At 39.6% G+C, this 51,193-nt stretch overlaps 1 long non-coding RNA gene across 6 annotated transcripts; it reads left to right on the plus strand.

The window, feature by feature from the left end:
• Positions 1-5,376: 5,376 nt before the first annotated feature.
• On the plus strand, positions 5,377-43,641 carry LOC111858098 (uncharacterized). 6 transcript variants are annotated; one of them, XR_011989466.1, is made up of 8 exons: positions 5,377-5,568; positions 6,088-6,174; positions 10,200-10,267; positions 10,644-14,066; positions 15,186-15,276; positions 16,855-19,684; positions 43,217-43,299; positions 43,440-43,641. It is a non-coding gene; the product is annotated as an uncharacterized lncRNA (long non-coding RNA). The 6 variants fall into 6 exon arrangements; XR_002841507.2 differs by lacking the exons at positions 5,377-5,568; positions 6,088-6,174 and adding an exon at positions 6,204-6,548 and having other exon boundaries at positions 10,667-14,066; positions 16,855-17,614; positions 18,073-19,684; XR_002841508.2 differs by lacking the exons at positions 5,377-5,568; positions 6,088-6,174 and adding an exon at positions 6,204-6,548 and having other exon boundaries at positions 10,667-11,678; positions 12,467-14,066.
• Positions 43,642-51,193: the final 7,552 nt, after the last annotated feature.

The raw sequence follows: 51,193 nt of genomic DNA on the forward strand, positions 1-51,193 counted from the left end.
ATAATTTAAATTCAGTTCAAATTCATGAATTGAATCTGAATTTCACGGCCATTCTCAATTCAGTTCTGAATTGTGCACAACCCTGCTACATACCCTGACAAACATTATACTTTTTTTAAGATACAAAAAATATGTACTTTCCAGGTGATTTTTATCACAATGGGGTTTATACTAACTAGTCTGAGGGAGCAATCCTTTTGACAGGTGTCATCAAAATGGAAAATGGGTTTTTTTAAGTGGGTTTCTTGATTATTTCATCTTTTTGGTTAGTGGGATGCTATTTGAATCCAAATTCATATTAATGCTGCATAGTTTTCAAAAAGGTTCTTGTCAGGTAGGTAAAAATGAATTCTTGAATTTTATATCAGAACTGTCTTTATATTAATAATACATTAATAATTGCATTGCCCCCTGTAGTGCTTTGTTGCAGACTAAAGCATTGCTGTAAAGACAACCTTAATTCAGAAACTCTTAAGTTTTATTGCTAACAGAATTTTAATATGTGCGGTATCTGGATCACTCATTCCTGCCTGCTTTATCTTAACTATATAAATTGTTGAATGGAATAAAAATGACACAGTGGATCCCCAGGACAAGAATGTGTTTAAATCTTTGTTTTTTCTTTGTTAACATTTTCTCTCTGACTAATTGAGATTGATTAGTATACAAAGCAATCTGTGCTGTTTTGGAATATCGCAGTCAAAAAGCATTGAATTTTTCTCATTTACATTTATATGATAGAGCTCCGACATAGCAGATGACTTTGTAACTGTTTTAATTCAGAAGTTCTTGGATTTTTAGTCTATAGTAAAGAAATATATAGCCACAATATCATGTTAAATTCAGTCGCCTAACTGACAGTTATTGTTGCAATTTTTATCTACATATACAACTGGATATTGCTGGTGGTTAAGTCAGGTTGCCATCACTGTTAATAATTTGTTCCATGTTTATTTGTTTTTATTCCATGTGTATTGCTGCATTTGCAGTGACAATAAATCCATACCATGCATTTCCCGATATATCAGTAGTGGAGCATCTGTTCTGTATACTTCTTGCATGTGCAGTGTTTGTCTTATTTTGGTTCCTCGCCAAACAGCAATTTATTGTCTTGTTTCTTCAGAAAGCCCCCTTTCCTCCCTTCTCACACCTGCCCCTGAAAAATAAATACCTAAATAAAGCTTGGTGCTGTTCCAAATAGCATTAAGGTTATGTGTCCCAGTAGATCCTTTCTCTAGAGCACAACAGCAGGCAGCTGAATCAGCAATCTTCAGTTTTTGTCTAATTAAGGTGCCACTCATTGTCCCTCAAAATGTGCTTCTGATCTATGACTGCATGGAAACCTCAGCTACTCCAAGAAGGATTCTGACATCAGCTCATCCTACTGTAATTACACAATTATTTAGTCATCAATGTATGATGAAATATGAAAAGACTTTATGAATCCCTTAGGGGGAAATCGGTAATGTCAGGCAACATTATAAAGATAAATCAAGCCCAGGAAATGAAATAAAACAAAACATTTAAAAAGAAATACAGTCCATGTGGTGCAAGTGAAGTAAAAATTCCAGAAGAAAAGTCAAAGAAAGTGAAGTTGCAGTCCTCCGTGGGACATTGAATGAGCGAATGACGTTATAGGCACAGGAGAGCTTCTGTGGTGGTTCTGCTTGAGGACATCAGCGCTGCCTCAGCTCTCCCGACTCTGCTGGGAAGGTGCCTCTCGTTATTCAGAACCTCTTCTAGCTGGAACACGTAAGCACTCCAGGGTCAGTGTCATCAGAGCTTTCTGCCTTGTCCATGCAACAGCCCGAGTTAAAGAAATGGATTAGTATAGTCTGAGGGTACATACATGCGGCAAACTTCTTAAAGGGTTAAACTTTTCTGTAAGAACCAAACAAACTGTCTTATTCCCATCAGGAAAGCCCTTTTGCATTGACATACACTCTTGCACTTCTGCACATTATCAACCAAATATACATGCTCCGTATATCAACGACACTGAATGTGACCATTGTCTGTTCATGTACAGTAACTATTATTCGTATTTGAGCCTGTGTGAGAACGTATTTTGCCAATAAACCTGATTCTGATTCGCTTCGGAGTGTTTTAACATCCCTTGGGATCCGGGTTTATTATTTGGGACGCTACGTACTGTTTTCCAGGGGAAAATTATGGCCACTCCGAAGCTGATGTAGCCAGCGATGCAGTGAGCAAATCCATCGATGTCCATGCCGTACAACCCACAAAACAAGCCCCAGTCTGTCACCTCCAAGCACTTCTGTCTCTGTCTTTTATGTAAATCAGATGTGCTGGTGGAGAAACAGGCAGGTGCCCACATAGGACTGGCTGAGAACCATGGTCCTTCTTTCTACAGTAATGGAGGCTGCTCTTATTCAAGCTAGGTTTCATGATAAATATTTTGTTTATTTTAAAACTAGTAATAGACCACAAAGGGAATTGAGCCCTGAATCTCTTGATCCAAAAATAAGACCTCTTATCTGATAGGCTACATTGTACATATAGTTATTTTTGTAGCCCTTTTCTGAAGAATCTCAGTAATACATCTCAAAATATAGCATATACACAGTAATCGTGATTCATCATCTCTTTCTTCATTACATGCCTTTCAGATTAAAGACACTATGATTTATACACTGAAAAATGTTAGGAATTGACATCTTCAATGCACATTGTATATTTCTGAAGTTTTGCATATGAACATGCACTTCCCCCCTACAATATCCCAGTCATCAATGTTTTAATATTAACATATAGGATTTAGTCAATGATAAGCAGTAGCTTATAATGAAGGATATATATATACACACACAGTGCTGCCTGAAAGGTTGTGCACCCCTTGAGTAGTTTACAGTAGATGTTTCTATTGTTTTACCATGATTTTCTCATTTTATCATCACCAGTTTTTATATATGAAATATCAGGATTATATTCATAAATTCCATGTACCTGCTTTAACCTCCTGAGACCCAAGGAAAAAAGAGTCATTCAGTTTTAGGTTAATTGTGATTTTCTATGTCTTTGGAGGAAATAAGACATCTTTTTTCAAATTTATTTTTATTTTTAATTTCACAGAATGTCCTCTTTAGTGTACAATGGGAATAAATATATTTCCTTACATCAGTGAAAAGATAGATGCAAAAACAAAATGTCCACTGCAGTGGACATAAATGAATGGGTGGGGTCTCAGGAGGTTAAGGGAACTGTGTAAGTATCCAGCAGACTACGTGAAACATTTAACCACAGTATGTATAAAAGTATGTAAACCAAGTAGGTAATAGACTCGGGTGAAACACGTGTGGGTGCTCAAGTAATCAATTAAGCAGAGTAGCAGATCAATCAAATGAGACATCATTAGAAATGGTTTTAAGCAGCACTGATTAAAAGAGAGAGGAGACCAACCTAAACTTCTGTCGTTCCAAAGCGTAAAGCGCTCAGATCAACGATGCTGAGAGGAAAGGAGACATCCGAGGAAGAATGTGGTGACAGCCCATCAGTCTGGGGAAGGCTACAAGACCATCTCCAAAAGATTCCAGCTCCATCCAGCCACTGTAAGGCAAGTCGTTTACAAATGGAGGGCACTCAGCATCACCGAAACTCTGCCCAGAAGTGGGCGGCCATCAAAACTTTCACCAAGAAGCATCAGAAAAATAATAATTCCGGAAAAGGCCAACCCACACATCACCTTCAGAGAGTTGCAGACCTCTCTGGCAGCATCTGGGATAAATGTACATGCGTCTACAATCAGGCGAAAAATAAATAGACATGGCATTCACAGGAGAGCTGCTAGAAAAGAAAGTTGCCCGTTTAAACTTTGCCAGAGAGCACTTGGACAAACCAGAGACCTTCTAGAAGTCCATTCTCTGCACAGATGAGTCCAAAATTGAATTATTTGGCCACAATCACAGGCGCCATGTTTCGAGAAAAGTCAACACTGCATGTCAAGAAAAGAACCTCCTCCCAACAGTGAAGCAGGGGCCCCAGCACTTTACAGGGGCCTCACGTTAACATATTGTTAGGGGGCCCAGGATGTCTAGCCACTTCACAGGATATATGGGACGGGTGGCAGTTCAGCCTGCACTCTGTAGCACGTCGGTTTTGCTGCATGACAACCCGTGTGATGGCAAAATGAGCTAAAAACACCTGTGCGTGCATATCTGCTGGCATGCTTCTCAGAGCCATAAATCAGGACAATGCCTGTTTTATATCCCACCTGATTGAAGCTGAGTATGAATGTTATATTCACAAGTGGCAAAATAGCTTTCAAAAGATATTAGAAATGTTTGAGATAGCCTGGCAGTCAATCATCAGGAATTTTTTCAACATTATTGAATTGTTGGCAAGACTTAAGAAAAAAGAACATGACATGACTGGAGGAATGAATGACTCAAGGGCAGGCTTCAGGAGAGAAAAGGGGGCTTTATTAAACAAAACAGCGGCAGGGAAACAAATGGGACAGCAAGGGGTTGAGATGAGAAGGTTGAGACTGGGACGGGCAGAGGCAACAGGAGGGCTGACCGTGATGACAGGACTGGGGAACACAGGACTGGGAAGCATGTGCATATGGACTAATGAGGGACTGGTATGATTCTGGTGCTGACATTTACCACTTTAGGATTGGGGTTTACAAACAAGACACAGCTGGGAGCAAACAAGAGGGTTCCAGAGGACCAGTAGCGACCCCTGCTTTTCATACCGGGGAACAGGGAAGGCTGTGACAATAGGGGCCTTCATAATACAAAATAAAGTTAATTTTAGAGTTCTGTGCTTTATAAAGCTCTTCCACATCTGCCCTTTTTCTGGAGCGTGGTTGCAAAAAAGTAATCATAGATTCCCTCACTACCTTTCATTCAGACCTTATCTAGTAACAATTTCCGCAGCCAAATCAATATTATGAATATGCTAATTAATCAGATACGACAGAATTATAATATAAATCCTTGGCTTGACAGTGTGTTGACAATTTGTTGTTGATTAGATATTTGATTGCAGAAAACTTTAAACATTCATTCCACCACATAATAAAGTCAAGATTTTTAATGTGCATATTCATTTTGCTTTTATAAAAATATGACGCACCGAAATGTTATATTTTCAAGTAAACCTGAAACATTAAAAACAAATTAATAACATTTGGCTGCAAGGCCCAGTTTATCTGTTTCCTGTCACATTTCTGAAGAATTTAAATGTACATTGATCATATTTATAGCACTTTATATAATTTAGATTTCATTGTGATTTTGACAAACAGATGCTGTGAAACTAATCAAGCATGACATCTCATTCGCATGAAAAATGCGCAACCAATGGGCATCTGATGTTAACAGAAGTCTTCCCGGACAACACCTGGTCCTGTTCTCCACTTATTATCGCGCTGCAAATGGACTGAGCAGTGACTAAGAATGAACTACGCAGGATGATCACGCCAGACCCTTGTCATTATTGGGCATTAATAGAAGCCAGCTAAAGACATTATCGCCTTCTCTTTCAGCTTTTTGGGATCCGGCGCGCACAAAGGCAGGCGGAGAAGTCACAGCGACCGAGAAGAAAGTGAGTGAGAAATGATCGAGCGCGGCCGCGAATGCCTTCCTCATCGGCAGCTCCTCGCTCGGGGACGGGGGGGGGGATTGCAGACAGGCTAGCGAGAGATGGCACCCCGTACTCCCCCGGGAAATCGGCTGCTCACAATGCCTTATCTGCAGCAGACACTGGGCTTCGGCACAGGCTTGCTGCCACCAAGCCGTCAACACTCAGGAACTTCACAAGAGACGCCATTATTTACCCTCAGTATCACGCTCCCTCGCATGCCTAACGATTTCACGATTAAATTCCAGCTCAGCATACTTCACAAAAATCTGGATTTACTTTTACATTTTTCCCATATCAGACTCTTCCCCCTTGTTCTTTACCTTTAATTAAACTGATTGTTGGCCCTTTAACAGTAAGAACCCTGCGACCACACAAACACAAAAAGATGCAAAAGTACGCGACACCTGCAACCTGATGTTTCTGCCAGAGGTGGCAATACTAGGTACTAAACCTAAAGATGAACCTTCTTTTTCCCCACAGAGAAAAGTGACGCCGCTGTTGAATTTTGTTGAATAATCCGTGGGGGTGCTGAGCACCTGCCCGTGAACTTCAGCATGAGCTTTAAAGGTACGGCGTGCCCCTTTTTTAAACTTTGACCGCCTGCCCCTTAAATACTTTCCGCATAGCTCTGCAACCAAGTATTACGTGATGAGTCAAAGAGATAAGGACACCTCGGTGACAATGAGCCGGCTGTGCTTTTGTTTTGGCTGGTACTTTTATGACAGCAGCTATGGAAACTTATATTATCAACATTATATTATCGGCGGTCTAAGCAATACTCGCTGAAATTCTGCACCTCCCAAAGCTGGTATTTTGCAAGACAAGTTGTTAACTGGACAGGAACAGAAGGACCAAGTTACTCATCATTTTCAGCCCTTACCAGTTACTAGAGCATGTGGGATATCTGTGGATGATGGCAAGAGAGCAGTTGCTCTTAACTGGTAAGTCCATATCGTGTATTCTGGTCGGACTGCATGAGCTCATTCTTCCAAACAACATACTTTTGGCATTTCCATTTTAATTTACAGCCGACAAATTCTTATTCATGAGAAGCGTGAAACATTGTATCAAAATTGTAATAATTTTAAAGGTGAATATACTGTAATCTCAGAAGGTGCGAAACTACAAAAGACATGAATCTACATGTAACATTGAAGCTCTTAACCTCTGCTATGACACTGTATTCAACCTCCTCTTTGCAAATGTTTAGAGCACTGAAGGAAAACCAGGAAATTATGTAGATGCTGATATTTGGATCGGGATCCATCCATAGTGGAATTATTCCGTTTTTCAGAATAAGGCATTAATTACTTATGCTAATCCATCTATCCATCTCCCAACTGCATATGTTGGATGGGGTCACTGGGGATCTGGAGTGTAACCCAGGCAGCATCGTGCAGAAGGCAAAATTAAACAATTTATGGGACGTCAGTCGATCACAGAGTCCCTGCATGAAAGCACTAACACTCAATCATATGTTATGACTTTGGACTGCAGGATGTAACTGGAAATGCTGGAGGAAGCCTGCATAACAGGCAGAGAACATGTGAACTTCACAAACTAAGCAGGAGCAGGACTTGAACCCCCAGCCCTGGAAGAATGAGGCAACAATGCTAACCACTGAGCCACCACACCACTCTCAGTAATAACAGTGATGCGTTTAATTATCACAGCACTAGAGCGAAGCTATTATATACTTTACAGCTGAGCTCATCCTGTATGTGAAACAGCTTTCCTTATATAACACAATCAGTCAATCAATCAAAACAAATTTGACCCATAGAATATTTGCCCACTTGGGGAGACCATCTACGTCCCAAGATGTTCAGTGACCTAAGATGAGAACCACAGGATATCAAATCTTCAAATTCATGACTGATAGTGTTGAGTACGCTATGACTGTGACTCATTACATTCAATAGGTTGGGTGGTCTGGATTTGTACACTCCGGACCTGAACTTTACACCTCTATCTGTAATGGATTACTTTTGTGAGTAAGTTCCCCAACACTGATGACTGTTTCAGTATACAATCTACCCTACGCAATTCAGTGGATGTCAATGTTGGTGGGATTTAACAGTTTACAGCAATATTGGTCAAATAATAGCAGACTGATAGAAAACATGTTTTACCTGAATAATTGGACCCTGACATCCATGCATATAGTGTAGTTGTATAGGTATGTGTATTATCAAGCTTATCTGTCATAAGCTGTTTTCCTCACAATCTGATATATAAATCATTTCTTTCAGAGTAAGTTCACACGGTCAAGAAGGCACTGACAGCGCACTTCATTAAAGCTAATTGAATTCAGAGGTATATCAGTCATAAATCAGTGAGAAATGTGTCAAGCAGGGATGATGTCTAATATATAAACCCTTCACACATGATCTCCCTTTAATTTTTTTTGACGTTAAGTTAAAATTTGCTAAACTAACTTCCTCTTGTAAAAAAAATCGCTCTTGAACGGCTCATCACAAAAGCTTCAGTTACTGATATATTTTTAGAAAGGACTGTATTGAATTATATTCAGTAGAAACGAAGAAAAGAAAATGAAATGGTGTCTTTAATAAATGTACCACAATAAATTACAAATTTAAAAGATACATTTACTGCAGTAATATATTAAAAGAGGCGCATTAGTTTTCAATAACCTTGGTGTGTCTTTTTTGACTTACTTTTTCCATATTTTTTTTTTCTGTCTAAAAATCACCTTGTGACTTTGCCGAGCCTTGGAGTTAATTAGCATTTGATGGCTGTTTCTCATCTTTTACATTCCTTCACCACACTCCCTCATCATTTGTCTCAGTAATGAACTCAGGCTACACAGAATCCAGTTGCGGAGTTTAATACTGTATAATCATTCAGGCAAAGGCAGAATCCATAAAACCGGGCGAAGGTAATCAGGGACAAACAGGAATGACGAGGAAGTTCCAAAACTAGTTAGTTGAAGAAAAATAGGTAACAGTCGAAACCCCAAATCCATAAGATACTGCAAACATTCGGAATTGCTATTAAAGAGACACAAGACCCAACACTGACTGGGGAGAGTTAAATAGTCTTTGGACTTGGTGTGGATTATTGTGCTAAATGAGGTTATTAAGCTTAGGGGCTCCTCATTATGGGGGTACTCCTCCGGGAAAGGGGACACGTCCACTTCTTTGTGCGGCAGCGGCAGTGATGGTCTCTGATCCTGCTGTAGCAGGCTGGTGTTGAAGGTCCACGCAAACCATTTCCGTGAAGATCCTGCCAAGCAAAATGAGGCTCTAAAAGAAAGTTTAAATGGCTGCAGTATTTTTATACCAGCCGTACAATTTTATACTTGTTATCTGCTGAACAAAACAAAAACTTTTTGGGAAGTTTCAGACTCCGGCAAGAAGTGCCTGCGGTTGTGCATTTGATATGATAAATGTTTCTGGTTCGAAAGTTTGTTCTGCCCCTGAGAAAATAATGAAAAATGAAGTGATGCCAGAAAAAATAAAACGCAGCCCGTTTTTAAACATATTTGGGATGAGTGACCCGTTCAATAGTACAGCATCTAAACTGGACTGAATTTCCTGCGATTTACAACCGCGGCGTTCAGACGAGAAGCTCACCGCTATAGCCACCTGAGTGGTTACCGTAAAGCTTTTAACATGCAGAAATTAGTAATATGGCATATTAATGCAAGCAATCACTGAAAATGAGAGGTAACTACAGTAACTAAACTTATCTGTCCTGAACTAAAGCCAAGCTACTTAAGGTTACATAAATGAAGTTACAAGTCGGTGGAACTTTAGCGTTCGCTCTACCGGCTCACTTCACACGTCAGCTTGGCTCAGCCACTCCCTTGCCTTTCTTCTCACTGTTTCCCTTATTTATTTTGAAAGTTAAAGAAGAAAGTGATTGAAAATTTAAGACAATAACATTCATTGGAGCGTATTTATTCATGCGCCACCCAGTGGTGGAGCGCGAAAGCCAGTAGAGCGCACGCTGAGGGAGTACTGTTAGGTCAATGGGGATTTTTTTCCAAAAATAAGTATTAAAAAATGATCTCAGGTTAATAAACATATCTACTCAAATATGAGATATTATATCATGAAATTTCATAAATATAGCGCTCTTAAGAAATGTAGCTGATGGCGACTAACATCAAGTAGTCAAGTGTCCAAAGAATAATTCTGTATGATTTCTAGTGCCTAAGCCTTCTCTCTGCTGAACTCGGATGAATTCCTTCTCTCAGAGTGTAAGAGCAGAATTTCCCAATCTTCCTTGCTTACCGTTGGCCTATATTTTCACCATCGTAAAGCTGCCATGATCCAGGTTTTGTTCACGGTAATATGAGGTAATGATGGATTTCCCAAATAATACAGGTGACCTGTCATTCACAACAGAAATGGCCCAGCATAAATATCTGGGCTTTGTTCTAGGTAATGTGGTGTAATAATGAATATCTTTACCGAGCGTAGTTAGGGCAATAGAGTGTGAGGATAAATAACATTAGGGCATGTAAAAGACGTCAAAATAAACTGAAGTAGCAAGGCAATAGACACTCAAGTGCTCTATAAATCACAGTCCTATTGAAATATGCTACTCCCCTTCTGTTCCTATAGTGCAGAAGATCCACTTTTCTAGCAGGGATCCACCCTTGGACCTGGGATTTCAGTAGACCTACATCAAGGTAATTTTTATTTGCTTTAGATAGAGTTGCAGTGCTGGGGGTACCGATCCGGCAATGTTTGCTGGACTGAAGCCAAGTGTAAATAATGTAAATGGCAGGAAGTAATTAGCGTATATAGTGTTGCTATTGTGTGCACTGTAATGTTATGTACAGTGCTTAATGTTCATTTTGGTAAAAACCTGTGTGTGCGTGTGTGTGTGTGTGTGAGTGAGCAGTGTGTGTTAGTTGTCAGCGTGACTGGCATACATTGGTAAAAAACCATTTTTCTGCTTTCCTGCACTTTTAGTCTGATTCATTATTCCATGTGCCATCACCATGTCTGATGGCCACGCCTCAGTATCAGTAATGTAAATAAAATGTGTTGTTATCTATCCAGCCATCTTCTAACCACTTGTACAGGGCTGCAGGGAGCCTGAACCCTTTCCCAGGAAGCATAAGGGATCGTGCAGGAGAACATCCTCACAAACAGTAGAGATGCCAGTTTGCCTAACTGCAAGTCCCTTTGAATACAGGAGAACCTGGAGGAAACCCACATAATGGCAAGGATTCGACTGCTTTTGCATCATATGAAATCTTTAGGGTCTAACCATTACACAGTCAGGGCAACTGCCATGGGGCAAGCAAGACCAGCTCCAGCAGCTTACCGCTATAGTGCCACAATTAGCCTAGGTGGACCTGGAAATAGAAAGTTGGGCATCTCCATTACCCTCATGAGACTGTGTTCTACCTTTGCATGTACATAATTCACTTCATCTAAAAAAAAAAACCCAAAAAGGCTCCGGTCAGCTTCCTCCATCCTCAACACTTCCCAGTCGCCGATGGTTCTATCCCATCATGCATTTCAAGCAGGGAAACAAACGTCACCGTCCCCTCTGCAGATGATGTAGTGACCAGATGCGAAAAAGCATGGAGAATGACCTCATCTCTCAGCATTTGGAATACCAGCAGCAGCAATTAAACCACAAAATAAGGCCTATACCTTCAGCATGACTGGGTCAAGGGGTATGGCTGTCTGTTCCTGTGCTTGAGTCTCTCAATGTCACTCTGCGCTACATCGGTTCCTGTGCTGTAGAAGATCCAGTTCCCTAGCAGGGGTCAACCCTTGTACATGGGACCTCAGTAGACCAATATGAATGGGGCAACTCAATGGCTTATCCACACATTGTACTGTAACCAGATTTCTCCTCTTTTCCTGATTCTCTGGAATGGCAAGATTCCGTAGTATCCTGTGAATTGGGAAGGCTGCATTCCAGAGGAACATTTGTGGCTGCTGTCAAATCCTGGAAGTGGCCCTAATTCGGGATTTCCATGAGCAGCAAGTGGCGCTAATGAGATCAGTCCAACGACACATCACTGTGTTCTGTGCAAGGATCATTACATGAGTAAAATCACACAGATGTATCTGTTTAAGGTAACATGTCATTTGTCTTTGCATCTTGAGACTGTTTTTTGTGGGTGCAGATATTGCCTGAGTATTCCAGCCTACTTTCTTCCCATGTAGGATATCTTATATTATGAATAGTTTATTTTTTGACTCTCTGAGCTTCCTTCCGTTTTTGTCTGCCCTCTTGGAGTTTATTTTTTTGTCAGTAAAGACTATTGCATTGTCTCGCTCGCGGCCCGTTCTTTCCTCTGAAATTGTGCTCACCTTATTGCGGATACCTGACAGCTAGGCTCACTTAGATGCTTGTTAGTGTGAGTAGCTGAATTCCTTCTACATTGTACATTTTTAGCACATTCACCTATATTGATACTGATGTTTATCTTATATTATGCTCCTGTCTCAGTATTGTACTCTTTTTATGTGGAACATTTAATGTTGACTATTTCAATTTAGCTGTAAATTAAGTGATGGCTACTTTGTTATTACATTCTTCATCTTCCCCTTGTCTTGCTAACTTCATATTTCCGTTGTACTTCTTTAAGATGTAGTAATGACGGTGAACATTTTTTTTTTGCATAGGGCATTACGGTAACCCTCGAACCCTAACACAAGCTTGAACTTTTGCCCTAGCCCTAACCCTAATAGCAACCTTACATTTCAAATATCTATAATTGTCAATAGTATCATTATAAAATGCTACATAGAACATATAGGGTATTAAAGGAACATTCTTGTTTCCCTTCCTGTTTACCCTCTACACATCACACATAGTTCTTTCCACCTACAGAAATCCTCTGACGACAACTCCTTTGTAGGATACATCAACGACGGAGATGAGTCAGCGTACAGAGGACTAGCAAACGACTTTGTCTTACAGTGCAAGGAGTACAACCTGCAGCTCAACATCAGGAAGGCAAAGAGGCTGGTGGTGGACTTCCGGAGTAACATGGAGCCCCCAAGATCAGTCATTATATGGAGGAAGGAACTGCAGGTGCTGCGGGGCTACATGAATCTGGGGGTTCATCTGAACAACAGACTGGCCTGGGTGGACAACACAGTGGCGTTATACAAGAAAGGCCAGAGCAGACCCTACTTTCTGAGTAGGCTAAGGTCCTTTAACATGTGCAGCAAACTGTTGTGTATATTTCATCAGCCTGTAATGGCGAACATGTTTTTCTATGTTGTGGTCCTGCTGGGGAACTGGAAGAAGTTCAGCTGATGCCAAATGCCTGAACAAAATTCATCAGCAGCTATGACCTGATTTCAAATGGGATTTTCCTAGCTTCATGAGGACTGCTTGGTCTATATTAAAAAATAAAAGACTCCAGGAGACACTGATCTAGGGGACTATCACATTTTCAATCCATTTAAAGAGACTCTGCTTGGTTAGAAGTTTTACCTCTGATGATGAGGTTGAGGAAGCAGTGCAGACCTGGTTTCGGGAGAAGCTGAAAAGCTTGTTCTCTCAAGGAATGAAGAAGTTAGTGGAATGATACAAGAAGTGCATCGACCTTCAGGGAGACTATGTGATGAAATGATGAGCCTCCAAGGCTACTCTTTCATTGTTGCGTCATCAAATTGCATTAATTGAGGCAAAAAAATTTAAGTCCACTTTCTTGGCTTTCTATCTGAATCAGATGTTGACAGATGGAAGCCAGGGACAGAAAGTTGGAGAAGTTTAGTGTGTTGCCATTCTGGAATGATGGTATTAAATGCTGAGTTACAGTCTGTTAATCTTCCGCTTGTGGCCTCAGACCAGCCTCATGTGTTACTTTGTATTTATTGATTTTCTGTTATTTCCTAGCGTTTGTTAGTTATTTTTGCTTTCCTGTTTTCAGTTTGCCCTGCTTGTGTCCTGTTGGTTTTGATTTTGCTTGTACAGTATGTGTTCCTTTTACTGTTATCCCTCAGTGCTTTGCTAACGTTCCGTAGTTCTATGTTTATTATTAGTTACTCTACCTGTTGCCTGTTTCACTGTTCTAGTTATTTCATTGTTCCATCTGTTGCTCATTATCCTACACCCTCCACAATTAGTTGATTGTTTTGATGATTCACACCGTGTCTCGTAAGTCCTCGTTATCTGTGTCAGTCATCATATTAGGTGCCTATACTGTAAGATGTTACTCTGTGTGCTAATGGTGCTGCGTGTTGTTACTTAGCCTGTTTCTGAAGTTCCTTGAGTTCCTTGAGGTGCCTGGTTCTCTGTGTAGGTTTATCTATGGGTCTGTTTGTAATGTTTACCCCTGTTTAGTTCAGACCGCTTGTGGTCCTGTTATTGTCTCAGAGCCTCAAGTGGATCATCATCTTCTTTCGCACCTGTGCCATACTGCACTGCAACAGTACCTTGCATATCTCCAGTGACCTGCTGAAGGTTTGAGTGAAGTTGCAAGCCAGTTGGTCAGCACAGACTTTCAGGTAAGAATGCCTTTATGACCAGGTGCTTTCCTGATATTTTGCCTTTGAAGGAGTCTGTTTGTGTCTTCCACACAGATCATTAATGCTGTCTGGTTAGTGGGTGGGGTGTGTATGATTTGGACAGAGGAGGTGTTATAATAGATGGGCAGACTGGACTTGCTCTTCTAAAATCTGCAGTAGAATGTATTTAGGGATATCCCTGCTGTATTTAGGGATATCTCTGCTGTATTTAGGGATATCTCTGCTTCATGCTTAGTCCATTCAGCCATGCGGTGGTCTGGGGAACAGCAGGGGCAGTAGGACCTGTGATGCGCGTGAGACCAGGGAAACACAAAACGGGGTGGCCAGTGACACCAGCTGGCCAGACAGAGAAACAGATGAACAGGGGTGGAGTTTTTGCTTTATTTCTGGTTTAGGACTTAGCTCCTGATAACTCATTTTCAGCTTTCACCTCTTTCACTAATTCTCATTGCAACTCGGTGCTTGGGTCCTACGTACTTAACCACCTCAACTAGGCACCTGCTGTCAGGATCTGTCTCTGCCAGTTCTGTCATGTTCCCATTTGGCCAGCAGATGTCGCTGGTCATTCCATCTCTCCCCCATGTTCCTAATGATTCCCAGCTGTAGTGTTTCGCTAATCGGTCAATTACTCACACCTGTCTCTCGTTTGTGGTTCATTGCTTGTGTTTGGATGTGCTTGCCTGTGCCCCATTCCTCAGTCGGTCGTACATTTGTTCTTCCTTGTGGCTGGCTAGCGTCCTCTGTGTGGTAACCCCAGTTTGTTACTGTTTGGCCCAGCATTTCCCAGTGTTTGGTTTAGTCCTTGTTCATTCCTGTTTATACTCCCTGCCTCTTATTTTCACTCATGGCGGTCGCTTTGTTTGTTCTCTAGTGTAGTGTATGTTCTATTTTCCAATAAAATCTCTTTCAATTTCAGAAAGGTGCTCATGTATTTCATATGAAATTTCTGTGCATCTAGTCATGAGACTTACACACTTACCCTTAGAGAACAAACTCAAAGTATTATATATCCATCCATAAAATGAGCAGACCTTAATAAGCAAGACATTTATTAAGAAATCGTATGCTACAGTTTGTGTTCTTCATTATCTTTCCCAGGAGTCTGGATTGACACATGCCAACTGGCCAAGCAATCCAGGCCATGTGGGAAGTTGACTCATTGGAGGATTACGGCCATTTCCCTGCTCTGGTACTATTAATGGATGTGGGAAATTAAAGTTTTTAGGAACTGGGTTAGACACAGAGTGTTGCATCGGTTTACTTTTACAATTATTTATTTTACAATAGTTTTGTCCAAGGCAACATGTAAGTCCAATGTGAAAACAAATCAATATCCATGTTATCAAAAAATAAGCAATTTAATAGAAAGAAGGTTAAAGCTGTGTTTTATATCTCTTGTAAGTCCAAAAATAGCTGTCTGTGAGGATAAACCATATAAATATCTTTAAAACGTATCAGTGAGTTACATAAAAATGAGACTCATTTTGATTTCACATATCAGACCAACAATGGCCATCTGAAGAAATACCTCTAGTAATCTCAGGACATCTACAGAACATTTTAGAGGAAATCTAAATAACCTTCTGTGTGAGACATCAGAAGATTAAATGTTGAAGCAATAAGATCCATCCTTGTGTTGTAATCTTCCTTTTTTATCTGGGTTGGCTTAAAATCCCCAAAAAATGCATCTCACGCAAAGAATATAAATGAAGGAGAGATTGTATCTATAAAAATAAGCTCACAAATACTGTAATAAATCGATTAAAGTAATATCCCACCCTTCACTTGCAATTGTAAAAAATACATATCATTAACAATTCAAAATTATAATGAAATAATATTAACTATATTTTAAAATATGTGCATATGCTAAATAGCAGAAGTTGTAAAACAGATACTTCTTATTGCTCTAGGATTCAGACATTTTCCATTTGTAAAAGGTTTTGTGTTTGGTGTACAAACAAATGCATTAACTGAACTGTAATAAGAGGAAGAGAGTCCTTCATATAGTGCATGTGTGAGTGAATGGTGTGTGAGTGTATGGTGTGTGAGTGTATGGTGTGTGAGTGAATGGTGTGTGAGTGAATGGTGTGTGAGTGAATGGTGTGTGAGTGTATGGTGTGTGAGTGAATGGTGTGTGAGTGTATGGTGTGTGAGTGAATGGTGTGTGAGTGAATGGTGTGTGAGTGTATGGTGTGTGAGTGAATGGTGTGTGAGTGAATGGTGTGTGAGTGTATGGTGTGTGAGTGAATGGTGTGTGAGTGTATGGTGTGTGAGTGAATGGTGTGTGAGTGAATGGTGTGTGAGTGTATGGTGTGTGAGTGAATGGTGTGTGAGTGAATGGTGTGTGAGTGAGCCTTGCGATGGGTTGGCGCCCCGTCCTGGGTTGTTCCCTGCCTTGTGCTCGTAGCCTCTGGAATAGGCGCCGGACCCCCCATGATCCTGAATAGGATAAATGGTTACAGAAGATGGATGGATGGATGGATTGAGTATTTCATACAAGATTTACTGAATAGTTTATGTTGATTATCTTTAGCGATTGAAGGTCACAACAGCACTTCTGATTATGGTGCTTGAAAGTATTTTGGTTAAAAGCTGAAACATTTAAACCATTTCTTTTCATTCAGTATACAACACACATAGAGACAACGTTATGCCTATCCTTCAGTCAGTCTATCTATATACTGAGTCGACAACTTAAGGAAATTGACAAAGTGTATTGTACACACTGATTTCTTAAGTAATTCAGGTTGTTGTCCTTTTGAAGGTTGGAAAGGAGGAAATACTCCAAGGACTTCATCTTCAGAAGATCATGTCCTTCACCCTGTATCTGGTGCCATCTGCCGCAACTGTAAAAGCGGGTAAGTAGTTTGACAGGAGAACGGGTGCTGCCATCCAGCACAGCAAAGCTTAGAACATTAGCATGTGTCCTTGGCAAAGAACAGTGACAGCTGCAGGACCATATATCTGACGGGCCAAGACTTCCCATTACATGTGTTATTCATTCTCGACACTCAAAACAAGCAATCTGCATTATTGTCACTGCGAACTGCCGGTCAGACTGCAGGATAAGCATAACTAACTGGAGTTCAACATACAGTGCTGCCAGTGACCTCAGATTGTCCCTTGACTGAAAGAGAAGTACCAGCTTAACCTTGCTGTCGTGTTGGGGTCGGCACAGACCCGTTTGTGAGTTTGCAATGCATAAAAGCACCACATAAGTTTGTGTACTGCATCAAGGCTTTTTGACTTTCTCAGGAACCTCTATTTAAACGAAAAAAAATAAAAAGTAAACTCACTAGGCAAGGCTTGCCCAGACAGGTAAGGCAAGGTAAGACCAATTCAGTTTATTTATATAATTCTCTAAATAAAAATAAAAGAAACTGTTAAATAAAAGTTTATTTTACCATTGTTTTTTAATTGAAAACGAGAGGTATGCTGTCAAAAGAAAGTTCCAGAAAGCCACACCAAAAAATATTAAAACCAATCTTTTCATGGATAAGGAAGCCTAACAAGGTAACCAAGAGGTAAGAAACAAATTGGATGATAAATAATTGTTTTGAAGGTATCTTATGGCTGATGTAAGACACGGGTCGGCACCGACCCGTTTAACATAAGAGATAAGAACAGAAAGCTAACATAGGACTAAGGTTAAGCTGAGCTACTTTCACTTTAGAGGTAATGTGGCACTCAGCATGGCGGCCACATCTTCGACCTTGCCGGAAGGAACACATCCACAGTCTGGGTGTGAGATATAACTCTCTTGCATCCCGTCCTATTATTGTGTCCAGTGACAAGGAACAGAAGGACCCTAAATGTTTCACTCCAACAGTTTGTCCACCATCATATTCCAGGGAACCATATTATGTTCTTGGCCAGTGCAATAGTTGGAGATTCATAAATTTTAAATCAATAAAACTGTATTTATGTGCTCAGAAATGTAATTGACCCCAGCATCATGTGTGATAAAGTCTTTTTTTTACAGCAGTGAATAGCCTTTTCAATATTACAGCAGAAAGGAAACAGACAGGAGTGCACTGCAAATGGTAAATGTATCCCGGGTATTCCTATGTAAAATAGGCAGAGAGGTAAGAGTGAGACTGTATCCTACTTAATGCTCACTGCAGCCTGAATTGTTTATTAAAGCTCTTCTTGATCTGCTAGAATCCAGGCCTGCAAAGCAATCACATGACATGTCACATGACATGCCCTGGGACACGGCTGCCATTTTAGTTTGCCATTTATTTATCTCAGCCTTTCCCCTTGTAGAAATATGACTGGGGTTGAAAAATGTCAACATTCAAATCGACCCCTTAGTTCTCCAGCAAATCTCAGGAGTTACCAAGAACAAGCACATTCGAAGAAGGAAAATCATGCAGGATGTTTACGCATTGTCCCCTGCCACTGGCTTAAACACTGTACTGTGCAGTGGAGGTACATCATTCCACACAGCCCTTGGGAAACTCAAGAGGCCGATTTTATCCCACTTTGTTTTATTGCTCAGTGACTTTATTTACCTTCATTCACTTATGACCCATTTATAACCTTCTTATGGCAGCAGACTAGTCAGAATACCCCAGTCAATACTGTCTGCCAGATGAATTGTCCTCTCAACAAGTTTTGAATATTTGTGCTTATGAAAGTTACTGAGTTACTGAGTGTAGGCCAGCTACGAACTCTTCTTAATGTTCCAGTTCACTAAAATTGGGCTGCAGCTACCAAAACAAATGTCCTCAACATCATCTTAGCTTGAATAAAATTTCTTCAGGACTGTTGAAATTACTTTTACATTAGAATATCTTTATTGTCATTGGGCATGTACAATGAAACTGTACATTCTACTCCTCCACCAACCCTACATTAATTCATTCATTCATTCATTCATTCATTCATTCATTCATTCATTCATTTTCCATACCCACTTGTTGCAGGCTTTCAGAGTCTATTACAGAAGCTACAGACACAAGGCCTAATGCTACATATAATAATCCAACAAACAAATTAAATTATGATATAACAATATATACAATAGAGATATACTGTACATATTGAGTTTGTTGCTTCTTGTCTGGTTAATTTGGCTGATGGTTCTGTGAGGGAAACTCTTTGTAGCGACATCCGGCGGGTGGGAGGGTAAGGAGGGTGGTGAGAGAGGTGTGTTGGGTCACTGGCGATGCTGGTTGCCCTCTGCGGACAGTTTGTATTGTTGCCGCTCACCTGTACAAACTGTTGGGCATTAAATTCCAGTGTCTGCCTATAGATTGTTGCCAGCATTTATGAAACAACCTGAGATGAACACTGTTAGATAAACTTAGAATTATCCCTTATATGCACCTGTGTAAACTTCTTAAACAAGTTTCTATTTCTGTTTTTTTTATATATATAGTGTGGCAATACACAACATTTTAAATGTAATACATCTTAAAAATAATTTATTCTATGCATTGAAACCCTTGCTGGAAAAGTAATACTGAAGATGGATGGATTAAGGATTTGCCCTATTATTGCCAGAACCTATTCAGCTCCTTTTCTTCTCCAGGAGTACCTGAAGATTGAAAGCAGAATCAGTGGTTCAGTCGAAGAATAAGGCATGAAAGGCAAGCAGATATTACTGTTTTTCAACTTATGAGAACGCTCTGAAATGAATCCCTTTTGATGACATACATTTTTTTTATGGTGCAGTGTAGCATTATGGAAATTGATCAAACTCACTTCATGTGACACCACATCACTGAAACATTAGAAAACAACTGGCACGTAAGATATTTTGCCTTGGTGAGGGATTACCTATATTGGTAGCCAATGGGCCATTTTTTCTGTGCAATTTTCCTATAGCCAGCCACACAAGAGGCTTGCTGTTATGCAGTAATTGATTGTTTTGCCAATACTGCCGTCGTCTGGTTTCTGGATTGCGCCGATGCCCGCTCCTTCTTGCTGGAACGCAGGGGCATGTGTCGGGCAGATGGCACGCCGGTTATGCCAGGAGAGATTACTACGGTGCCAAGCACAATGAAATGTACATGCTGACAGCAGAAGCCAAACCAGTTCCCATATCATGGGACGGGTTCTGGCTTCCCATTTCCCCAAGGCTGGAACTAGAACTCATGATATGCAGCATATATCTTACGACACTATGCTACAGGATGATGGTAACAGGTCAGAGAGTGTCAGCATAATGATGAACCAGTAACTGGTTATTAATGAAGCAATAAGCTCTCACTCTAAATGTCCATAAAAAGAGGCAAATGAGAATTACACCGCGAATCAAAATTATTGCATATATAACACTTATCTTGCGAACGGATGAGACAGTACCTGATGAAATGCCCCTTGTTTGGTCATTTATATTTCCCATTTGCCTTTTAAAATAGTAAATTGGACCTACAGTAAATTGTACCATTATTGCCCTCTGAATATCAATTCTATTTCCTTGCAATCAAATGTCTGGTTGGAATTATGGAGAATAGTACAGTACTGCTTAAAAAAGAAATGAATCCATATAGTAATGTATTATAAATGCAGGTTCTGATAAATCAATAGTAAATCACACTTTAAAAAATGCATAGTTGCCACTCCGTATTAATATCCACAGAGAATACCTGTATTAACATCACTTAGAGGTTCCTTGGTTAAGCAGCTGTAAATGTTGCATTAAAGACTTTAATAATGCTCAATATAAGAACTTTGATTAAAGACTCCAGATTCCCTTCTTTTACTCATGTCACCTCCGACTTAATCAATACTAGAAGTCACACACTCAATATATACTGAGCAGCAAATATTGCTCTGGGGTCAGTCTTGTTGCTCCCACAGTACAGAGTTGCTCCTCGTCTTCTGTATTTAGTAAGTACTGTAGTATGTCTGTGTCCATATGGATGATCATACTGGTGTTTTTTGTATTCTGTGCACTGGATTTGATTACCTCCCTTCTCCAGCAACCATCCACACTTGAGTCTTTTTCCTATGCACCTCTTGTCTAGTCAGGAGCTGTGAGGTTTCATGGTTCCCTGCTTCCTGCTTTGTTCGTCAGCCAGGAGACTTGGCATTCTCAGGGCCATGGTTTAATCCACGCTGTTTTGCACCTGTACTTCATCTGATCTTACAACAAAATAACTTGTTTTACCAAACCTTGAGTCCTGCCATGACATTTCAGTCTAGAGGTTCTTTGTGTGTTCGTTAAATGGTTTTCTAAAACCTCATCCCACCATCAGAACCAGATAAGACAAGTTTATTTTTTCAAAACACCATTCAAGCATAAACATCATCCAGGGAATTTCAACAGGGACCCGTTTACAAGTCAATGATTGCAGTACAAACAAAGAACTTCTTTATGGTGGTCAGGGCTCAGGTGTTCTGTAGTATCATCTCCCAAAAGAGCTCACACACCTGCATCGTTCCCAACCGGCCGTCTCCTGTCTCACCCTGAAAACTCTGGCACACTTCCTAGCGAACAGCTTCTGACATCTCACTATTATGGAAAATAACAAGCAAACTTTCCCCCATAGCCTCACTAAGGCAGTCGGTAGTTCCTTTCACTTTCTACAGACCCAAGAGCCACAATTCTACTCACTTATCAGAGAAGCCCCACACATCTTTGCTCCAGAAAAAGCATATTGCTCTCAGTAGTGTTTTAGTGCGTCAGGTTTCCTACCGTAATTCAATCACTTCTTGCCTCCAGCCTGGGGTGTTGGAGGGGCATGGATACCCTGATCAATTCGGGGGGGGGGGGAACAAAATCTACCAAAGGGGAACTTCTATCTCCCATGGGGCCAGTATTTCTTCAAATTGAAAGTGCCAACCCAAGCAGGGGGCTGAAGGTGACATTTTGTTGGGGGGGCTCAGAATTTCTAGCTGTATATGTTCCTGCGTCCGTCGTCTGCACCTCATCAAAACAGCGGTGCATGTTGTAAATATCCAACACAAACAGCATACAGCCTCCCCCCGGGTTACGATGGGGTTATGTTTTGATAAACCTGCCGAAAAACAAAAATATCGTAAGTCGGAAATGCATTTCAATTTCAGTACAGTACACCTAACCTAACAAACATCATATCCTAGCCTAGCCGACCTTAAAAACATGCTTAGAACACTTACATTAGCGTAGAGTTGGGCAAAATCATTAACACAAAGCCTATTTTATAATAAAATACTGAATATCTCAATTTTATTGAATAATGTATTGAAAGTGAAAAAACATTTACCCATTGTAAAGTCAAAATATCGTAACATGGACCATCATAACCCGAGGAGCGTCTGTAACGAGTGTGGGGGGGTATAATCACATATATACACTACTGGGACCTTTATAATGCAGTACCAACCATGCTTATACTGTACCAACCATTATAATGCATTATAAAGGTGTCTATAGTGCATGATAGCTGCATGAAGCATTCATAATGCATAATAAATATGTCTATAATATGTTATGCCTTTTAATACATATTTATAGCCATGTTTATAATGCTTTATGAACGCAATATTATTTGTTACGAATGTGTTTAAAAATTACGAAAAGCAAGTCCTTAAGTGTTACCGAAATGCCTATGCATGTTTAGAATTTTGACCGAACAGAAGATAAAGGTAATAAGGCATCATAAAGCAGCAGTGTGGCAAATGTCCAAGTTTGCTTGTAAATTGCAGGGTGCAAATTACCCATGTAATAATCTGTCCTTTCATTTGCATTCCCCTTGAGGAATTCATATGTTCCCATGCAAGACTTCTCATTTCTAGATGCAAGTCTTTTCAAAAGGCTTTATGCGTGTGTACTGATGAATCTCATGATTTGCATTTCCATATAATCGCCAGGATTCCCTCCAGCTCCTTCTGGGTACAATTAATCAGCACCAAATGCTTCTCTTACAGTCTGTGACTAACCAAAGAACTGAGGCAGCTGAGGCTGATGCCTCTTGACGCGGATCTCTTTTTCTCTGAGGGCAGAGAAAGGTCGCTTGTAGGAAATAATCGACAGCTCTACATTACGTCCTTAGTACAGTAACACGGTGCACTTATACTGTAATAGCTGTGCACGGTCACAGTCCTGAGGTTTGACTGGGCATCATCTATCATGAATCGGTGAAAGAAGCATTATTTTCCAGAGGATGACATGCTCATTCTTTGGTCCGCTAATCAGGAAGCGGCTCAGGCAAAATCAGTGAGCTACGCAATGCTAAATAATGCCAGTGTTTTGGTCTGGATTTACATGCACATACTCCTTTACAGATGAGGCGAGAGACAGTATTTTAACTCACTATTTGTTGCACTTTGGCAGTAATTCTACAAAGCTTTGACCTCATATGACTGAAAGGGCTGGAGTGACAGCTGAATGCACCGCAGATCAGATGTTGTCAGAGTAATGACAGACAAACCCGGCCCTGTCCATGCATCAATCTGCTATATTTACCCATCCAAAAAAAGAAAAAGATAATATAAAAAAGAGAGAGTGAGCCGTCAGTCTATCCAGGATTCTAGATGTATATATTGATTATCCATTTTTAAAAACAAATTATGGTTCTTCCTTCCCAACATATTATATAAGTTATATTTGATAAAATAGACTTCGATGGGTTGGCGCCTCATCTTGAGCTATTCCCTGCCTTATAGCCTCTGGAATAGGTTCCACCCCAGCGACCCTGAATAGGACAAGCAGTATCAGAAAATGGATGGATGGATGGATGATAAAACATAGGTTACCTACAATAAGTTTAAGTATTTTCTGTGTCAATATATATATATATGCATGTTATTTATATATATATATATATATATATATAAACTTCAGTTTGAAAAATTAACTTTAAAAAAATCAACACATGTTTTTGGATATTAATTGTTGGTGCAATTTCTGTTCTGTCTCATCAATATTGACAGTATAGGATCCCCAGACTATATTTCATGGAAGAATTTTTAAAAGGTCGTTTGAGAATGACTGCAAGTACATTTACAATTTGACCCAAAGGAAAATGTTCGCCGTAATTGGCCATCCATACAGACGGGCCAATTCAAATCTTTCAATTAAAAATGACAGAGTTGGATACACCCCAATTATAAAGTTCATGTGTAAGGAACCGTTAGCAAGTGAAAACTAAATAAAAGAAGATTTAATCACTGCAAAAATACAAATTTATACCCCAGCTCGACATGCTCAACTGCCTTGCGATAAAACTCGGAAATGGTGAGGAAGCACACAGAAGTGAACACGAAATATAACTGCATTGATAAACAATATAACAACAATTAAATTAAACAATTAATACACAAAATAAAGAAAACAACCAATAAAACCATGCAGACGCTTAATTAAAGGTAGCGGTCACAGGGGAGACCAGGGTTGGTAGTAATACCACCAGTTGTTTGAGCATCAGTAGCTCAGTGCTTATTCGTTCTATAACTCTCAAGCGTTGACACACATACTCATATTTGTCTACTACAAATAACACTCGCTGGGACGTCAAGTACAAAATCACAGAATAGTTAATGTCTAATACAAAGAGTTCAGCTGGGGCTTTACAGCAGGTGGTACAGGGTATGTTGCTGGGGTACGCCCTGGCGCTGGGGTACTGGTAATAAAGAATTTCATAAAGCATGGATTTTTTGGAATTATGCTACAATCTTACTTAATCAGGTGGTTTAGCAAAATGTATAAGTGCCTTCTTAAGGTATATTTGTCTACTTATAATATATTTGTTGGTTCGGTGGGTCAGTGGCTAGAGCTGCTGCTTCACAGCAAGAAGGTCCTGGGTTTGGTCCCAGGTCCTTTCTCTGTGGAGTTAGCACGCTGTTTGCGTGGGTTTCTGCTGGGGGCTCTGGTTTCCTCCCATGATCAAAAAGTGTGCAGGGCAGATTGATTGGCGAGTCTAAATTGGCCCTGTCAGTGTGTGTGTGCCCTGCGGTGTGTTGGCGACTGCCCAGGGTTGGTTCTCGCCTTTGGCCCTTCTTCCCAGGATAGGCTCCGGTCCCCCCTGTGACCCAAGTTGGGATTAAGTGATGATGGATGTTTGTTCTTTACAACTCTACTGTATGTTGATGAAGGAGCCGTGGATATTGCAATGCATATTTATAAAGGGCTTGATCCATAGTATTTTAATAAATATAGAGGCATATAGGGGTTGACACTATATTATAATAATGTAGTGTCAACATATAATAATACATAAATAATGTATTCAACAGTATTATGCAAAATGTTCAAATTTAATGTATTGCTATATAGGGTGCCCAAGTCTGAACAAAGAGGGCTATCTTTTTGGGGCTGAGTATGGGAACTGTGTTACCATTAGCATGAATTTTAGTGTGTACTATTTAAGGTGCCTTTTGTAAGGATAACCATAATTGTCATTATTGTGCTCCAAGCATTGTCTCCATGATACAGACATTGTGTGAAATGTGAGAACACTTGGTACTAAACTAGTGTTTAAAAATGGACTGAATTTCAAGCAGGGTCTCGCTGCAATATTATATCCAGCTAGACAAAATGTACAAGATGTTTTGAATAAAAACATCTAGTAAACAAGAAAAATAAAATGTAAAAGAACCATATGTAACAGGAGTCACATTATCAGAAACAGATTAAACATTTTACTTTCCATTGAATAAAAATTAGAAATAAAACATATCCTTGTTCTCTCTGTCACCATATGTGTAGTTCTGGGATAGTTGTTTTGTAACATTTGCTAATTTACTGAACCATCCATCCATTCATTCATTACCAGGTCTGGGGAATTTTTCAAACATGAAAAAAAACAGTGGTCAATCTAATAATTAATGCAAGGAGATTATTTGTAGACGTTAGCTAAGGTATCAGGGTCAGTGTCCATCCAGCCCTGTCCTATGTGTCATGTCCCCTTTTGGCCAGCAGTGTTGCTGCTCATCCTGCTTCCTCCCTCTCTGTCTTGTAGCCCTCCAGCCCCTAGTGTGTTTCCCTGCTTCCCAGGCTGCCGCAAAGCTCAATGGGTTGAGTGTGTAGTTCAGAGGCTGTACCCATCCAGTCATGAGTCATCTGTTGTGTAATTATTTTTGGTTCATCCTTTGTGTTTGGTATTGTTTATCTCTGTCTTTGCTTTGTGTCCTTGTTTTTACCCATGCCTGGTTTAATTCTGTTTCGATTGTACGTATGTTCTTAGTCTTTCTTAGTGTTAGCCCTCAGTGTTTCTCAGTGTTTCCTAGTTCCTGTGTTTGCTCATTGTAACTTTTCCACATGTTGTTTGTTGTCCTGCGCCTTCACTGATTGGTTGATTTTGTTACGGTCTGCACTTGCCCCTTGTTAGCCCTTGTTATCCGTGTATTTAAGTGCCTGCCTTTGTTCAGTTCCTTAGTCAGTTGGTGAAGTTATTTCCGTGTGTTAGTTGTAATCCTGATAGTTATTCCCCATTTAACTTTCTGTTTGTAGTGTTACTCCGTGTTTGTAGCCATGGTCTTTCCAGTCTTGCTCCCTATTTTTGCTCCATTCCCTAGTTGTTTCTTGTAGTTAGTTCTTATCGTCCTGTTTTGTTATTGACTCCTTGGGGCACCTTTATTTTGTGGTTTTCCCCTCTGTGTTCTGTTTTTCTTAATAAACGCATTTTTGCTGGAGCCTCTCTGTGGATAATCCCTCCTTCCATCGCCATGCCCTCCATAACATAAGGCAGTTTTTCATGCGCTCAGAAAGAAAAAGCATCTCCCCTTCAGCTTTATTTAGAACAGATGAATATCCCACAATATGCATCAGGCCAAAAAAATACTAGGACCCTCTGGTGGTTTCCGTCACACGATAACATTTTGATGTACTTGCCTAAGACAGGTAATACTCTTGAACTGAAGGACACTGTAACTATGTAAATCATCGAGAAGGAACAAAAAATTTAGCTACCTGTTCAACCAATAAAAGTCCCGGTGTGCAAGCCGGAGTGAGTGATTTCACATTTCACAATAGCAGATGGTTTTCTGAAATGTAAAAACTACTCATTGATCAACATGCAAAATATCTTATACATCAGAAACATATTGGTTAGTAGTGAAATACATACATAAATAAGTTATTATTTACATACATGAATAAATAAGGATCTAGAGCAGGCCACAGACACAAAAGAATAAGCAAATAAATACTTCTGGTTCTCTTATTAGAAATATTATTCCTTCACATTGCTGTTTCATGGCCTCACCCATGTCCAACAATGTATGTTAATTTATTTGTTTCTTAAAGCAAAAGGTACTGTAGGCTATACAGAGTAGCTGTTAGCATAGCACCGGTAACTACAACAGATTCCCCAAATTCATTTTCCACATTCACACCTACAGGAGATGTGATCAGAATATACCATTCAGCTTTACTGAATCAGCTGGCAGGTGAAACGCAACTGCAACCAGTCAAACACAAACGCCCAACGTTATTTTACGAGAAATGATTTGAATCAATCAATTATTATTATAACATTTACACAAGCTCACTCTAATTCACAAATAAATGATTAAGGACTAGCAGCGGAAAAATAAATATTTCCAGAAGTGTATTCATTGTTTCCAGGACAGTGGACCAAATTTGAGAACAACCAGGACAGCCGCAGCGGTACTGTATACCCTGCAGGTCTGAACTGTCCCTGAACTGTCAGTATTCAAAATGAATACATAACCCTTACATAAAATATCACCAATAATCCCCAAAACTCCCAGAATTTCCAAGAGCATTATGAGTCAGGAAGAGTGCAAGCATATTCATTGCTGGACACAAACTACTCACGACTTAATTACAGCAGTAACTGAAGCCCCCTAAAATGTACTCTTTCCTTATTCTATCCTTGTAATTATCCGAGTACAGCAACTGTCAATATAATTATGTTAATTAAGCCAAGTGGGAATAGAGAAGCTCCACTGTGTTAAATTTAGCTAATCAGGTGTCACAGTGATATTCCTCTGAACAAGTAGTTGTGAACATCCGTTGAAATTGAAATGAGTTAAAATGTATTTTAAATATGAAGAACTTTATTACCGAACACCCACACTGGCATCAGGAATTTATTTATATACATTAGTTCTATGTTTGAAATGTTATATTTTGAAGAAAACCCTGTGAAACTACCCTGTTCTGCCGTTATTAATACAGTTGAACAGGAATGAAGTATTGCATCACTTTGACATCTCTGGTATTGATGACCTGCCTTACAGGAAAATCAGACAAGATACATTGCTTAGTCATGACAATGGGTAAAGAATTTTTGTCAATTTCGGTCTCATGGTGATGCGGGATTCCTGCACATTTCTTTCAAAGCAAAACTGCAGAATTTCAATTTAAAGGGTGGTTGTCAAGATAATTCAAATGACTGGTAAACCCTTCTGCCAGAAGGGAGGATATTCCTGCTGCTCACGACTGAAGATGATATCTGACAGGCTTGATTTTATTCTTCCTGATCCATATGCACAAATTCCCATGAACTAGCATAAATACAGTTAAGAATAGTAGTTAATAGCACAATAGCTCGTCATTAGCCTTAATGATTCCTCTACTGCTTTGTTGTGAAAGAGGTTATACTCATTAGTAAGCATGTGATATCATGGCACTCAATTCATCTTTTACAATTAATATTAATAAACTCTACAACTAAGTGTAGATTTTTGTGCAGGGTAAACCATTTCCTGCTCTGATAGGACATTCAGTTCATGCCATGAACTGGATTCATGGTGCCTTGTGAGAGACGTATAACTGTCTTGGATAGACTGCAAAGCAGTAGCTTTCATTTATATTCACATGGAAGAAGTTGTGAGAGCTTGCGGACACACAACAGGGCAAACAGCCAATCTAATTAGTTGTGTATGGAGAGGGTTCTTGGGCTGCAGGATAAATTAGACACCAATATTTCATTTGACTAGAACCAGTCTACTTTGATGCCTGTCCAATGGGTATTTATTTCAGCCAGCAAGAAAGCCTTCAGATATCTCAGGTGGTCAGTAAGAACAGCAGGAAATCAATGGAAAAAAACGACGAGTTATACACAAAAACCGATCAAGCATATTGGTGCCTGTATATCAAATATCAATTTCATCACATTGAAAGCTGGGCTGCTGTTTGTTTTATTCATTTTTATGTTATACGTAATCATCAGATCTTTTAAATGCTCTCTGTTTTGACATGAAACAAGAACTTAATATATTTGATTGCTCTAAATAAATTGGTCATATTCCTTCCCTAAATCAATGTTCAGTATTAACAGTATATTTATTGCATCAATATGTGTGCAGCCAATAAATTTCGCATAAATAACAGAGAGACATACAGAATGCTAATGGTTATCCCATCACACAAGAGAACTTTTAAATGTGGTAATATTATGGGGTCATAGTCATATACTGAACTGTAATAGACGATATATTGATTCTAAATTAAAAATGTCCATAATCAATATTCTTTATTTTTAAATTATTTCTTATTTCTTTTACTTAAAAAGGCTAATTTCAGCAGCAAGTGGCCTTGTGGAAACTCACAACTGGAAGGAACTGTGTACAATCGCACACGGATTTGTAATTATACAGGATATGCTGGATTAACAGTTATGGATTATGAAGCCAAATTTAGTTGCAATATAAGCTCATAGCAAGTATTATATAACTACCAGCATGTACTTTAAGTGGGAAGATAAACACACACAGAAAGGTTTGTAGTTATATCATTGAGGGGACTCTCCATTAATTTCAATGGGGAAAACTCTAATCCCAACATGACAACCATAACCCCTACTCAGGCCTAAGCTTAACCACAAGCAACCAAACAAAATACGAGACTTGGTATACGAAAATATGATAATGGTCCCCACAAAGTCAAAATAACAGGTTTCTATTACATTGTGGTTAACATTTGGTCCCCACAATGTAGTATAAACATAATCCACACATACATCACTGTGCAAAAATCTTATGCAGTCAAAGCAAATGTTAAAAGCTATTTATAAGGTTAATAGGGGTATATTTTCTCATAACAAAAACACAATTTAACATCAATAAATACTAACAAGAATTTCTTCTGTTTTCCAAGAAGTCGCTGCTGATATCTTGTTGGATATAAGAACATACCTCTCCTCAGGGGCACCTCAGCCATTCCATGCATTTGTTTCATTTCACCACCAGCTCACTTAATTAATTAATTTAATTAGTTGAAAAAGTCAATGAGGTATTGATTGCCATAGGAGGTGTGCTAGTGGTTGAGTCAAAAAACACATGGATGGTTGCTGCAAATACTGGGGTGACTTTCGGAGAGGTTTTGAAATGCCTAAGCTGACTAACTTTGATGGGCATTATGTCATAGTTGCACACTACCATGAAAATAATTTAAGCATCATTTATATATAATAAATGCTTGGTTAAATATTACACATTGTGTCCACTGAAACAGATGAACTCTTCAAGGAGACAAAACCCTTTAGTACATATAAGTTTATATACACTCACTGGATACTTTATTAGATATACCTTGCTAGTACTGGGTTGGACTGCCTATGCCTGTAGAACTGCAATAATACTTTGTGAAATAAATTCCTCAACATTCCTCAGAGGCTTTGTTCCATGTTGACATGATATCATCGTGCAGTTGCTACAGATTTGTTGGCTGCACCTTCATGATGCAAATCTCCCATTTCATCACATCCCCTTGAGGCTTTATTGGATTGAGATCTGGTGACTGTGGAGGCCATTTGAGTGCAGTGAACTTTGAGCTTTGAGGCAGGGCGTGTCATCCTGCTGGAAGGAGCCATTAGAAGCTGGGTACACTGTGGTCACAATGGGAATGACATGGACAGCAGCAATACTCAGATAGGCTGTGGCATTGAAATGATGCTAAGTTGGTACTAAGGGGCCCACACTGTGGCAGAAAGATTATCCCCCACACCGTTACAAGACTACTACCAGCCTCAGTTGTTGATACAAGGCAGGACGGATCCATGTTTTCATGTCGTTTGTTTCCAAATTCCGACCCTGCCATCTGAAGATTGCAGCAGAAATGGAGACTCATCTGACCAGGCAACGTTTTTCCAATTTTCCATTGTCCAATTTTCCTGCTGTTGGCTGTCGTAGATGACAGGACTGGCACCCGGTGTGGCCTTCTGATGCTGTAGCTCATCGGCTTCAAGGTCTGACGTGTTGTGCGCTCAGAGATGCTCTCCTGCATACCTTGGTTGTATCATGTGGTTATTTGAGTTACTGTTGTCTTTCTATCAGCTTGAGCCAGACTGGCTGTTCTTCTCTGACCTGGTATTTTGGCCCGGAGAACCACCGCTCACTGGATGCTCTTTTTTGGCCCATTCCCTGTAAACCCTAGAGATGGTGTGTGAAAATCCCAGTAGATCAGCAGTTTCTGAAATACTTACACCAGCCCATCAGGCACCAAAAATAATGCCGTGTTCAAAGTCACTTACATCACCTTTCTTCCCCATTCTGGTGTTTGATGTGAATAGTAACTGAAGCTTCTTGCCTGTATCCACATGATTTTATGCATTGTGTGACTGAAATATGATTGGCTGATTAGATATTTGCTCCGACATGCAGTTGAATAGGTGTACCTAATAAAGTGGCCAGTGAGTGTATATGTAAATTTGTTTTTTTTTTTAAATCACATGCGGCCTCATTACTGTGTGACTCCTACTAAGAAGATGAATGCTTTCACTGAAATGCATGTAACTCATCTCTCAGAGAGCTCTTTGGCAACTTTAGCGTGAGATGACCTTTAGTAAACAGTTCTGGGTCTTAATCAGAGTCCAATCTCCTCAACATTAGCTTCTCTGACAGCACTGAAAAACTCTCCAATCAAAAAGGCCGAAAGAAGAGCCAAGGTTTCCCTTCAGTGAACACTGCAGTGCAAAAAAAAATTATGGCTGCAACAGACATGTGCTCTTAAAACAGATCAGAGGTTGAGGAGCTCATCTTGTCAGTTGTCAAACCAGACTTTGATCCCTATACCAGGTCTCCTTCCCAAAACAATGAGACAACTTGTAAACATTTTAATTGGTTCTTGCTACCAATTAATCATAGAAAAAAACTGACAAAGCAGGCACACTGGTTTAATGACAGTTTTTATTAGTTAGATTTATGTTGCCGGATTTTAGCAGAAAACAAATATGGTGCATATTTATCATTTATATTAATGGTTCTCTTTAAAAAAAAAATTTAAATGTTTGAGCTTTAAGATTTGTAATTCCAAAACAATATTGGTAAGAGTCAACTTCTAACTTGCAGCCAGTATTTTCCCAGAAGTGCATGATCACTTACCTGTGATTCCAGGGGGCAGAAAAGGATGCTGAACCAGTAAGAATGATGAAGTGACTTTGTTTTCAAATACAACTTGATATACTGATTAAGAAAAATCCAATTACAGACTTATAAACTTGATGATTCAAAGCTAATCATGCACATACCGTGCAGGTCCATGCTAGAAGGAATGCCAGACATTTGCTTTCTATCTGCTAATAGACAAGTGATCATTTCACTTGAACCATAAATAGAGAAATCAGATTTCCTGGAATAAACCATTCAAGCACAGGGAGAGCTTACATAATCAATGAATGATTGCAGAGCTATAGCCAGACTCAAACCTCAGAAACAGAAATATTCAAAATGCAACCCATAATCTGTCTCATCTGCTTATTTTGTGTTCCCATGAATTGTGTCTGGAATTCGGGCAGAGGTATTACAATACGGTCCAATCAACATCATCACCAGTATTTTGTTGTTGTTTTTGTGTGGAGGTCAAGGACAATGCTTTGTCACAAACCTCATTCCATGGGACTTATTTCATGTAATATCTATTCCAATATAGTCAAAGGACTAATTCTTATGGATTCAGATGTCAGTGGTTTGCATGTCAAAGCTTTCCATAAGCCAGGGTTCCCCATTTGCGATTCTGGAAGGTCAGAATCGAACACAGTTTGCAGATTTCCCTGTTCAAACACACCTACTAAGCCTGGTAATTAGCTGATTAAGGTGTGTTTGAGCAGGCAAACCTGCAAACTCGGCTGGATTGTGGCCTTTCGGGACCGGAATTGGGGAACTCTGCTATACTCCATTACATTTACTGAATCATTCGCATTATGGACTAGCAAACACATCTCAACTGTTATGAGGTGTTTGTTCATAGCATGTAATACTATCAGAGCCAATCCAAAGCAGCACAGAACACAAGGTAGAGAAACTCCCTGGATGGGATGTTAGTCCATCACAGGACACACAACTTGAGTAGTGTTCAGACATCAGTTGGCCTAAATGTATGCCAGAGTAAACCTGCACAATATAGGTGGATTATACTAACTCCACACGTACAGAGCAAGGGTTGGGATCACAGCCCTACCCTTAACCCGTAGGTGCAAGGCAATAGCGATTGCCACTTGCCATGGCTCCATTAAAATGGAACAGATCATGTGGGACACCACCAAAGAGTTAAATACAGAATGTGTAATAAACAAAATAAGACCTTAAGACTACAAATAACAGATATCCCTATGACGAACGTCCCAGGACACACAATATGATGTAAGCTCCAGGTTCTGAGTACATTAAAATTAAGTTGTCAGGTGAAATAAAAATTACTTTCAACAGCACTTCCAAACCCAGGAATGTCACTTCTCCTCTTATAGGACACTTCATGCACTATGCTGGTGTAACATCCTTTTCCATTCTGCAGATTCCAGCTAAATAATAGACATGCCTTTGATGAATATATCTTGATGCTTGAACTCAGAGGACACAGCAGGATGCAATGAGAAAAATGTTACATGGTAGTGGAGTGCAGGTGGTTCATGTGAAATATATATTAGAATTTGTTTGTTTTAGTAGCTGTGCCATAGCCGTGAAAAAGTTACATATTGTAGAAGGAAAAGGACAAAATAAATGCTTACTACCCGTCCCTGATGGGAAATGTGGATGCCAGCTGGAGAGGCTGTCAACATTGTCTAGCCAAAGATCCGTTAAACATTGCCCTACATTCCCAAACATCCGTTCAGAATGAAATCGCCTTGCTACCATGTGATTCACTAAGCTTGCACACTCCAGAAAAGTGCTCTGCATGTGGAAGCGGTTACAGCAAAGGACTGAGAGCACATTGTGCAATGCATGGTACTGAATAGTGTAAATCTCAAGCCCACAGGTTAAATCAGACAAATGCTCTGTGTATACTGAGGCCCCTATGTCAAAAAATTAATTGTAAAACTGACCTATTTCTTGTCGAAGCATTTTTTATGAAATCATCTAAATGTGGGGATGGTTCTATAGAGACCATTTTTCTCAAGAGCAGAGCTCTACCCTTTTTCCAACTACAGGCACCTGCACACAAGGAATCTGACGCAGCATCATCAAACAGATGGAACACCTTACTCATATCATAAACTTCCTCTTCCAGATGGTCAAGCAGGTGTCGAAGAAGAAGAAAAAAAAATCAAGAAGCAGCTTGACGGTCAAGTGAAATCTGTCCATTTTGCTGGACGCCAAGAACAGGCTATCTTTCTAGTCAAGCATCAAAGAACATTGTCCAGAAACGAATGATTGCAGCTGAAATTTTAGACAGACCTTTCGAAAGGAGTCCTTCATGCAAGACCTACCCTATTAGCAAACAATAGGTACAATCACACCACCCTCTACCTTTTTGGTAGCCTCAGGGTTCTTCTTTATTAAGCAGAAAGATGGTGGTCTGTATCCTTGCTTCGATTATCAAGTCTTGAATAATATTACCTTGAAGTTTAGTTATCTATCACCACTGATCCCTGCAGCTCCGGATTAAGTGCAAGAGATCACCATTTTCACCAAATTGGACTTGTGAAGTTCCTATAATCACATCAGTATCGGAAAAAGGGAGGAGTGGAAAACTGTGTTGGTAACCACTGGGGCGCACTGCGAGTACCTGGTAATGCCATGTGGATTAGCTAATGTTCCAGCTGTTTTTTAGGCCGTGATATGATCAATCAATGCCTAATACTGTAATTCACTTTGATAATCTCTTGATTTAACTCTCGGAAGTGGTGTCCCATCGACTTCATACTATATCCAGGGTGCTGCAACGACTTTGGGAATACCATCTGTAGTAGCTCCATTAATGGCACCAGTCAAGCTAAAGAATCCATGACTTCCCAAAATCACAGGCCACCTTCTAGGAATTGGAAGAAGCTGTTTACATCAGCCCCAATCCTTAAGCAGCCGGATCGCACCTAACCCTCCAAGCTTTTGTCCTTGTGCATTTTTTTCCCATAATATGTCCCCTGCGGAATGAAATTATGTAAAAAACAGAGTTACTTGCTATCAAAGTTGGCCTGGAAGAATGAAAACATTGGTTAGAGGTAGCTGCTTACCCTTTCCTACTGTTGATAGATCACCACAACCTTAGATATATATTCATGAGGCAAAGCATCTTAACCCCCATTAAGCTTGATGGGTTTTATTCTTTACTCTGTTCCACTTGGTTGTCAGTTTCTGACCCGGTTCCAAGGATATCAAAGCTGATGCTTTGTCCTGCTTGTATGATCCTCCATTTTGTGTTAATTAATAAAATCTATGCTGCTGTGTTGCAATGCCCATGTCCCTGTAGCAGAGAAGGTGTGGGGGGGGTGGGCATCTGAGTGTGAATTTTACAGAATGCCCCTTTTGACAACACATCACACAAAATTCTCACGAATTTACAGAGAACCCCCCCAGCAAATTTGACCAAGTCCAGCACCTCTGTTGCCCCCCTTCTCCCTCCCCCTGTATGATTCCTTTTCTGCCCCAGCCTATTCATATCAGCACCCACTGAATATGAGCAAACGTGTCTTATTACGATTGAGACAAAAATGAACAGATGTTCCTGGTCTTAAGATGGGGTTACGTTTTAATGAACCTATGGAAAGCGGAAAATATCTTAAGTCGAATATGACGTGCATAAGTAAATAAATAACTGCAGTTACTGGATAAGTAAATAAATAATAATAATATTTTACAAGTAATAGAAAAGTAAATAAATTAATAGGAGTTTTGTTTGAACACTATACAATATGTTTTTTAATGGTATATGAGATGTTTACGCTTGTGATCACTAGAGACTGGATATGTAACCATATGGATGTTGCTATCGCTGGGCATCAGTAGAAAGTATCATTCAGCAAATCTCTAGCTGGAAATAGATGAAAATTCAAAGTGGCTACTCAGTTTGCATTGCTATCACACCATTGTAAAGTTGAAATATTGTAAGTTGAACCATCTTAAAGCAAGGAGCATCTGTACTTTCTGTCATACTAAATCAAATGCAGTTGCTCCAGTAACAGTGCCTCTAAATTGCTCTTAGTGTGTGCCCAGCAATAGCCTGACATCTGGTCTAGCATCTTCTCTCTCATTCATTCCTTGTACTGAGTTTACCCTAACCCTGTACCGCAAAAGCATTCCATGTGGCATGTCTTAGATTCAAAATAAATTTTGATATGATGAGTCATTCTGCACTCCGACCGGAAAAACAAAAACTACTTTTAGTTAAATTTAACTTGATAATAGGAGAAAAATGAATATACTAAAGTTAAACTATTTTTTCCATTAAAAAAGAACAAGAATATGTCATGCATTCTTGAATTATGAATTACTTCCATTGGAGTATTAATTTTTGAAAATAGTTTATTAAATAATAATAATTTCTTCTGTCTGGGAGCACGGGGTCATTCTAGTAGTGGATACCATGAACCATTTCACATTATAGAGCATTGTGCCCAAACTGAATTGGAAGTAAATTATGGAACAGGTCAACGGCCCAAAACATCAGCAAATCTACAGGAGAATGGTTAAAATTCAAGATGTGGGGACTGCAATCTCCATAGCTTAACTTTTGAGAGAAATGGTGGTGAACCATTAAAGATGGTTGGGTGAGAAAACCAGGAATACAGCACAGCGGTGCCATGAGAAAAAGTGGCCTGACAGACTCGTAAGGAACACATTTCATTTGAGTTATTGCTGCTAATGGAAGTGCCACAAAAGTTAATGCACTATTTCACACATTGATATTCAATGTTGTCTGGCACGTTGATTTGTCAAATGTGATTAACTTTTTTTATTGGGGAGACTTGGTAAACATTAAATGTGCCTATTTGTTAAATAATACAATTTTAAAGGTATGCACACTTTTTCACCACATCAAATATGCACATTTGTGAGGACTGATTAGAATTAAAGGTGGGTTTCTGGGTGGAACAGTGGTGCAGTGGTTGGTACTGTAGCCTCAAACCTCTAGGACTGGGGTTTGAGTCTCTGGTTCCATTTGTGTGGAGTTTGCATGCTCTTCCCATGTCATCATGGGATTTTCCCCTCACAGTCCAAAAACATGCTAAGATGACCTTGAGTTTTCAGATGATATATGTACCCTGCAATGCCTTTCACCCATAGCCACTGGGATAGGCTCCAGACCCCAGTAACCCTGAACAGGACAAGCACATACAGAAAATGTCATTCTCCGTTTTAAAGACCGAACAGTGTTTGTTTCAAGACGACAATAGTGTTAACATATTGATTTATGCTTTCAAAATTCATCAGTTAGCGCTGATCATCTAATTTATTCCTAAAATGTAAGCATCACTTACTGTATAACAGAGGACTGAGAGACATAAAAATAATCCATCTTCCTTTATAATTATGTTTTTATGACATAAAATAAACCAAGTGATGCATTTACAAACAAATCTGCCTTGCCCCCAAAGTGAAAAATTAAGTCAATCAAGTTGCAGATGCTTTGGCTAAGTGTAAATAATTAAGACATCCTAACCACTACCTGGGGGTGGCAATGCAGGTCAGGGGGTTGCACTGTTACCCTCACGCCTCCAGCTGTGGCTTCAGTTCCTACCACTTGTTTTGCATTTTGTGTGTTTACTGTAGCTTATTTTTAAAGGTCTTGTATAGTTTTCTTGGATCAACATATTATTAAACTTTGACATTATGGTCAAATTGTAATTAACGTGCAGCTGTGTGACTATCACTAAGAAATCAAGTCCCTCTGCTTCAGCATCTAGCTGTTCATTTGTACACATATGCTGTTGATATACGGCACATTAATGCTTTGAAATGTCAGTATTGTGTGTGAAAAATTGTCTTATCCAATGAAAAAAGAACATCAGAGTTAATTAGAGAAGGCACTTTGCTGTAGGGGATACACGGAGTGCTTTTCCAGTAACAACATAAACCTCACCATTAAACGTCAACAAAAGCAAATGCACTGCAATTCTTCTCATTGATGGTCATCACAAATCTGAGGTAATTGCATTTACTGCTGTGTATTGTATATTTAGCATGATGCAGAACAATGTGAGAGAGTAGGGGCCTGTATCACGAAACTGGAATACCTTAAATCCCTCAAGTTATCTGGTTAAGCAAGAAATCCTGCTTGTGATGCAGGCTCCAGTTATGCAGGGGGTCACATTACTGATACTTTACAATAAAGAGACAAAGGAGTGATAAAGCATGTGATTAAAATTAAGCTTATTTCCAGCACAGCTCATGTTACACCATCGGTATTAAAAACCATTCCAAGACTATTCATTATTGCCTAATATCCATTCATTTGCTTGACTTTTAAACACATTGTATACAGAGGCTGTACATTAGGTTTGGCACAACATGGCATGCTTCTGTAATGTATGTAGTAACTATTTTTACCACATAATCAAATAGCCTCCTACTGAAAGGCTCATGCAGCTGTGATGGAACAATTTGCAGCCTAAATGCCATTCATTGATAGATTATCTTAATAACAATGCCTTTAGCACAGTAGGGTAGCACAGAGGCTACAATAGCAAGCCCAAGGGAGCTGGTTTGATTGACACGTTGTTTACTCAGTTGATGTTTGCTTATTGGCAGCCCTCATCTGAACTGAAAACAGAGGCGTGTGAGCTTCGTGCCTGAACACCTCACGGCATCAAACATTTCCCATATCGATGTAAAAACATCGCCAGATACCCATGGGTCGTCGTGCTGGATGCATTTTATCAGATGCACATAAAACGACGTGATTAACAAATAAGTACCAGAATCTGGTTTATTTTTTTTTGCATAAAAATAAAGCTTCATTCAAAATGAAAAGAACAGACATAAATTAAAACCATATCTCAAAGCCCCGCCCCCTTTTCTATTGCATATTGTTTGTGGCTCTTACTATAGATATTATATCAGCCTGACTCAGCATACAAGGAACATCAGGGAGGAGCTCAAGATGACGAGCTCAGTGTCAATGTTCTACAATACATGCACGCCTAAGATGAAGGGAAAAAAAACACTCGTTAAATGGAGGGATGCAAGTCTGACAATGTACGATCTGCAAGCCCAGAAGCAGCGGCAAGCTCAAACGCAATTAAACATGACAATAAAAACTGCAAGGACTCATTTTTCATTGTTTTACTGCGACAGGGTCACGCTGTTTGCAAAGCTTTTGATTTGTAAGTTCAAATTAGATAAAACTGTCACAGCGTTTCCCTTTTAACATTTAAATGTCAGCTTTTCGGCACTGCAGCAAATGACATAAAAGATACTATTGAATAAAGGGATGGAAGCAGTTGTCATTCCCTCATTATAGGAGCTGACGTCCTGTATTGTTAGATACATAAAGAGGGTTAGGCTTATATGGCAGTAGACTTTAGGCATTAAATTAAGGGAAAAGGCAGTGCTCAATAGACACAATTAGTTCATGGTGTTCATTGTTGCAGTTTGTTGAGTTGGGAAGACCTCATGGATCATGTTTTTGTTGTTTGGAAGCCAGACATGACCGTACTACAGAGCACTCTCCACATCTACTGCAAGCAAATTTCAAAAAGTCACGTCGACATAGACAGGAATGTGTCAGTTCTTGGTTGCAGTAATAGTTTCCGTTTTTGATAACCTACCATGATAGCATGTCCATTAGGTTGATCTGTTCTCTTATGCAACAGATTAAGAAATTTTCAATGAACTTAAATGGCAGTTAATTCAGAAGTATCCATGAAATAGAACTTTTTGAGAGAGAGGGATTTTCAATGGTCAGGCAATTTGACAGCTTGCATGCAATTTACTTTGATCAATTAAATCAATTAATTAAAGTGTGAACATCTGTTGATTTTGGGCCACGATGGGAGAAAGATGAGTGTGGGCCCATTGGATATGGACTGTACATCCCCTACAGCAAAGTGACTATGAGGGCTTTTAACAGCTGAGGTGGCCAATCTCTGGAAGAATATATTTCTGGAACACAGGCATGCAAAGCACTCCAGCTGGGAAACTGGAAGAGAGGTGGATAATTAATGCCAAGTCCTCCACCAAATTGGTTTAATCAGAGGCATCAGACAGTCCTGGAACGGTTTTAATTTGGAACACAGCAGAAACAAAGTGCCACCCATTCTGAAATAACACCCCCATCTTCTTTTAAATCAATAAAGTGCAACAATGGCCCCTGCTTAATGACTTATTCAGGAATTACAGAGGTAGTTTGCCACCAATTAGCCTGAAATTAAGCAGAAGGCCATTTTGGGGAGAGATGCATAACAGAGAAGAATGGTGGTAGGATATGAGTTAGGGAGAGATTCCCTGGTTGTGTGACAGCAACCTTGTTAGATTATAATGACCAGACAATTTTGTGGTAATCAAACAAAAAGTGATATTTCAGCACTGCCGGATTCTGGCAGAAAAAGGCACTTTCAGGCTGACGTGTGGATGACATTTGGAGTGATGCTTTGAGGCAAGACCCATCCCTGGAAAGTGCAAGCATTGTCTGTTATGATTACATTACCAGCCTGAGAGTGGGCCATTGAAGCAAAGGGGATTTTAATGTAGCAAGCCAGAGAAGGAATGAAAAGAGCAGAGAGGACAGGGTTTGTTTGGTTGATACTTGGTAAATATGAGATTTAATTTGGCATGACTTTCACAAGGAGGCGTCTATCCATCCATTCATTTGCTGTAACCGCTTGTCCTGTTCAGGGTTGTGGGGGTCTGTAGTCTATCCCGGAGGCCATGGGTGCAAGGTAGGGAACAACCCAGAATGGGGCCCCACCCATCTCATGGCACACTCACACATGCACACCTACAGGCAATCTGGTACCTCCAGTTAGCCAGAGATGAATAGCGATCTCCTGAATGGAATAGTGAAGCAATACTCTTCAGCTTCCCATAAGGATATTTCCAGCTGTCAGAAACAGTGATTATCTACAGACTTCTGAATTCTAAATTTAGATCTCAAGTCAATCTATGTAATATGTTATCCTTAAAATTGACCTAAAATGGTTTATTCCTTTTGTTTTTTTTTTTTTGCATTTTGTTTTTCTTGTATTTATGATTGGGTGTTTTGTATTTGTGAGACTTTCCCAGCTTTCTCATTCCACATGAAGCACTTCTTGCACATCAAAATGAGCTAGACAACAAAAGACACTCTTCACTATAAGCCCCAATTTAGCAAACAAAGTATTCGCCTTTTCTGTCAGCATAGGCCACAAAATATGCACACTACTGTACTTTGAAACACTTTAATGGAGTGAAACTTCAGAAACCGCCATAGGGGTAAACCCTTATGAAAATAAAATATATGGCAATATGTTAAAAAAACAATGTGATATATTAAACGATACGTTTCCATACATGGGAAACCAGTGCTTATATCCAATATATTGTAATATATGCACGGACTATAAATGAATATATATTGATACATATAAAACATATATTGTGATGAAGACAATGACAATTTCAAGCAAAAATACAGCTTTGAAATAAAGAAACAATGACTTGAATATTGTAATAATTATCAATATCATTTTATATGAAAAATATTATCATGATAAAATGTTATACCATATCTCCCAACCCTTCCCCTAATGACCCCAGTTCAAAAAATCCAAACTATCCCTGATTCAGAACCAGCTTAAAAATCTCCCCAAGCTAGTAAATCTTTTTTTCAGCATTAATATGGCAGTATCTAGTTACTGAATTTTGTATATAAACCTTAGTCACAGCATGACTGATTGCTCATGATTTAATGTAAATATTATGCATAGTGTTATATTTCCTGCTGTCTTTTGTGAATGTCTATAATTATTTCTTATTGTTCCATAAATGCTGTACGGCACCATCCAGGGGCCGAGATATCAGATAGAAGGAAACAATCAACAGAAGAATGTGTGAGTTGAGGCAGCAGGTGAAGCGAATAAGGATCATGGACAGATACTGTAGGAGCGAGTGAAGCAGCCTGAGAGGCTTCCTGCTCATCTGGGCCCCTTGTTTCTTGTTTTTCCTTGTTCTGGACTTACAGCCAAGGGCGCCGTAAGGGGGAGGAAAGCTAGGACGATTCCAAGGGCCCCTGAGTGACAGGGGCCCTAAAAAATTAGGAAAATAACTGGATTGGTTTGGACTGGGGGGCCTAATATGATATGCTTTCATGGGGCCCAAAATCTCTAGCAACGCCCCTGCTTACAGCTCATGTTTAAATGTTGTTCACTTAACATTCCCAGTTCTTAACACGATTTGAAAAATCTGCATTTTATGAAATAAATGGAAAAGTGGTAAAAACCTGTGATGTGTGTGTGTGTGTGTGTGGACCAAATGTTCACCACAATGTGATAAAACCTGCTATTTTAATGCTGCGGGAACCATTTTTCAGGTCCCCGCAAAGATTTTTGAATGCAATCAAAAAACTGAAAAGTCTCGTATTTTGTTTGGTTACTCATGGTTAAGGTCAGGGCTGGGTAGGGGTTAAGGTCCTCATTTTGGGATTAGAGTTTTCCCCTTTGAAATGAATGGAGAGTCCCCACAAAGATTTAATTACAACCACACACACACATACACCGTGTATATGCATATATATTCACAAATATATTGCATGCAAAATTTACAATATATAAAAAGCGGCAATTCCTTATGTATTTTTCCATTTATTTTTACGCTACATATTTGCATTATAATTTGCAATATAATATACAATTTGACTAACATATATTGAAATGTCCATATATTTGAATTTGTTTTATGTTTCATAAGGGAAAACACACGCCCATCACAGGTTGACAGGTAAATAATGAAAGTATTTAGTATTTTTTTTTTTTACTAGTAGTGGCACTGGGAGGAAAACATGTGGGTGTTTTGAACTTATTGAATTGGTGCTAGATGTTAGTGGTTGATGGAAGAGCTAAGTGTAATGGTCATCATAATCTATTCCCTTTTGATAGAGATAGCTGTATCCAGTGCCAGACATTGCAAGTGATCACTCAACAGAAAGACAATGAATTAAGGGAGAATCCTGCCAAAACAGGTAAGTGCACCATGGTGGTGAAGTGCACTCGGTTGTCAGTTGCTCAATATGAAAATCTCTGTATGCAGAGGAAGATTTTGATCGACACAGATTTCCCGAATAATTTGGTTTTGAACTCATTTTCATTTCTGCCGCTTTAGGTCTGCAGCACCTGCCACAGCTGTACGTTACTGTTCCGAGACGTCTAGCAGAGTTATCTTCTTGTAGTAAAGGTCATACCATACAGTGCAGAGAACCTAGTGTGAACAGCAGTAAGAATATCACTCCTGCTTTAGACTGACATCTTGTGACGCTCAACAGATCAATAGGGGGCGCTTTTTCATTGGCTAGTTGAGATACCTTATTTTCCTTCCCTGCACTATGAAAGGCTCAGTATAGCCTTATACCATGAAGGCGAGCTTACCTTTTCAACATATTCCAAGTTTGGGCTGTATTAGGCATTCATTGATGAATTCTTTATAGTTATTATATGAATAATTAATAAATTGACACTGTATGCTCAGATGACTAGAAAAAAGAAAACTGTGAACTTCGAATTTTATTTCCATGCTTTTTTCACCCAAAAGTCATAAATATTTAGTAAAACCCTTCTGGCCAGAGCATCATTATGTTCTTATTTAGCATCTGGCTGTAGAAAATTGATATAAATCCTCAGCAATGAACAGCCAGGCTGAATATTCTAATGTAAGATTTACACATTAGATGGGAGCTCTGGGAATGAGTGTTCAACTGTCATTTCAGCTCTAATTACCTCCTCTTTTCAGCACCATTCATAATATTAGTCTGAGAAATTCAATATGGATTTACGCATGAAAACAGCAAAGGTTTCCTGAACTCCATAGAACGAGATCAAACTGATAGCGCATGATGAATTTTCACTTTCTCGTTGTCGAGCTTAGGAAGGGGTGTCGAATGCAGGCTGATTTCATTCAACGGATCTCGCCAGCAGACATAACAGTGGAGATGAATTCTGTAAAATCTGATATTTTTTTAACCAAAAAAAAAATTATAAAATAAAATAAAAGTCAACATGACTGAGCTCTTCAGAGCACTGCACAACTGGAAGTTACTGTAGATTGTTAGCCCTAGACTGCAGAGCAACTTCAATCTGGCGAATGAAAGGAAACTTGGAGATCAAAGCATATATGCAGCCTTTTTATAACCCAGGAAGCAGGAGATTTTTGAGTCATTCGTATTCTTTGTTGGTTCATCACTTATACATCCCTTTCTTTATGCTTGTTAGATCTTTATAAAAGGCTATTATTACATGCACTGATGAACATTACTGACAGAATAAGGAGAGCATTCAAGCATGGAAAGAAGAAGCATCTCTCAGCTTCACACAATGGAAAGTGAAGCTGTTTCATGACCATGCATGGAAATAGTCATTTAATGCGATGTCTTTACACATCATTATATCCATACAAAAAGATTTATTCATGCATTGACATTAAGGCAGTATGTTAAGCTTTACTCATAATTCACCATTCCCCCCCCCCCCCCCCCCCCCCGGCAGTGGTGAGAATCTACAACAATTTTTGCTTAATATATTCACAAGTAATAAATTTGCTCTATATCTTCTCACTAAGTATAAAGGAATGCTTGCCTGCTTGAACAGTGTGACTGATTTGAAAGCATTTGCTGATGTTAGGAAGCTTATGTTAGGAGCATTTTTTCAAATGCTCATGTTGAGCAGCGTAAACACCACACCTCCCTCAATCGGCATTGAATTCATTCCTATGATCGGTGGAGCTGAATTTTTCTACTGGAGTTTTCCCAGTGTTTTTTTCCCAGGTATATATGGCATATGGTTTTTAACTGTTGTATACGTTTAGATTTCTGGACCTACTTTCTTTGAAGGAACTAATAACAGACCATCCAGATCTCCCTATCTACAGTATATAAAGGGCGATGCAGTTGAGAGAGTATCCATTTTCAGGCATACACATCACTGAGGGCCTCACACGTTCTGTGAAATCCTTCTCACTGGTCAATAAGGCACTATAGCACCTTTATTACCTGAAGTGTCTAAAGAGAGCCCATCTGTCACAACTGCTCCTATTGGTGCACCACAGAAAGTGTCTTGATGTATCGTATTACAGCCTGGAACTCCAGTTGTTCTGCTGCCAATCGAAAAACCTTGCAAGGCATCATCAAGACAACTGAACATATCACTGGACTCCAGCTGCCAGACGTCAAGAGAATCTACAATGATTGCTGCCTGCAGAGAGCACTTACTATTGCCTCTGACCCAACTCACCCTAGATATGGTTTATTCCATCTCTTGCCATCAGTTAAATGATGCCAGACTATACATGCCCACTGAGCCAGAGTCAGGAACAGCTTCTTCCCAAGAGTTGAACTTCACCTGCAGCTGCATGGCCAACCTGCTACTCATTGCTCAGCACCTCGTACCCCTGCCCCTTTAAATAAACCACCCAGGGTACTTTAAAGTATTTCAGTTTTAGAGGTAATAACGTTTTTATTATTCTTCTGGTGATGTTGCGCTGACTGAAAGCTGCAATTAATTAAAGGGGTGTTGGGCATTATGCCAAGGAAATGCTAATACTGAATTACCCAGGAAGTGTATTTTTTTTTTTAAATGAGTATAGTTCCAAGAACGTATCAAACTGCAAGTCAATTTTCCAATTCAAATCCAGTTTTAACTACACAAGTCTTCACGGTGATATTCACAGTAATATGAGGAAATCTTTCCAAAAGCAGACATTTGCAGTAACCTAGGTGCTCACGTAACCATGGGATATCGCTGCGTTTTATGCAGTCCCGTAAAGTACTATCTATTCATACTGGGAGAAACATGAAATATAGAATGGAACAAAGGGGAAGATAAAGGGAGGCTATACCTATTGGAGTTTGTTTTTTTTTTGCAGTTGCCAATTAACATAACCAGGTCTTTGACTAAACCTTTCCCTCAGGCTATTGGTGTTAACCCTGTGTCAGATGATTCAGGGGGCGGACGTGTGATTTTACTGCAGGCTACAGTACGAATCTGCTCACAGTTCACATCCTCAACACCATCACACATCCAGATGCTCTATTACTTACAATGTAAAGCACAAAGGACTTTTTTTTTCCCCACTGCCTCCTTGCTTGAATAAAAAGTCCATTTTATATTCAGCATCACACCTCTTTCAAACCCAGTGCTTGACTCAGACTTTTGAAGCAGAATAAGGAAGAGTGCAAGAAACCATGCTCAAACACGTCACAACAGAAAAGCCTTTGAAGTTCTTCCGAATATAAATTGCACATCTACTGATTTACACTTGCTTCTGAGTTATTTTATCCAGCTTTAATAATAACATACATAATCACACACACATTAATTGCATCATCTGTCATAAGCACTGTAACCAGCATTAAAATGAATCTCCATTTTGTAAGTGCAGTTACAGTGAACATTCAAAACAAAAAATTGGTAAAGAGGACATTCTGTACAGGGTTTAACCAGCCTTGTGCCCCCTGCCTGGAATAGGTTCCAACTCCCCCCAGAAGGTTGTCAACTTTGGTCAGCTGGCTGGAGTGAGATTTTCAACTCAAGTCTGCAAACATGTACATGCATTCACATATAAGTAACTGGTTGCAAACTGCCTCAAAGCTTTTGAGATAGCTAATTTCAGCTTTGTAATGGATTAATATTGGTTCTTCGCCGTAAGATTTCTTGCCTGAGCGTGGGAATCAGAAAGCACGAGTGTCACGCCAGATGCGTGTGAGCCAGCAGTCCTGCCTCCATGGATATGCAGCTAGATGATGGATGAATATCAGTCAAACGTTACTGAATGAAAGAATACATCTTGGTTTTCCACTTAAATGAAATAAATGACTTCCTTATACAAATCGAGGTGTTCTCATATTGCACAATCTATCAAAATGCTTCAGGTCATTCAAGTAACTGTGCAGCAAACGTTTGAAACCTACACAGATCTAGGTCTACCTTTGCAGGCGCCCTAGGCAAGCCTTGACTTGGGAGGCCTCCCTACCAAGAAAACTGATGATCATTTAGTTTTCTCCGCCAGGCAGGTGATTCAGGAGCCCCAGGTCACTGCCTATTCCGCCCATAGCTAAAGTCGACCCTTAAGATACATATGGAGCAGCTTGCAGGAGTTAATGCTGAACATTGAGTAATTTGAAATGTATTCTTCAAAGGCTAAGGTCTGAAATACAAGGACTTATTTTTATGAACTTAACATTTGCATTTACGCATTATGATGTGCTGAGTTCCTAGAAACATAATTACAATTCTTCCTGATTCTTATCCATTCACGGTAGAAGCAATTCAAGGAAATGCATTTTTTGTGGTAACATTTTATTTTGGTAAAAATAAAACCTATTTTCATGTCTTTATTATTGTGACAGAAGTTTAGAATTATTGGGTAGCAGGGGCAATCAATAAATATGTGTGTGTGTGTGTGTATGTATATATATATTTAAAGCTGAGGTCAAATTTTATATAGCTCTAATACAGATTTAATGATTGCAGCTATCACCATGATACGTAAAAATTCTATTTCTCTGTTCAATATAAATGCAATACAGCTTTAGAAACAACCTGGTGATTAACAGTTTCAGCTTTTTCATATAATTCCCCTTTATCTGAAAATCACGTATGATGATCCCTTTGCTAGTCATCGTTGTGAGGCCACCAACTGCCTCGTAGAGAGACTAGACTCACCCCACAGCAAGAGTGCCCCCAAGTGGTGGCTCTATTCTACCGTGCAGATAATTCCATCCATGATTCCGTGGGTACTGAGGGAACAAAGACTGGTGTTACCCAGAGGCTTAGCGCTAGGCATGGATATGTGTTTGTGTTTACCTTCCAGTATATAATTTGCCCCTCCTCCCACCATAAATATACCTTTGCTTTTATGCGTCTCTGCTTCAGGATCTGCCTGGAGCATGTTATCCCTTGTATGTGTTCATGCTATACAATAACATGTGATTAGGTGTATGTGATCCTCTGAATTACTCATATTGTGTATATGTATGTGCTGCAGTGGATCCGAATCCCTTCCCCCAGTGCCATGTGCTGCAGTGGATCCGAATCCCTTCCCCCAGTGCCATGTGCTGCAGTGGATCCGAATCCCTTCCCCCAGTGCCATGTGCTGCAGTGGATCCGAATCCCTTCCCCCAGTGCCATGTGCTGCAGTGGATCCGAATCCCTTCCCCCAGTGCCATGTGCTGCAGTGGATCCGAATCCCTTCCCCCAGTGCCATGTGCTGCAGTGGATCCGAATCCCTTCCCCCAGTGCCATGTGCTGCAGTGGATCCGAATCCCTTCCCCCAGTGCCATGTGCTTCCTGGGACAGGCTGCAGGCTGACTGTGACCCTGTACTAGATACACATTGTGGAAAATGGATAAATAATTAGCCCCCCCCCCCTCCCATGGGTATGCCTACCAGATCTGTTTCATTATCGACTTCCCTACTCCTCTCCTGCTTATTTCTGGTACGTTAGGCCAAAAACATATTAATTAGCAGAGAGAAACAGTTATTTAAGGTCACGTGTACTTCAATGAATCTATGGTTTAAAAAAATCAATAGAAAACTTTTGAAATTACCTCATGTTTAAAAGCCCACATTCGCCATCTGTGTATTAGTGGGAAAACGCAAGTGTATGATGGACTTGCGGGAAATACAGGAAACATCATTACTCTGCACACATGTCTCACTGCACTGATGTACTCCAACCACCATATGGCACATTACAAACAAGCTCACCATTACTATCACAGTATATAGGACCAGAAAAACTTTGCAGGAGTTTGCAGGAAGAAGTCAGAAACCCTATGACAACTACTGTATAATTAATGATCCATCCATCCATTTTCCATTCTCTTATCACAACCGGGGCTGGTGACTGTTTTGAAAAATTTGCAAAACTGCATTGTGAAGCCATTTTATAATAAAAACAAAATGCAACATATATATCACCTGCCCACCACAGGCTATCCCTCAATCTTGGGAATTCACCCACTCTCACTCCAGGCCTGCTGCATTTGTACTGTACACACAAGTAAAGCAGAGGCTAAAGTGCAGGACGGTCCCACGCAATGCAGAGTAGCGTATCACGCACACGACGCAGATGTTAGCCAGACCGCAGCTGGCTTACGCTGGCTGCAGGTGCTTCTGAGCGAAATCACATAAATACATTTACATTTGATTTAGTAAGCAGGCACTTTCATCCAAAGTGACACACAATGGAGAAGGCCGGGTCTGACAGGCCCTCGAGCAATCGGGCTTAAGGGCCTTGCTCGAGGCCCCAGAGGTGAAATCACTCTGCCGGCCAAGGGATTTTAAACTGCAACATTTAGATAATGGGCATAGCATCCTAAGAAGATATAAATTCTTCTTTCCAGTAGTTCTACCTTTGATTAGTAATATATGTATGGCAATGTCTGGCATGGTAAAGGTATTTAAATATCCTGTTAGAATGATCTTATATTAGATTAGAATTAGAATTATCTTATATATCCTATACCCTGCCATTTAATATAAACTTCCCCATTTCAGATTGAACTTCTAAAATTGTAGCATAAAAACATTTTGCATGTGCATCAACTATGGAAAAAAGTAGTGGTACAAAAACAAAATACATCTAGGCAATGTTACAATTTTAATAATATACAACTAATTTCATGATCAAATTATTGTAATTGTTGCCATATAAGTTTTCGTGATTGTACCCAAAGCACTGTGACCCAAATAATTCATGCTCTTATGATCTGCTATTCATTGCAAAATACCAGTAACACATTTATTTGGGTTTGTAAATTATAAATATAAGAGTACCAAAGACTTCTAGCTTGACGAGAATGGTAACTGCTGTGCTGTTGATGCTGTGCTGCTTTGTAAACTAAAGGTGTCAGGTAGTGATGGTCAAATGAAGCTTCATGAACCATTTGCTGTATTTTTTGACCCCACTAGATGGCGCTCTTGGTTTGCTTTGGGGCATGCTTTGAGCTCTTTTTTGAACAGAGAACACCATCTAATAGGGTGAGAAAATACAGCAAATGGTTAATGAAGCTCCACTAATGAAGCTCCATTTGGTCATTATGGGCATCACTAGTGTCAAGCAATTCTCAACAGGCTTTGTGCCTATTGATAATCACTTGACCATAATCTAGGGTAACTACCGAGTATTGTGAACTGTACTTTGCAGACCTATCTTTAGTAAACGGAAACATGAGGTATTACTGAAATAATATATTATGTCAATTGCTTCCTGGTTTAACCTGGAAGTAAATTATAGGGGTACATTCATACGCCTAATAGCACAATAATGCTGCTCACACTGGGTTTTTAAGTCTCAGGCCATCAATTTCTATATCCCTTAATGTTTCTTAACCCTATTGTGAGTGATCATTTATGTTCCAGCTTCATTTAACTCGATTGAACTGTTGTTTGAATTCTCACAATTTAAGTTGCACCTTTTTTTGAGGACAGAGTATATTTCTCACTTAATTTCAGATTGTATTGATTAAAGAATCTATGCATGATTATACTGGTAATGTTGAAAATCTAATTGTTTTCGCTCATTATATACTGTATGTTTCTGAATACATTTTGATAATGGATTGATTAATCACTAATGACTGATATTAAAATTATATTGTGATCTGTGCCATTGTAATATTACTAGTGTTCTCTCTCCTAAATTTAATCATTCTATCAGATCTTTTCTGTTTGCATACAGGAGCACATGGCTGCTTGTGTAATGACATTAAGACAGAGTTTAGCAAAATAGGACTTTAGTAACAAGGTCCCGAGTGAAATGTACAGTTTCAAGTAAACAGTTGGAAGATCAATGAATGTTAAACCAAACCAGGAATAAACTGGGTCCTGTTAAAACGTCACTCACCAATGTGGGGCGTATGCAGA

Source organism: Paramormyrops kingsleyae, chromosome 3, assembly GCF_048594095.1.
Source record: "Paramormyrops kingsleyae isolate MSU_618 chromosome 3, PKINGS_0.4, whole genome shotgun sequence".
Taxonomy (NCBI): domain Eukaryota; kingdom Metazoa; phylum Chordata; class Actinopteri; order Osteoglossiformes; family Mormyridae; genus Paramormyrops; species Paramormyrops kingsleyae.